The sequence below is a fragment of the Schistocerca americana genome, chromosome 8 (genome assembly GCF_021461395.2).
Source record: "Schistocerca americana isolate TAMUIC-IGC-003095 chromosome 8, iqSchAmer2.1, whole genome shotgun sequence".
In the NCBI taxonomy this organism is placed as follows: Eukaryota; Metazoa; Arthropoda; class Insecta; order Orthoptera; family Acrididae; genus Schistocerca; species Schistocerca americana.
Window position 1 is genome coordinate 230,429,278 of NC_060126.1, and position 72,089 is coordinate 230,501,366.

The window sequence follows — 72,089 nt, forward strand, 5'->3', positions numbered from 1 at the left end:
TGGAATCGGTGGGTTCAGGAGGGTAATACGGAACCCGTTCCGGATCCCAACGGCCTCGTATCAGTAGCAGTCGAGATGACAGGCATCTTATCCGCATGGCTGTAACGGATCGTGCATCCACGCTCGATCTCTGAGTCAACAGATGGGGACGTTTGCAAGACAACAACCATCTGCACGAACAGTTCGACGACGTTTGCAGCAGCATGGACTATCAGCTCGGAGACCATGGCTACGGTTACCCTTGACGCTGCATCACAGACAGGAGCGCCTGCGATGGTGTACTCAACGACAAACCTGGGTGCACGAATGGCAAAACGTAATTTTTTCGGATGAATCCAGGTTCTGTTTACAGCATCACAATGGTCGCATCCGTGTTTGGCGACATGCCGGTGAACGCACATTGGAAGAATGTATTCGTCATCACCATACTGGCGTATCACCAGGCGTGATGGTATGGGGTGCCATTGGTTACACATGTCGGTCACCTCTTGTTCGCATTGACGTCACTTTGAACAGTAGACGTTACATTTCAGATCTGTTACGACCCGTGCCTCTACCCTACATTCGATCCCTGCGAAACCCTACATTTCAGCAGGACAATTCACGACCGCATGTTACAAGTCCTACGTGTGCCTTCCTGCATACAGAAAATGTTCGACTGCTGACGTCACTTTGAACAGTGGACGTTACATTTCAGTTGTGTTACGACCCGTGCCTCTACCCTTCATTCGATCCCTGCGAAACCCTACATTTCAGCAGGATAATGCACGACCGCATGTTTCAAGTCCTACACGGGCCTACCTACATACAGAAAATGTTCGACTGCTGCCCTGGCCAGCACATTCTACAGATCTCTCACCGATTGAAACGTTTGGTCAATGGTGGCCGAGCAACTGGCTCGTTACAATACGCCAGTCACTACTCTTGATGAACTGTGGTATCGTGTTGAAGCTGCATGGGCAGCTGTACCTGTACACGCCATCCAAGCTCTGTTTGACTCAATGCCCAGGCGTATCAAGGCCGTTATTACGGCCAGAGGTGGTTGTTCTGGGCACTGATTTCTTAGGATATGTGCACCCAAATTGCGTGAGAATGTAATCACATGTCAGTTCTAGTATAATATATTTGTCCAATGAATACCCGTTTATCATCTGCAATTATAACGGCCAGTAGTGTGTTTCACATTAAGCACTGCTGGATGGCACATTTGTGCAATTCAGTGTAACTTTAATAAAGGTGAGGAGTATTTCACTTGGGGACTGAAGTACAAGCGGCACAATACAAGGCACTGCCTGTGCACTCCAACAGGCTGCAGGAACCAAACTGTCTGCAACTTACCTGCCATCAGTGCTCTGTGCAGTCTCCACTGTAATCTGTGTGATGCACTCCCAACTGGATGACCACTACACTGCCACATTGCTGCTAAGTGCTGAGCTGCTCAATGTCTTCGTCATTCCACTGTCCAGGTGAGCCACTCATTCTTTTGCCTCTAGCAAGATTCACAGTCCCACCAGTCGCTAGCACTTGGAAGCCGGTAGCTCTAGCTGCGCCCATTTTTGATGATCGAGGGCCCTCTTGTGCTCAGCGATAAAACTGCCTGCAGGTTGGGTGCTACCTGCTGAGAGGGCAGAGGAATTGCAGTAATAACTGTACAGTAGATAGGCTGGGGGCCGATGGTTAGGTGCTGGATGGCCAACTCTGGGTAAAGCAGTTGGATGGAATGGAATCATGAAGAGTAAAATGGGATATAAGTGCTGAGTTGATGAGGAGGTCTGGCCTGAAGAAGAGAGATTGTCAAGTGAGTATTGTGAGGTTTGGGGTAATAGAATATTATCCAGCTGTACTTGTAATTCGGATTCAGTAGAATGACACAATAGATGGTACACATGAGAGGGTGAGAGTTTTCTTAACCATGGGTAATGGTCACGAAAAATAACTTGCCCTATGTGCAGAAACGCATTCTCTTTATCAGCCCTGAACAAGTCCAACCATTAGTTGGTAAGGGGCGGCTGATTTGGTATTCGGTGGTCTGCTGATGTGTGTGTTTCTTCTGGTGGAGGCACTTATCTGAGTTGTTTATGTGCTGGTTTTCTTGTTCGGTACTCTTTTAAAAATGGTTTAAATGGCTCTGAGCACTATGGGACTTAACTTCTGAGGTCATCAGTCCCATAGAACTTGGAACTACTTAAACCTAACTAACCTAAGTACATCACACACATACATACCCGAGGCAGGATTCGAACCTGCGATCGTAGCGGTCGCGCGGTTCCATACTGAAGTACCTAGAACCGCTCGGTCACAGAGGTCGGCTACTCTAGTCAAATTGATTTTTTAAAAATTATTGGTCATACTGGCGTAACCTGTTACTAGGATTATTTACAGACTCGCTAGTTGTAGCTTAGAAGTCTGCTTTTGAGTAACCTTCAACTGTTGAAATGCACCTCCCCTACCACACAGTGGCCAGTCGTAATATAACCCCCACCACTACTCTTGTACCCTTCCCTATTATGCCATCTGCACAGATGGATTGAGTTATTCTGCACGCACTCTGTGTAGGTGGGAGATATAGTGGAACAGTTTATGAATGAAGCAAAGCTTACGTCGTTGTTTAGAAACCAGTGCATGTTAACGCGCTATTCTGAAAATAAAAGTTCCAGCCTGCCAGAAAGTTGGTAATGCAAAGCGAGTGTGTGTATTCTAGAAATAGAGGGATCAGTTATCGCGTGTGACAGTTGGCACTTACAGATTGATGATTGATGAAAGGATTACCATTGTAGCGGCGGAAGATGGCACTTCTGATTCTGTATTGGCCAGTGCCATTTGGGTCTGTACTGACGTTGTCGAGCACACAGAACCTAGCGTGGATCAAGGTTGTAAGTCGTTTTTATCTGGTATATGGCTGGACATCATGGGCAAGGGAATGGTGTTTTATTTGTGCCTGAAAATTTCCAAAATGTGTAAGTGCTCATGAGGAAGCCTGCAAGATCATGGGCAGCAGGCACTCTTGGAGGATTGTCGCTTTACAGTAACCAATTTCAAAGTCGATTCCTGTACAAAATTTTGCAGGCACGTAACTCAGTAATAAATGTGCATAAGCGAAGTGGAGACGAATGGGGTATCATTTTAGCCACGATACGAATCGAAAATGGGGGAATCCAGCGACATAAACGACCTTGAAAAAAGGCAGCTTTTATGGCGCGGCGTCTGTGAATAGCATCTCGGAAACGGCGAATGTAATTAAATATCGTAAGCATCTACGGAAAGTGGTTACAGAGAAGTTAAGCCTCAAGTAGGAGATAAGGTGTTAGATGTTCACTTCTCGTCACATTACGTGGATATTTGTGGCTTGCCAAGTAGATAGACGCGACCTTCCAACAGATCTGACGACAAGCGGACAGTACTGGAGCAGACACAAGTGCTTTGGATGATGTCTGATGATGATGTCTGGTTTGTGGGGAGCTCAACTGCGCGGTCATCAGCGCCCGTACAAAGTCCCAATTCTTACACAGTCCATTTTTTTTCACAATCGAATCTAGACGCTGTAACAAATGTTGAAGATGATGATGATGATGAAATGATAAGGATAGCACGAACACCTAGTCCCCGGGCAGAGAAACTCCCAACCCGCCCGGGAATCGGACACTGGACCCCATGATCCAGAGGCAGCAACGCAGGTGTTTTGGAGCACTCCGTTTAGCGCAGCGGCAGATGGTCCCTACATACTCCTGTGGTGACCCAATGACGCCGTCAGTTAGGACTGTATTGTACGCTAGGCCATGGTCGTGTATACATAAGCCGTCATCCGGGTGAATGCTCCATACCATGGATGCAGGGCAGTGGAGGAAGTATTACACTAAACTTCCAAGGAATCTGTCAGTAATCGAAGGTACCATGACATCCGTGAACTACGTGAACATTATTGTGGACCAACTGCATCTCTCCATGCCTGATGTCTTCACCAATGACGTGACACATTCCAGCAGGATAACTGTCCGCATCACCAAGTCAGAATGGTGTTACCATTGTTTGAGGAGCATTACAGTACACTCATATGGATGTCTTGGCCCCAAAGTTAGCCTGATGATGTACACCTGACGATGGACCATGGATGCTTACCCTGAACCCACAAACAACCAGTCCTTAAGCTAAGGGATTTGCGTGACCTGTGCATGAACATTTGGTGCCACATATCTCTGAAAACCTACCAAGGGCTTGTCGTATTCATGTTCTGCAGAACTATTGCTGTATTTCATTCCAAAGACGGACCAATATGCGTGCATATTCTGCCTGCTGCCTCAGTGGCTTTCACATCAGAGCATCATGACGTATTTTTATTATCACACCATCGCATTCAGAGCTCATTTGGAGACTGTTGTCCCAGTTGATAAGATGGTCGTTATCTTTTATTTCCACTGCCTCTTTGATGAGTGTATCTCAGAACCTCTCTGTGCGACACAGCACATTTATCTGTTGAACAACTGACATTTGGCCTTCGTCTATGCTACTCTTTGCCACTTCAGGCTACAGGCACCTGGCGTCTACAGTGTTAGCATGCAATACATGGGCCAGACACCGTTAGGCATCTCGCAGTGCTGTTCAGAAGATGTGAGGAGCGTTCACCTTGGCCAAACCGACAAGTCTGAAGTGGCAGAGCACAGCAAGGCCACGTATTTGTTTTTAAACAGTCAAAGGTGCTGTCGCGTGCAAACAGGTTCGGCGATTCGGTTAGCAAAGAGGAAGTGGGTATAAGAGTCCACAATAATCTAATAAATCTGGAGAGCAGTTTCCAACTGAGCTCTGCATGGGATGTGGCAATGGTAAAAATATGTCAAGAACGCTCTGACGAGAAACTGGAGGTCGCATTGGGTGGGATAGATGGACAGCACTAGAACTTGACACGAGACCTTCCCCCCCCCCCCCTCCTCCCTCGCTGGGGGTCGCCGCCACCACCGGCTGTGAAATCTCTTCCGGAGGCACGCAGTTGGGCAATCCCACTGGGCGTTGTGCAGAAGAGTTTTAAAGTAAAGAACCGATCGTGAACCCGACAGTTCGTTTGAAAATGATGAGCAAGAAACTCATCAAATTGCTTACATCTCGACTCGGCTGATAACACAAGAAGGCTTCGTTAGTATCCGATTAGTTGTTTCTTTTCATTGGTGTAGCGTCACCTATTGAGCGAGATGGCGCAGTTATTAGCACACTGGACACACATTTGGGAGGATTATGGTGCAAATCCCCATCCGGCTGTCCACATTTAGATTTTCGGTGATTTCCCTAAAGCGCCTGAGGCAAATGTCAGGATGATACTCTTGAATGAGCACGGCCAACTTCCTTTCTCACCCTTGAAACATTCCAAGTTTGTGCTCAATCTCTTTTGACCTTGATGTCGATGGGACAATAAACCCTAATATTCTATCCTTCTTTCATAACTATATAAAACGTTTGATTTCAAGTAATCTTTTCAGGCTTTCAATAAAACTTGATAAATGTTTCAAATGAAGCTATTCAGATAGCGCAGCTATTTTTTCACTCCACTGATCCAATATTTTTTTCACACTTTTCAACAATGCAAATTCACAACTGATGTTGCTGTCAATGTTATAGAGTCTTCCGAAAGTTACCAGAGAGACTACATTTTGGTTCCTGATACGACATAAAGACTGAAAATTACAGAGGTTAAACACATACAGTTTTTTGTTTTATCAGCACGATTAAGGTAATGATGGTCACGGGAAATGAGAATGAAACGGCAGTATGTTAGCGCGGTTACTGGTCGTCGGCCAAATGTGTCGCTCTGACCGGCACAGCTGATGGTCCATTTCCAAGGAAGTCAACGTGGCCGTGTTTCTCTGAGCCCCACTCGTTCAGTATGTAACTTAAAAAATAAACATTTTGTTAATTATTTGACAAATCATAATTAATAAAAACTCATTATTTATTTTTTTAAAAGACATACACTACTGGCCATAAAAATTTATACACCACGACGATGACGTGCTACAGACGCGAAATTTAACCGACAGGAAGAAGATACTGTGATATGCAAATGATTAGCATTTCAGAGCATTTCACAACGTTGGCGCCGGTGGCGACACCTACAACGTGCTGACATGACGAATGTATCCAACCGATTTCTCATACACAAACAGCAGTTGACCGGAGTTGCCTGGTGAAACGTTGTTGTGATGCCTCGTGTAAGGGGGAGAAATGCGTACCATCCCGTTTCCGACTTTGATAAATGTCGGATTGTAGCCCATCACGATTGCGGTTTATCGTATCGCGACGTTGCTGCTCGCGTTGGTCGAGATCTAATGACTGTTAGCAGAATATGGAATCGGTGGGTTCAGGAGGGTAATACGGGACGCCGTTCTGGATCCCAACGGCCTCGTATCAGTAGCAGTCGAGATGACAGGCATCTTATCCGCATGGCTGTAACGGATCGTGCATCCACGCTCGATCTCTGAGTCAACAGATGGGGACGTTTGCAAGACAACAACCATCTGCACGAACAGCTCGACGACGTTTGCAGCAGCATGGACTATCAGCTCGGAGACCATGGCTGCGGTTACCCTTGACGCTGCATCACAGACAGGAGCGCCTGCGATGGTGTACTCAACGACAAACCTGGGTGCACGAATGGCAAAACGTAATTTTTTCGGATGAATCCAGGTTCTGTTTACAGCATCACAATGGTCGCATCCGTGTTTGGCGACATGCCGGTGAACGCACATTGGAAGAATGTATTCGTCATCACCATACTGGCGTATCACCAGGCGTGATGGTATGGGGTGCCATTGGTTACACATGTCGGTCACCTCTTGTTCGCATTGACGTCACTTTGAACAGTAGACGTTACATTTCAGATCTGTTACGACCCGTGCCTCTACCCTACATTCGATCCCTGCGAAACCCTACATTTCAGCAGGACAATTCACGACCGCATGTTACAAGTCCTACGCGTGCCTTCCTGCATACAGAAAATGTTCGACTGCTGACGTCACTTTGAACAGTGGACGTTACATTTCAGTTGTGTTACGACCCGTGCCTCTACCCTTCATTCGATCCCTGCGAAACCCTACATTTCAGCAGGATAATGCACGACCGCATGTTTCAAGTCCTACACGGGCCTACCTACATACAGAAAATGTTCGACTGCTGCCCTGGCCAGCACATTCTACAGATCTCTCACCGATTGAAACGTTTGGTCAATGGTGGCCGAGCAACTGGCTCGTTACAATACGCCAGTCACTACTCTTGATGAACTGTGGTATCGTGTTGAAGCTGCATGGGCAGCTGTACCTGTACACGCCATCCAAGCTCTGTTTGACTCAATGCCCAGGCGTATCAAGGCCGTTATTACGGCCAGAGGTGGTTGTTCTGGGCACTGATTTCTTAGGATATGTGCACCCAAATTGCGTGAGAATGTAATCACATGTCAGTTCTAGTATAATATATTTGTCCAATGAATACCCGTTTATCATCTGCAATTATAACGGCCAGTAGTGTGTTTCACATTAAGCACTGCTGGATGGCACATTTGTGCAATTCAGTGTAACTTTAATAAAGGTGAGGAGTATTTCACTTGGGGACTGAAGTACAAGCGGCACAATACAAGGCACTGCCTGTGCACTCCAACAGGCTGCAGGAACCAAACTGTCTGCAACTTATCTGCCATCAGTGCTCTGTGCAGTCTCCACTGTAATCTGTGTGATGCACTCCCAACTGGATGACCACTACACTGCCACATTGCTGCTAAGTGCTGAGCTGCTCAATGTCTTCGTCATTCCACTGTCCAGGTGAGCCACTCATTCTTTTGCCTCTAGCAAGATTCACAGTCCCACCAGTCGCTAGCACTTGGAAGCCGGTAGCTCTAGCTGCGCCCATTTTTGATGATCGAGGGCCCTCTTGTGCTCAGCGATAAAACTGCCTGCAGGTTGGGTGCTACCTGCTGAGAGGGCAGAGGAATTGCAGTAATAACTGTACAGTAGATAGGCTGGGGGCCGATGGTTAGGTGCTGGATGGCCAACTCTGGGTAAAGCAGTTGGATGGAATGGAATCATGAAGAGTAAAATGGGATATAAGTGCTGAGTTGATGAGGAGGTCTGGCCTGAAGAAGAGAGATTGTCAAGTGAGTATTGTGAGGTTTGGGGTAATAGAATATTATCCAGCTGTACTTGTAATTCGGATTCAGTAGAATGACACAATAGATGGTACACATGGGAGGGTGAGAGTTTTCTTAACCATGGGTAATGGTCACGAAAAATAACTTGCCCTATGTGCAGAAACGCATTCTCTTTATCAGCCCTGAACAAGTCCAACCATTAGTTGGTAAGGGGCGGCTGATTTGGTATTCGGTGGTCTGCTGATGTGTGTGCTTCTTCTGGTGGAGGCACTTATCTGAGTTGTTTATGTGCTGGTTTTCTTGTTCGGTACTCTTTTAAAAATGGTTTAAATGGCTCTGAGCACTATGGGACTTAACTTCTGAGGTCATCAGTCCCATAGAACTTGGAACTACTTAAACCTAACTAACCTAAGTACATCACACACATACATACCCGAGGCAGGATTCGAACCTGCGATCGTAGCGGTCGCGCGGTTCCATACTGAAGTACCTAGAACCGCTCGGTCACAGAGGTGGGCTACTCTAGTCAAATTGATTTTTTAAAAATTATTGGTCATGCTGGCGTAACCTGTTGTTAGGATGATTTACAGACTCGCTAGTTGTAGCTTAGAAGTCTGCTTTTGAGTAACCTTCAACTGTTGAAATGCACCTCCCCTACCACACAGCGGCCAGTCGTAATATAATCCCCACCACTACTCTTGTACCCTTCCCTATTATGCCATCTGCACAGATGGACTGAGTTATTCTGCACGCACTCTGTGTAGGTGGGAGATATAGTGGAACAGTTTATGAATGAAGCAAAGCTTACGTCGTTGTTTAGAAACCAGTGCGTGTTAACGTGCTATTCTGAAAATAAAAATTCCAGCCTGCCAGAACGTTGGTAATGCAAAGCGAGTGTGTGTATTCTAGAAATAGAGGGATCAGTTATCGCGTGTGACAGTTGGCACTTACAGACTGATGATTGATGAAAGGATTACCATTGTAGCGGCGGAAGATGGCACTTCTGATTCTGTATTGGCCAGTGCCATTTGGGTCTGTACTGACGTTGTCGAGCACACAGAACCTAGCGTGGATCAAGGTTGTAAGTCGTTTTTATCTGGTATATGGCCGGACATCATAGGCAAGGGAATGGTGCTTTATTTGTGCCTGCAAATTTCCAAAATGTGTAAGTGCTCATGAGGAAGACTGCAAGATCATGGGCAGCAGGCACTCTTGGAGGATTGTCGCTTTACAGTAACCAATTTCAAAGTCGATTCCTGTAAAAAATTTTGCAGTCACGTAACTCAGTAACAAATGTGGATAAGCGAAGTGGAGACGAATGGGGTATCATTTTAGCCACGATACGAATCGAAAATGGGGGAGCCGGTCGGAGTGACCGTGCGGTTCTAGGCGCTACAGTCTGGAGCCGAGCGACCGCTACAGTCGCAGGTTCGAATCCTGCCTCGGGCATGGAGATGTGTGTGATGTCCTTAGGTTAGTTAGGTTTAATTAGTTCTAAGTTCTAGGCGACTGATGACCTCAGAAGTTAAGTCGCATAGTGCTCAGAGCCATTTGACCCATTTTTTGAAAATGGGGGAATCCAGCGACATAAACGACCTTGAAAAAAGGCAGCTTTTTATGGCGCGGCGTCTGTGAATTGCATCCCGGAAACGGCGAATGTAATTAGATATCGTAAGCATCTACGGAAAGTGGTTACAGAGAAGTTAAGCCTCAAGTAGGAGATAAGGTGTTAGATGTCCACTTCTCGTCACAGTACGTGGATATTTGGGGCTTGCCAAGTAGACAGACGCGACCTTCCAACAGATCTGACGACAAGCGGACAGTACTGGAGCAGACACAAATGCTTTGGATGATGTTTGATGATGATGTCTGGTTTGTGGGGAGCTCAACTGCGCGGTCATCAGCGCCCGTACAAAGTCCCAATTCTTACACAGTCCATTTTTTTTCACAATCAAATCTAGACGCTGTAACAAATGTTGAAGATGATGATGATGAAATGATAAGGATAACACAAACACCTAGTCCCCAGGCAGAGAAACTCCCAACCCGCCCGGGAATTGTACACTGGACCCCATGATCCAGAGGCAGCAACGCAGGTGTTTTGGAGCACTCCGTTTAGCGCAGCGGCAGATGGTCCCTACATGCTCCTGTGGTGACCCAATGACGCCGTCAGTTAGGACTATTGTGCGCTAGGCCATGGTCGTGTATACATAAGCCGTCATCCAGGTGAATGCTCCATACCATGGATGCAGGCCAGTGGGGAAGTATTATACTAAACTTCCTAGGAATCTGTCAGTAATCGAAGGTACCATGACATCCGTGAACTACGTGAACATTATTGTGGACCAACTGCATCTCTCCATGCCTGATGTCTTCACCAATGACGTGACACATTCCAGAAGGATAACTGTCCGCATCACAAAATCAGAATGGTGTTACCATTGTTTGAGGAGCATTACAGTACACTCATATGGACGTCTTGGCCCCAAAGTTCGCCTGATGATGTACACCTGACGATGGACCATGGATGCTTACCCTGAACCCACAAACAACCAGTCCTTAAGCTAAGGGATTTGCGTGACCTGTGCGTGAACATTTGGTGCCACATATCTCTGAAAACCTACCAAGGGCTTGTCGTATTCATGTTCTGCAGAACTGTTGCTGTATTTCATTCCAAAGACGGACCAAAATGCGTGCATATTCTGCCTGCTGCCTCAGTGGCTTTCACATCAGAGCATCATGACGTATTTTTATTATCACAACATCGCATTCAGAGCTCATTTGGAGACTGTTGTCCCAGTTGATAAGATGGTCGTTATCTTTTATTTCCACTGCCTCTCTGATGAGTGTATCTCAGAACCTCTCTGTGCGACACAGCACATTTATCTGTTGAACAACTGACATTTGGCCTTCGTCTATGCTACTCTTTGCCACTTCAGGCTACAGGCACCTGGCGTCTACAGTGTTAGCATGCAATACATCGGCCAGACACCGTTAGGCATCTCGCAGTGCTGTTCAGAAGATGTGAGGAGCGTTCACCTTGGCCAAATCGACAAGTCTGAAGTGGCAGAGCACAGCAAGGCCACGTATTTGTTTTTAAACAGTCAAAGGTGCTGTCGCGTGCAAACAGGTTCGGCGATTCGGTTAGCAAAGAGGAAGTGGGTATAAGAGTCCACAATAATCTAATAAATCTGGACAGCAGTTTCCAACTGAGCTCTGCATGGGATGTGGCAATGGTAAAAATATGTCAAGAACGCTCTGACGAGAAACTGGAGGACGCATTGGGTGGGATAGATGGACAGCACTAGAACTTGACATGAGACCTCCCCCCCCCCCCCCCCCCACCCCCCTCGCTGGAGGCCGCCGCCATCACCAGCTGTGAAATCTCTTCCGGAGTCACGCAGTTGGGCAATCCCACTGGGCGTTCGGCAGAAGAGTTTTAAAATAAAGAACCGATCGTGAACCCGACAGTTCGTTTGAAAATGATGAGCAAGAAACTCATCAAATTGCTTACATCTCGACTCGGCTGATAACACAAGAAGGCTTCGTTAGTATCCGAGTAGTTGTTTCTTTTCATTGGTGTAGCGTCATCTATTGAGCGAGATGGCGCAGTTGTTAGCACACTGGACACACATTTGGGAGGATTATGGTGCAAATCCCCATCCGGCTGTCCACATTTAGATTTTCGGTGATTTCCCTAAAGCGCCTGAGGCAAATGTCAGGATGATACTCTTGAATGAGCACGGCCAACTTCCTTTCTCACCCTTGAAACATTCCAAGTTTGTGCTCAATCTCTTTTGACCTTGATGTCGATGGGACAATAAACCCTAATATTCTTTCCTTCTTTCATAACTGTATAAAACGTTTGATTTCAAATAATCTTTTCAGGCATTCAATAAAACTTGATAAATGTTTCAAATGAAGCTATTCAGATAGCGCAGCTATTTTTTCACTCCACTGATCCAATATTTTTTTCACACTTTTCAACAACGCAAATTCACAACTGATGTTGCTGTCAATGTTATAGAGTCTTCCGAAAGCTACCAGAGAGACTACATTTTGGTTCCCGATACGACATAAAGACTGAAAATTACAGAGGTTAAACACATACAGTTTTTTGTTTTATCAGCACGATTAAGGTAATGATGGTCACGGGAAATGAGAATGAAACGGCAGTATGTTAGCGCGGTTACTGGTCGTCGGCCAAATGTGTCGCTCTGACCGGCACAGCTGATGGTCCATTTCCAAGGAAGTAAACGTGGCCGTGTTGCTCTGAGCCCCACTCGTTCAGTATGTAACTTAAAAAATAAACATTTTGTTAATTATTTGACAAATCATAATTAGTAAAAACTCATTATTTATTTTTTAAAAAGACGTACACTACTGGCCATTAAAATTGCTACACCACGACGATGACGTGCTACAGACGGGAAATTTAACCGACAGGAAGAAGATGCTGTGATATGCAAACGATTAGCTTTTCAGAGCATTCACACAAGGCTGGCGCCGGTGGCGACACCTACAACGTGCTGACATGAGGAACGTATCCAACCAATTTCTCATACACAAACAGCAGTTGACCGGCGTTGCCTGGTGAAACGTTGTTGTGATGCCTTGTGTAAGGAGGAGAAATGCGTACCATCACGTTTCCGACTTTGATAAAGGTCGGATTGTAGCCTATCGCGATTGCGGTTTATCGTATCGCGACGTTGCTGCTCGCGTTGGACGAGATCCAGTGACTGTTAGCAGAATATGGAATCGGTGGGTTCAGGAGGGTAATACGGAACGCCGTTCTGGATCCCAACGGCCTCGTATCACTAGCAGTCGAGATGACAGGCATCGTATCCGCATGGCTGTAACGGATCGTGCAGCCACGTCTCGATCCCTGAGTCAACAGATGGGGACGTTTACAAGACAACAACCATCTGCACGAACAGTTCGACGACGTTTGCAGCAGCATGGACTATCAGCTCGGAGACCATGGCTGCGGTTACCCTTGACGCTGCATCACAGACAGGAGCGCCTGCGATTGTGTACTCAACGCCGAACCTGGGTGCACGAATGGCAAAACGTCATTTTTTCGGATGAATCCAGGTTCTGTTTACAGCATCATGATGGTCGCATCCGTGTTTGGCGACATCGCGGTGAACGCTCATTGGAAGCCTGTATTCGTCATCGCCATACTGGAGTATCACCTGGCGTGATGGTATGGGGTGCCATTGGTTACACGTCTCGGTCACCTCTTGTTCGCATTGACTGCACTTTGAACAGTGGACGTTACATTTCAGATGTGTTACGACCCGTGGCTCTACCCTTTATTAGATCCTTGCGAAACCCTACATTTCAGCAGAATAATGCACGACCGCATGTTGCAGGTCCTGCCCAGGCCTTTCTGGGTACAGAAAATGTTCGACTGCTGCCCTGGCCACCACATTCTCCAGATCTCTCACCAACTGAAAACTTCTGGTCGATAGTGGCCGAGCAACTGGCTCGTCACAATACGCCAGTCACTACTCTTGATGAACTGTGGTATCGTGTTGAAGCTGCATGGGCAGCTGTACCTGTACACGCCATCCAAGCTCTGTTTGACTCAATGCCTGGGCGTATCAAGGCCGTTGTTACGGCCAAATGGCTCTGAGCACTATGGGACTCAACTGCTTAGGTCATTAGTCCCCTAGAACTTAGAACTAGTTAAACCTAACTAACCTAAGGACATCACAAACATCCATGCCCGAGGCAGGATTCGAACCTGCGACCGTAGCGGTCTTGCGGTTCCAGACTGCAGCGCCTTTAACCGCACGGCCACTTCGGCCGGCATTACGGCCAGAGGTGGTTGTTCTGGGTACTGATTTCTCAGGATCTATGCACCCAAATTGCGTGAAAATGAGTTCTAGTATAATATTTTTGTCCAATGAATACCCGTTTATCATCTGGATTTCTTCTTGGTGTAGCAATTTTAATGGCCAGTAGTGTATTTATCTAATGTTTCTGAGGTGGAAAGACAGCAATGTGATTGTAAATTCTTTTACATTACAAATTAGCGGGGAAAGTCGTGCTGCCGGCGCTGCTTGAGACTGGAGAAGGCGGAGAAGGAGCGGGAGAACAGCTGTCGCAGCCGGCGCAGTTGCGATCGCTCCACCTGCTGTGCGAGGAGAGCTCGCCAGCGTTCCAAGTCTCCGTGTTCGACGGCGGACCCACCTTGCGTTCCCTGTGATCCACCTTGCATTCCCTGTCCAACGTCAGATGATGGGCGGAAGAGTAGGCCTCGCAGAAGGCGGAGCTGCGATCGCTCCACATGCTGTGCGTGGAGAGCTCGCCAGCGGTCCAAATCTCCGTGCTCGACGGCGGACCCACCTTGCGTTCCCTGCGCGTCATCGGACGAGGAGCGGAAGAGCAGCCCTCGTGGCCGGCGCAGTTGCGACCGCTCCACCTGCTGTGCGTGGAGAGCTCGAAGGCGAAACACCTCTCCGTGCCCGGCAGCGGACCCGCTGCGGCGGAAGACGCCAGTTCGGCCCTGTTCTCCCTGCCCACCTTGCACGCCGTGCCCCGCGCTGCAGCCCACGGCGCCCGACCCACCTTGTGCACCCAAGACGCCGCTGCCGCCGTGCGAGGCCGACGGAGTGGAGGTGCTGTGCCCGGCTGCAGACCGCTGTTGGTGCTCCTGCGGTCGGCGGCGTGGACGCTCCGCCACCAGTTCGGACAGGGCCAGCAAGGCTTCTAGCTTCGTGCCCTGCCCCGCTGCCAAGCCTCGATGCTGTCGCACCGACCTACCCATTGGGAAACCCTGCAGGAGATGCGGTATAATCATCATCTACCCTTTCTTGTGTAATGCCTGTGTAGTTGTAGACAGCGTGGAACATTCCTTTTGTAAGATTTAAAACTTTCCCGGCGTAAATATTGTTCCATTAAATTTCGGGCGAACTGCCGGATTTTACAACTTCCTGCCACAATATTTCGGCGCAGAGTCTTCTGGTCATCTTGAGGTTTGGGTTGGGTTGTTTTGGGGAAGGAGACCAGACAGTGAGGTCATTGGTCTCATCGGATTAGGGAAGGATGGGGAAGGAAGTCGGCCGTGCCCTTTCAAAGGAACCATCCCGGCATTTGCCTGGAGCGATTTAGGGAAATCACGGAAAACCTAAATCAGGATGTACGGATGCGGGATTGAACCGTCGTCTTCCCGAATGCGAGTCCAGTGTCTAACCACTGCGCCACCTCGCTCGGTTTCGTCTTGAGGTGATACTGGCGAAAACTCCCTGACTCTGGTATTTAAGGCCCCTCCGGCACATTTGTGGTGGCATCTACCCATACGTAACTTCGGGTACGCTCCTGCGTTCACCCACGTCTCGTCCAAATAGTAAATGGGTCTGCCTTCATCTCTCAACCGTTTAATGGTTCGACGATAACGCCGCCTCCATAAAATGATGTCATCCCTGTCTATTAGCATGCTATCGCACCCACGCCGGACATATTTGAAATTCATTTCTCTCAATAACTTATAAAATGTAGTTCTCCGAAAATTGCTCAGATCTGCATCTTCGTCCACGACTGTAAGCACTTTGTCAATTGTTGGCAATTCGTTACGAAAAAAAAAATTCTTGTACTTTCCTTCGTATCCCATTTCTATCGAAGTCATCAACACTTCCAGAAAGTTTCTGTCGTAATTTTGCTTTCTTGAGAGACTTCAAAGAGTGTGTGACCTTGTACTCACTTATCACACGATACACTGATGAACGTCCAACACCTGTAGCTGCAGAAGTTTTTGAAACAATGCCACTCATCGACTGCTCTGGATGTAACAGTTCCGTTTTATACACATTAAGCACCATGTACTTCTCAGAAGGACTTAAAGATTTCTTCTTTGCTCGCTTCTTTGGTGGACTCAGAACTGACACGTAGACCTCGCTCGCTGAATCCGTGGATGACATAATGAGGACAGCCGTATGTGTTGCTAATGAAATAAGTGAATATATAAAATAAGAAAGCATGCGCACATAAACAGTGAATGCTCAGCGTGACTACAAACATATATACTTACTCTAATAATCAACAACTAGTCTTTCAAGCGTCTTTACAGATGAACTTAAGATATCCTAAAATAGCCGCTGCACAACACCCACTAACGAGCTCACACCTGAAACTGAGCCGGCCACACTGACTGAGCGCCGCGCCTGCGAACCGCACAATGCATCGCTCATAAAGGACAAACGGTTGCACCCATCGCATTCGAACAAACTACAAAATTAAATTCAAACCTTTCTGAAACTTTTCTCGCTTACACCCCCACAAAAAAATTTAAAGGGGAAAAGTTTGTCGCTTACTATATTTCGGATGATGATTTGGTAAAAGTTGTGCATCAGACGTGAGATTTTAATTTATTACTTCACTATTACGAACTCTATTGGGCAGAAAGCTTGCAGACGTCATCAACATATACTACTGAAGGCAATTATAAAATTATTTTGCTGTGCGACACACAGTTTAGGAGATATGGCGTGATAAATATAGAGTAACGCAAAAAACAACTTTTCCTGAGAGCTTAAATATTTCTCTTTTTCAGTGACAATAAATTTTAATGTAATGTAAAAAAAAAAGGAGTCGGAAGGTAGTTCTCGGATCACTTTATCATGTTCAGGTGCCAAATTATAAAAAACACGACTTTCATTTTTTAATTTCTGACGCCCCTGCCTTGTACACCCCTCGACTGCAGCGCTGTGGTCACGCGCCTTGCCGTGTTTACAGTACGTCTCTTGTTTCGGTGAATGGAGTTATAAGTCGTCTTTGACAGATCCCAACAGCGACGAAATTTTTGCAGGAGAGCGGAAGATTGCTTTCACTTAATATTTTCTTAGTATTCTGCCTATTTACGATGAAATATTACCAATATATGGTAAATAGGCAGTCGTTTTAAAAGCCACTTCCTCTTCTTTGTTCCATTGTTTACATGTGTGCAGCGCTCTCTTCACTTGCTGGAACGAGTACCCATTCTTCAGAAATACAGTCTGCAGGTGCTCCAGTTCCGTTTGCAAACTGACACCGCATGTGCCGGAGGGGCCTTAAATACCAGAGCTCAGGGAGTTTTCGCCAGTATCACCTGAAGATGGCCAGAAGACTCTGCGCCTAAATATTGTGGCAGGAAGTTGCAAACATCCGGCAGTTCGCCCGAAATTTTGTGGAACAACATTCCTTTTATCCATCTTCGGACAATCCATGGTATCATACGAAGTCTCACTGTTGCAGCAAGGATTCCTTTTAGTTCACAAGAAGAGTCTCCAGAGTTGCACAGACTGCCTACACTGAGGTGACAGAAGTCATGGGATAGCGGTATGCACATCTACAAATGGCACTAGTGTCGGGTACACAAGGTGTAAATGTGCAATGCGTTGGCGGAGACGTCATGTGTGCTCTGGGGATTGATGTGAAAAGGTTTCCGACATAATTATGTTCACACGAAGGGAGTAGCAGACTTCGATCGCGGAATGGTAGTCGGAGCTAGGCGTATGGGGCATTCCACTTCCGAAATCGTCGTTGTTGTGGTATTCAGTTCAGAGAATGGTTTGATGCAGCTCTCCATGCTACTCTATCCTCTGCAAGCTTCTTCATCTCCCAGTACCTACTGCAACCTACATCCTTCTCAATCTGTTTAGTGTATTCATCTCTTGGTCTCCCTCTACGATATTTACCCTCCACGCTGCCCTCCAATACTAAATTGGTGATCCCTTGACGCCTCAGAATATGCCCTACCAACATATCCCTTCTTCTAGTCAAGTCGTGCCACAAATTTCTATTCTCTCCAATTCTATCCAATTATTCTCTCCAATTCTATCCAATACCTCCCCATTAGTTATGTGATCTGCCCATCTAACCTTCAGCATTCTTCTGTAGCACCCCATTTCGAAAGTTTCTATTCTCTTCTTGTCTGAACTATTTATCGTCCACGTTTCACTTCCATACATGGCTACACTCCATACAAAACTTTCAGAAACGACTTCCTGACACTTAAATCTATACTCGATGTTAACAAATTTCTCTTCTTCAGAAACGCTTTCCTTGCCATTTCCAGTCTACATATCCTCTCTACTTCGACCATCATCAGTTAGGAAATACAATATTCCGAGATCCACAGTGTCAAGAGTGTGTCGAGAATACCAAATTTCAGGCATTACCTCTCACCATGGACAACGCAGTGGGCGAAGGCCTTCACTTAACGACCAACGGCAGCGGCGTTTGCGTAGAGTTCTCAATGCTAACAGACAAGCAAAAACGCCTGGAATAACCGCAGAAATCAATATGGGACGTACGACGAACGTACTCGTTAGAACAGTGCAGCGAAATTTGAAGTTGATGGGGTGTGGCAGCAAACGACTGACAGAGTGCCTTTGCTAACAGCACGACATCGCCTACAACGCCTCTCCTGGGATAGTGATCATATCGGTTGGAGCCTAGACAACTGGAAAACCGTGCCCTGGTTCAAAATGTTTCAAATGGCTCCGAGCACTATGGGACTTAACATCGGAGGTCTTCAGTCCCATAGAACTTAGAACTACTTAAACCTAACTAACCTAAGGACATTACACACATCCATGCCCGAGGCAGGTTTCGAATCTGCGACCGTTGCAGACACACGGTTCCAGACTGAAGCGTCTAGAATTGCTCGGCAACTCTGGCCGGCACCGTGCCCTGGTCAGATGAGTCCCGATTTCAGTCGGTGAGAGCTGATGGTAGGGTTTAAGTGCAGTGCATACCCCTCGAAGCCATGGACCTAAGTTGTCAACAAGGCACTGTGCAAGGTGGTGGTGGCGGCTCCATAATGGTGTGGGCCGTGTTAATGTGGACTGGACCGTGTCTTTGGTCCATCTGAACGGATCATTGACTGGAAATGATTGTTTGGCTTCTTGGAATCATTTGCAGCCATTTATGGCCTTCATATCCCCAAACAACTAGGGCCACAATTGTTCGCGATTGTTTTGAAGAACGTTCTGAACCATTTGAGTGAATGATTTGGCTACCCAGATCGCCTCACATGAACCCGATCGAACATTTATGTCACATAATCGACAAATCAATTCGTGTACGAAATCCTGCACTGGCAACACGTTCGAAATTATATGCGGCTGTAGAGGCAGCATGGCTTGGTATTTCTGCAGGGGTCTTCCAGCGACTTGTTCAGTCCATGCCACGTCGAGTTGCCGCACTACGCTGGGCAAAGTGAGGTCCGACGTTATATTGAAGAGGTACCCCATGACTTTTGTCACCTCAGTGTAAACTAGCTACACGCACCTTGGTGCTACATGTTGCACGGAACAATAGGCAACCCCGTGTCCATGCGTGAGAGTGCACTCTTGAACTGAAAGAAGCATACTACTGAGATGCTCAAACAGTTAAGTTCGCCTAATTATGCTCTTCGTATAACTGATAGACTGGGAAAAAACGAAGTAACTCCCTGACAAATTTAGCATATTTCCACTTAATAATGTCTTATGGTATAGTTTCTTGAGTAACTCATCACTTAGAAAGAAAGTATTGTGTTGTTCACGTGTGGTAGACACTTACGCAGCTCTTCATGGAGTTATGCATTTTAACTGTACCGTTACTATATATATATATATATATATATATATATATATATATATATATATGTTAACGGTACTGCACGTGAACAACACAATACTTTCTTTCATCACAATTTCAAAGGAACAGTGATGTTCATTCCTACACAATAGAGGTATAATAACCATTCCATTATTAAAGCTGTCAGTGGCTCAGACAGATGTTCAATATGCGGCAACGAAAATTTATGATCATTTTATCAAATACATAAAATGACTGACGTGTAGCAAAGCAAATTTTCAATCTAATCCAGAATCATATCTTCTGGACAACTGCTATCCATGGACAAATTTTTCTGTAAAAACTGGAAGCCTGTAAAATAAAAATTGGCCAAGTGCGAGTAGGACTTGAGCACTTAGGGTTCCGTATAAATTTAATTATATGTGTATATATAGTGTATATAGTTCACCCATCATGGGAATCGAGAATCTAACCGATTTTTACCTTTTATCGACATCGACACTGGCATGATACTGATCCCGGGAATTCCAAGACTCGCACAGACGTACAAAAAGAAGCGTGCAGTGGACATCAGTTTATATACACTACTGGCCATTAAAATTGCTACACCACGAAGATGTGCTACAGACGCGAAATTTAACCGACAGCAAGAAGATGCTGTGATATGCAAATGATTAGATTTTCAGAGCATTCACACAAGGTTGGCGCCGGTGGCGACACCTACAATGTGCTGACATGAGGAAAGTTTCCAACTGATTTCTCATACGCAAACAGTAGTTGGCCAGAGTTGCCTGGTGAAACGTTGTTGTGATGCCTCGTGTAAGGAGGAGAAATGCGTACCACCAAAATCGGTGGGTTCAGGAGGGTAATACGGAACGCCGTGCTGGATCCCAACGGCCTCGTATCACTAGCAGTCGAGATGACAGACATCTTGTCTGCATGGCTGTAAGGGATCGTGCAGCCACGTCTCGGTCCCTGAGTCAGCAGATGGGGACGTTTGCAAGACAACAACCATCTGCACGAACAGTTCGACGACGTTTGCAGCAGCATGGACTATGAGCTCGGAGACCATGGCTGCGGTTACCCTTGACGCTGCATCACAGACAGGAGCGCCTGCGATGGTGTAGTCAACGACGAACCTGGTTGCACGAATGGCAAAACGTCATTTTTTCGGATGAATCTAGGTTCTGTTTACTGCATCATGATGGTTGCATCCGTGTTTGGCGACATCGCGGTGATCGCACATTGGAAGCGTGTATTCGTCATCGCCATACTGGCGTATCACCCAGCGTGATGGCATGGGGTGCCATTGGTTACTCGTCTCGGTCACCTCTTGTTCGCATTGACGGCACTTTGAACAATGGACGTTACATTTCAGATGTGTTGCGACCCGTGGCTCTACGCTTCATTCGATCCCTGCGAAACCCTACATTTCAGCAGAATAATGCACGACCGCATGTTGCAGGTCCTGTATGGGCCTTACTGGATACAGAAAATGTTCGACTGCTGCCCTGGCCAACACATTCTCCAGATCTCTCACCAATTGAAAACGTCTGGTCAATGGTGATCGAGCAACTGGCTTGTCACAATATGCCAGTCACTACTCTTGATGAACTGTGTTATCGTGTTGAAGCTGCATGGGCAGCTGTACCTGTACACGCCATCCAAGCTCTGTTTGACTCAATGCCCAGGCGTATCGACGCCGTTATTACGGCCAGAGGTGGTTTCTCTGGGTACTGATTTCTCAGGATCTATGCACCCAAATTGCGTGAAAATGTAATCACATGTCAGTTCTAGTATAATATATTTGTCCAATGAATACCCGTTTATCCATCTGCATTTCTTCTTGGTGTAGCAATTTTAATGGTAAGTAGTGTATGTAGAGAGATAAGACTTAAAACTGTGTGCCGGAGCGAGACTCGAACTCGGGACCGTTGCCTTTCGCGGGCAAGTGCTCTACCAACTGAGTTACCTAAGCACGACTGACGACCCCTCCTCACAGCTTTAATTCCGTCAGTGCCTCATCTCCTACCTTCCAAACTTCACAGAAGCTCTTCTGCGAACCTGCAGAACATAGTTTTTATCTGCCATTAAGTTTCATATCAGCGCACACTCCGCTGCAGTGTGAAAATCTCATTCTGGAGATAAGACTTAATAAAACGTTTTTATTTGATTACTAAACTGCGATTACAACTTACATTTTATGTGTGCATGCACTAATGTTCGTCTGTTATGATTTTGACAGATGATGAATGCAGTCTATATTCAAATGGCAAAAAAAGGTATTTTTTATGAGGTATAATTACAATTTAACAAGTTTCAGATTTTTTACTTTACTTGTACTTTGAAACCTTGCTTCTTGCCAAATTTCATGATTGTAGGTGAACGGGATGTACCCTCAATTTTAACTTGATAAGCCAGACAGAGAAAAAATGGTATAACAGACGGACAGACAAACAGATAGACGGATAAAAAAATGACCAAAAATATTTTTTGTGGTTTATAATGACGAATTAACCATTTTCAAATTTTTTCCCCTTACTTGTACTGTGAAACATTGCTTCTTGTCAAATTTCATTATTTTAGTTCAACGGGAAGCACGCCTTATAGCCGTCTCTTTTGACTGTATTGACTTATAAGCTTAAACTTTTTACACCACCAATGGACCGTAAACCTTAATATGGTACATAAATTTGAACTTGATACGTCTACCCGTTATTGAGAAAAATGATTCTTATCCGTCTGATAGACAACTAGACAGGCAGGCAGGCGAACAACAAATAAATCCTATGATGGTTTCGTTTTTACAGATTGAAGCACGGACCTTAAAAAACTCGTTTGTAAGTTTAAGTGCTTGAGTAGGACTAAACAAATACGTTCATTAATGTTAACACTAATACTTCTACATCTATATGGATACACTGAAAAAATCACAGTTAAGGTCTGGCAGAGAGTTCATCGAATCACCTTCACAATTCTCTATTATTCAAATCTCGTGTAGCGCGCCGAAAGAACGAACACCTATATCTTTCCGTACGAGCTCTTATTTCCCTTATTTTATCAAGGTGATCGTTTCTCCCTATATTGGTCGGTGGGCAAAAATATTTTCGCATTCGTTGGAGAAAGTCGGTTATTGGAAATTCGTGAGAAGATTCCGCCGCAACGAAAAACACCCTTGTTTTAATGATGTCCATCCCAAATCCTGTATCATTTCAGTGACGCTCTCTCCCCTATTTCGCGATAATACAAAACGTGCTGCCCTTCTTTGAACTTTTTTCAATGTACTCTGTCTATCCAATCTGGTAAGGATCCCGCACCGCGCAGCAGTATTCTAAAAGAGGACGGACAAGCGAAATGTAGGCAGTCTCCTTAGTAGATCTGTTACATTTTCTAAGTCTCCTGCCAATAAAACGCAGTCTTTGGTTAGCCTTCCCCATAACATTTTCTATGTGTTCCTTCCAGTTTAAGTTGTTCGTAATTGTAATTACTAGGTATTTAGTTGAATTTAGGGTCTTAGTGTAAGCGAAGTTTAACGGATTCCTTTTAGCACTCAATGTGGATGGACCTCACACTTTTCGTTATTTATGATCAGTTGCCAGTTTTAGTACCATACAGATTTTCTAAATCGTCTCGCAATTTGTTTTGATCTTCTGATGATTTTATTAGTCGATAAACGACAGCGTCAACAGCAAACAAGCTAAGACGGCTGATTGTCTCCCAAATGTCTTTATAGATAAAGAACGGCAAAGGGCCTATAACACTACCTTGGGGAACTGCAGAAATCTCTTCTGTTTTACTCGATGACTTTCCGTCCATTACTACCTCTCTGACAGGAAATCACGAATCCAGTCACATAACTGAGACGATATCCGTAAGTACGTAATTTCACTACAAGCCGCTTGTTTGGTACAGTGTCGAAAGCCTTCCGGAAATCCAGAAATACGGTATCAATCTGAAATCCCTTGTCAATAGCAATCAACGGTTCATGTGAGTAAAGAGCTAGTTGTGTTTCACAAGAACGGTGTTTTCTAAATTAGTATGGACTGTGTGTGAATAGACCGTTTTCTTCGAGGTAATTCGTAATGTTCGAATACAATATATGTTCCAAAATCCTGCAGCATATCGACGTTAATGATATGCGCCTGTAATTTAGTGGATTACTCCTACCACCTTTCTTGAATATTGGTGTAACCTGTGCAACTTTCCCGTCTTTGGGTGTCTTTGGGTATGGATCTTTCGTCGAGCGAGCAGTTGTATATGATTGTTAAGGATGGAGCTATTGCGTCAGCATACTATGAAGGGAACCCAATTGGTATACAGTCTGCACCAGAAGACTTGCTTTTATCAAGCGATATAAGTTGCTTCACTTTTCCGAGAATAACATGTACACTTCCTGTAAACTGACTCGTCTACATCATTTTGATAAAATAATCGTTCAAAATACCAATGAAACTCGCAAGTAAATAGCTACGTTATTACACGAATGATGCCTATAGAAGTCGAAGTGTTCACTTGCAAGCGCGCTTTCAAGCGGCGAAGTCGGCTGTGCACACCATATTTCCGGCGGGTGCTGACAAAATATTTCGAGAAGAAAGAAAGCACAGTATGCTGACTTGGTGCACGGGACACGTGACTATTTTAATTGAACTGTATGAACAGAAGCGATCTCCTTCTGATAGCAGAAGTAAAGATTATGTAGCAGAAGCAAACGTGAGACGGAATTAAATGAAATTTGTCATATGTTAAACGAATAGAAGCGAGAATAACAGCGGAGGAAATTAAATGGAAAAGGAAACCTCAGCATTAACTGTACATACGAGAAAAACATTCTTTCAAGACCTCAAAGAGAAGTGGTGCCGGTAGTGCAGATGATTCGTACCAAAAGAGTGGATTTTTGACATCGTTTTCTGGATACGTGATATAGAGCCAAGATGGGAGTCCTGAATAAACACAATTATGTGTATTGGAAAAAACTATATGCAGTTAAAAAATTTGGTATATTCTTGTGTTCAATTATACGTCCTCAAAATAAGTTCATTTCGAAGAAACTGTAAGTTTTTCCTCTTATCCTGGCACCTCGTTTATTTCTTTCACTTACACTGTGGTGACAAAAATCATCGGATACCTCCTAATATCGTGTCGGCCCTGCTTTCCAGCGTAGGGCAGCAATTCGATGTGTCATTGGTTCAACAAGGCATTAAAGTCACCTGCAGAAATACTGACCGAGGCTGCCTCTGTAGCTGGTCATAATTCGGAAGTTTTGTAGGTGCAGGATTTTGTGCACAAACTGACCTCTCGGTTATGTCCCATAAACGTTCGATGGCATTCACTGTCCAGAATGTTCTTCAAAGCACTCGCGAACAGCTCTGGTCTGGTAACGCGACGCTTTGTCATCCATAAAAATTCCATCGTTGTTTTGAAGTATGATGGAAGAAAATGGTCTCCAACTTCCCGAACATAGCTATTTCCAATCAATGATGAGTTCAGTTGGGCCAGAGGACCCAGTCCATTCCATGTAAACACAGCCCACACCATTATGGAGCCACCAACAGCTCACACAGTGCCGTGCTGACAACCTGGAACCATTACTTCGTGGGATCTAAGCTACACTCGAACCCTAACGTCAGCTGTTGCCAACTGAAATCGGGACTCATCCTACCAGGCTACGGTCTTCCATTCATCCAGGTACCAACCGACATGGTCTTGATCCCAGGAGATGCTGCAGGCGATGTCGTGCTGTTAGCAAAGGCAATCGCGTCGGTCTTCTGCTGCCATGGCCCATTAACCCCAATTTCGCCGCATTGTCCTAAGGGGCACGTTCGTCGTACGTCCCACATTGATTTCAGCGGTTATGTCACCTAGTATTGGTTGTTTGTTAGCATTGACAACTCTTCGCAAACGCCGCTGCTCTCGGTCGTTGCAGTCGACCACAGTGTTGTCTGTGGTGGAAGATAATACCTGAAATCGATGTTCTCGGCACACTCTTGACACTGTGGATCTCGGAATGTTGAATGCTCTACCGATTTCCGAAATGGAATGTCCCATGCGTCTAACTCCATCTACCATTTTGCGTTGAAAGTTCGTTAGCCCCCGTTGTGCGGCCATGATGACAAACCTTTTTTCATGAACCACCTGAGTACAAATGACAGCTTTGCTTTTATTTCTTTCTTTATTGTACTTCAATTCCCCATCCTGTGTGGGCTGGCAGCAGCATATGCGTTGCTCTTCAGGCAAAAGACAATAATGATACAACAGAAGACATTTAAAATTACAAAGGAGGAAATATGGCTGAAAAAAATATAAAAAAGGGGGAACATAATGGAAGAGAACAGACGAAAAGGGGGCGACTAGTAAAATTGAGATAAAAACTTTAAAAAAGTATTGTGAACAAAAAAGCCTCACACTGGGACAATTAAAAGAATACAAGGTGAAGTATGGCTGCAGCATAAAAGTATCGATGGACGGCATAGCACATAACAATCACTGACAGTAACACTACGTACAAGTCCAGCACACAATTAAAATCACAGCTCTTGATGCATAGTAGAGCAGCACCAAACACAACACTGGCATAGCATACTGACGACGATGAGCAAAACACAGGATCTGTCAGGGGCATGGAGGTGAGGGAGAAAGGAAGATGGGAGGGAGGGGGGGAGAGGGGCAGGGGCGCATCGAAGAGGGATGGGGAGGGAAGGACGTGGGAGGGACACAGTTGAGGAGGTGGTGCAGGGACTCGGGGGGGGGGGGGGGGGAAGGAGGAAAATAGGAAAATCCTCTCTGGGAGAAGGAGGGGAGAGGAAAAGTGGGGCCCTGGGGAGGGGAGGGACCATGGCCAGGTTACAGTTGGAAGGAAGGGTAGATGTCACGGCGAAGTTCAGCATCTGGGAGGGGGAGGTGCTGGAAATTGCTCTGCTGAAGGAGATGGAGGGTGTGGAGGTGGAGAGAGGGAGGAATACAGCAGTAGAGGTGCAGCATTGGCCAGGGGGTGTGAGGAAGGAGGAAACCAGGAGATGGAGGGGATCAAGCCTGTGGACAGTGTAAAGGATGCAAAGTTGTTGGAGCAAAAAGGAGGAGGTGAGGGAAGGGGATGAGGGTGTACAGGAACCATGTGGAGGAAGGAAGGTGGATATGGAAGGCAAGGAGGAGCGCATAGTGTTCAGGGATTTGGAGGACCTTGTAAAAGCGGGTGGGTGTGGAGATCCAGTCAGTGGTTCAAAAAATGGCTCTGAGCACTTTGGGACTTAACTTCTGAGGTCATCAGTCCCCTAGAACTTAGGACTACTTAAACCTAACTAACCTAAGGACATCACACACATCTATGCCTGAGGCAGGATTCGAACCTGCAACCGTAGCGGTCGTGCAGTTCCTGACTCTAGCGCCTAGAACCGCTCGGCCACCTTGGCTGGCTCCAGCCAATGCTGGCATAACAGAGGATAGGACAGATGAGGGATTTGTAGGTGTGGGGGATGGTGGAAGGATGTAATCCCCATGTCTGGCCAGACAGGAATTTCAGCAGGTGGGAATGGGATTTCTGCTGGATGGTCAGGAGGTGAGGGGTCCAGGTGAGGTGATGGTCGAGGGTGAGGCTAAGGTATCTCAGGGGGGAGGTGAGCTGGATGGGACGACCATAAAGGGTGAGGTAGAAGTCATAGAGACGGAAGGAGCGGGTGGTGTGGCACAGGTCCACCAATGCACTGGCCTTTTATACCTTGCATACGCAATACTACCGCCATCTGTATATGTGCATGTCACTATCCCATGACTCCTGTGACCTCAGTGTGTAATGACTGTTTTCTTTTCTTATCGCTATATAGTAACACAGCCGATGCAGAGAAACCATGAATGTCTAATTTTCTTTTTACACTGAACACTCTGCACGTGCAGTACTAGGATACGCTTAGTGGTGTGTCTAACAACACGGGACTTTTGCTATTCGCTTTAATGCAAGCTTAGTTTTTTATTTTAAGGAACATGTAGATGGGCACTTACTTTCACTAATGTGTGGCGCTCGACACAAATTACCCGAGGTATTGCTCGACTCGTGTGCAGAAACGTTTAATGGCGGACCCACATTAATGCCCTGCATTGATACACTATCTTATTTTGTCTGAATAAGGGTCAATAGCCTTTCTTTGGTCCGCGGCACAGGGTTGAACTACTTACTACTGCAAAGGTGATAACTGAAGCCGTGTACAGCAGGAGTTTTACAGAAATAAGAAAGCCCCATAATTGCAGGTGCTAGCCAAGCCTGCAGGTTCCGCCGCTATACCTGGCCACAGACTCTGTCTTTGAAATGTCCTCAATACATGTCAGTCATGGTCAGACCAGTATTCTGTGTAGTGCTGAGTTCATTATGTCGGAGCTAAGTGAATTCTGACGCAGGAAAATTGTTGGTGTTCGTATGGTGGGAGCTTCTGCAACCAAGGTAGCCGAAGTGTTTGGTATTTCAAAAGGCCACCACATCGAAGATTTGTACCGCATACAGGGAAAGTGGAAAAACATCATCCGCTAAGTCACAACGCATACGGAAGTGTATGTTGAGTTACTATAGTAGACGGTCATTGAAAATCATTGCGACGAAAAATAAAAGGAAGACAGCTGCAAAAGTCGCTGCATAACTGAATCTCACTCTTGCTAACACTGTCAGCACCAAAGCGCGAAGGATGCTTCACAAGCAGGGAACTGCGAGTTGGAATTCCAAAACCTCTGAACAGTGATGCAAGTGCTCGAAGCCAGAAAACGTAGTGCCGTAGCCGTAATTTGAGTTTTTGTCTGGGGTTTGAATAAAAATATGAGTGCGTAACTAAATCGATAGCGCTGCTCACGAATCTGAAACCTGTTTCTCCCCGGCACGCCAGGTTTGTGCACTAGGTCGTCATAATCGAAATGTGTTCCCAGTGAAATCGCAAAGCAGTTACAGGAAATTGGAGGCGAAATGGAAAAATAGTGCCGTGAGAGGCACATGAATTGTAAAAAGCAAATACGGTTATCTGGGCACTAGATGGTTGTCTTACACTGAAGAGCCAGAGAACTGGTACACCTGCCTAATATCCCGCGAGCACGCAGAAGTGGCGTAATACGACGTTGCATGGACTCGACTAATGCCTGAAGTAGAGCTGGAGGGAACTGACACCATGAATCCTGCAGAGCTGTCCATTAATCCATAAGATACGAGGGGGTGGAGATCTTTTCTGAACAATATGTTGCAAGGCATCCCAGATATGCTCAATAACGTTCATGTCTGGGGATTTCGGTGGTCAGTGGAAGTCTTTAAACTCAGAACAGTGTTCCTGAAGCCACTCTGAAGAAATTCTGGTCGTGTGGTGTGTCGCATTGTCCTGTTGGAATTGCCCAGTGACCATGAATGGATGCAGGTGATCAGACAGAGTGCTCATGCACGTGTCACCTGTCACAATCGTATCTAGACGTATCAGGGGCCCCATATCACTCCAATTGCACACGCCCCACACCATTACAGAGCTTCCACCATCTTGAACATTCCCCTGCTGATATGCAGGGTCCATGGATTCATGAGGTTGTCTCCATACCTTTACACGTCCATCCGCTCGATACAATTTGAAACAGGACTCGCCCAATCAGGCAACATGTTTCAGTCGTCAACAGTCCAATGTCCGTGTTGACGGATCCAGACGAAGGTAAAGCTTTGTGTCGTGCAGTCATCAAGGGTACACGAATGGGTCTTCGGCTCCGAAAGCTCATATCGATGATGTTTCGTTGAAAGGTTCGCACGCTGGGAGTTGTTGATGGCCCAGCATTGAAATCTGACGCAAATTTGCGGAAGGGTTGCACTTATGTTCAAATGGTTCAAATTGTTCTGAGCACTATGAGACTTAAGTTCTGAGATCATCAGTCCCCTAGAACTTAGAACTACTTAAACCTAACGAACCTAAGGAGGTCACACACATCCATGCCCGAGGCAGGATTCGAACCTGCGACCGTAGCGGTCGCGCGGATCCAGACTGTAGCGCCTAGAACCGCTCGGCCACTCCGGCCCGCTGCACTTCTGTCACGTTGAATGATTCTCTTCAGTCATCGTTGGTCTCGTTCTTGCAGGACCTTTTTCAGGCCACAGCAATGTCGGAGATTTGATGTTTTACTAGATTCCTGACATTCATATCTCTGTATTTGAATACACATCCCTATACCAGTCTCTTTGGCGCTGTAGTGTACTTCTGTTAGTGTTGTTCGTGAATGAACGTTTGAGAATCTTCCTTTTGTGTGTCACTTCTCCTTCAAGAGTGATACACTGGAAGTGGTCAGACTTGTTTATAACCTCCCCCAACGACGTTGAAAACGATGTTTCAGAGTTCGAAGCTCCTGATGGAGCCGTTCACTATGGTCCTCTGATGTGTCAACGAGACTGTCCTGAAAATTGTTCCGGGTTAACATTAGAAAATATGGTTTTAGGGAGGCTTAGCATCCTATCTGTAGAATATCTTCCAATATTTCCTTGTAATCAGGCTGCTTATTCTGGCGAAAGAAACAATGTACAACTTTTTTTTTATACTTCTCCAAGCTTTCTGTTCTATTTCCCTCATAGTATTTTCAAAGTGTTCATCAGACATCAACACACGTATATCCGATCCAACAAATATCCCTTCTTTCGACTTTGCAGCCGATAGATTCGGGAATTGGCTACACAGATATTGGAAAGAGTTTTCTGTTTTGTCCAGTGCTTACACATACTGCTCCATTAGTCCTCGTTCGCTGTGCAGCGCAGGCAATACAATGTGATATGGATTAACCAAATACTCATTCACAGTGTTCTTTAATCCCGCTATCAGGTGTTTCTTCTTAAGCCACCCTCTCCTTGTTCTAATGCTCATGATATTTTCTACTGTTCCATTCTCACTTACAGCAAGGCATTTTGATATACACTGTTTGCTGGCCGAGTAGAATGCCAACCACTTTAAAGTCACGACATACAAGCCACTGGTGTTCTTCACACTTCACATTTTGAGTTAGTACTATTATGGTACTATATGTCTCTTTTAAGTGTATTGAATATGCAGTTGGAACTGATGCTACCTCGTTGCCAATATGTGGCACTACTGCTTTCAAACTTCCCTTTGAAGTTTCTATAAATAACTTCCGTTGCTGACTCTCACACTTCTGAGCTCCCAGTTTCGTCACTAATCCGGCGATGTCTTTGCATCAACAAAAACATTCTACAAGTTTTATCACCATTTCTGTCACTGAATATGATGTACGGTGTACAAGTAAATTATTTTAACTGACGATGAGACCTTATACCAAAAGGTGTGCCACATCTTTCGACTATGCTAAGTCTTTCACTGAATTGATAAATTATGTTTGAGTATGATGTTTCGAATTACTATAGGTGCCACACTCGGAATAATCAGATTCAATATTTTCATGACTTACCTCCAGTTCAGAGAATTCAAATATATTCATTAATTCTGGTGGAGATGGGATTAGCAACTCTTGACCACGAAGGACAGGTCTAGTCGCTGAATCCAAGCTCTTGTACAAGATTTTGTTCGTGTTTCTTTTGTAGTATCCCGCTACTTCCGTCATACAGAAATAACAATCATGGACATGACTTCTGTTCGCGTCAACCATGGGAATAGCGAAGTTCAAACACTTCATTTTACCTTCACTACATTTCTTTAATTGCTGCACACGAATATGACATACAGTATATTGAACGAATGACTTGTTCTGATCTCCGAACATCATACCGAAATAAGGAAAATTTGATTTCCGCACAAATTCTCTCACTTGTCGACGTCTTGTACTTAACATATAAGTCCCCCATATGTAACAAAATTTGTCTGGGCTACTCACACACTGCGTTCCTGACGTTTATAAAACAGCTTCGATGAAAATCACAAATCAACAACGCGGGTAAGCACCTTCTCCTACCTCTCGCTCTCTCTCAATTGTTCATTTCTGTAGCGATAACAGAACTTCGGCTTTGAAGTTCATTCTTCCCTTCTTTAATATCCTAGAAATGTTGCGACATTTATGTAAATTGCACTACGTAATATAGATTTCGCAGCCAGTAGTAAATAGTAAACAGCCAGCAGTGAGTTGGGAGAAGGGGTAGCCGTGCAGAGAAAACTGAGCGTGATGGAGGAAAAACTGAATATCATTTTTATGGTTACAATGCAAAATTAGTAAGGAATACGACTTACTTTGCAAACCCCAGAATACATGTCGACTTGTGTAACTTGCACAGCAAACAGGAATACAATCCAAAGTCAATCGATCAATAGATATAACTCGAAAACCACACAGAAGCTAATTGAATATGTCGGCTTCAGTTGACCCTCACCAGTTCTGTTACTTTTCTCCAACATCACTTCCAGCTAGTCATTGTCTCCACAGTCTGATGTAAGGCCTCTGTCTTTCCAGCACCATTCGTTTAGAAAAGCGGTAATACCTAAATCAAAATACCACGCCCACGCACTGAAGCGCTCTTTGGATTCTTGCGGACTTCATTTTAAAAACAACTTAGATTGTCACTGAATACAGTGTTAGAAAGACGCTTTGAAACACCACCTCTGTCTCAGAGGAAAGTTGTTCTAACATTTAACTCTTTCAGTAACAGAGCCTCAGAAACAGAACGCCGCACTGGGCTCATACTGCTAAGTTCTTTGTGAATTTAACTCCATTTCTCAATCACCGATATAACATCCCAAACCATTTGGTTTGCTCCTCCATTTCTGGGTGCTCTCCTTTTTTGTCAGGCAGTATACTTCTGTTTTTCAGGAAAGCCTCTTAGCTTTTGCCATTGTCAGTTGTTTTGTGGCCGAAATACCGAAACTCGTCTATTTCCGTTAGTGTCTCTTTTCCAAAATTACTCTCTCAGCATCATCAGATTTAATTCGGCTACATTCCATTACCCTAGTTTTATTGTTGATAATAATCTTATAACCTGTTTTATACACTATCTATTCCGTTCAACAATTAATCTTACAAGTACTTTTCCATCTTTGACAGAATTGTAATGTCATCGGCGAACCTGAGAACAAGTACGTGTATGATAACTTTGATCAGATAACAATCACCATAGGAAAGAGCGAGTAGAGCGCCCAAAACCATTGGGCGTAGTAATGTAGAAAAAGAAAGGACTAGAAGTCCTAAATAGTGTGTTATGACTAAAATTTACCGCGATAGTAGTTTAGGGGAGTAGTGTTAACGTTGAGCTTTATTTGGTAATGAAGGTTTTTGCAAGTCGTTACATTATTTGTAGGAACTTCGGAAAGTGAGTTACACATTACGAGGTGCATTCAAGTTCTAAGGCCTCCGATTTTTTTCTAATTAACTACTCACCCGAAATCGATGAAACTGGCGTTACTTCTCGACGTAATCGCCCTGCAGACGTACACATTTTTCACAACGCTGACGCCATGATTCCATGGCAGCGGCGAAGTCTTCTTTAGGAGTCTGTTTTGACCACTGGAAAATCGCTGAGGCAATAGCAGCATGGCTGGTGAATGTGCGGCCACGGGGAGTGTCTTTCATTGTTGGAAAAAGCCAAAAGTCACTAGGAGCCAGGTCAGGTGAGTAGGGAGTATGAGGAATCATTTCAAAGTTGTTATCACGAAGAAACTGTTGCGTAACGTTAGCTCGATGTGCGGGTGCGTTGTCTTGGCGAAACAGCACACGCGCAGCCCTTCCCGGACGTTTCTGTTGCAGTGCAGGAAGGAATTTGTTCTTCAAAACATTTTCATAGGATGCACCTGTTACCGTAGTGCCCTTTGGAACGCAATGGGTAAGGATTACGCCCTCGCTGTCCCAGAACATGGACACCATCATTTTTTCAGCACTGGCGGTTACCCGAAATTTTTTTTGGTGGCGGTGAATCTGTGTACTTCCATTGAGCTGACTGGCGCTTTGTTTCTGGATTGAAAAATGGCATCCACGTCTCATCCAGTGTCACAACCGACGAAAAGAAAGTCCCATTCATGCTGTCGTTGCGCGTCAACATTGCTCGGCAACATGCCACACGGGCAGCCATGTGGTCGTCCGTCAGCATTCGTGGCACCCACCCGGATGGCACTTTTCGCATTTTCAGGTCGTCATGCAGGATTGTGTGCACAGAACCCACAGAAATGCCAACTCTGGAGGCGATCTGTTCAACAGTCATTCGGCGATCCCCCAAAACAATTCTCTCCACTTTCTTGATCATGTCGTCAGACCGGCTTGTGCGAGCCCAAGGTTGTTTCGGTTTGTTGTCACACGACGTTCTGCCTTCATTAAACTGTCGCACCCACGAACGCACTTTCGACACATCCATAACTCCATCACCATTTGTCTCCTTCAACTGTCGATGAATTTCAATTGGTTTCACACCACGTAAATTCAGAAAACGAATGACTGCACCCTGTTCAAGTAAGGAAAACGTCGCCATTTTACGTATTTAAAACAGTTGTCATTCTCGCCGCTGGCGGTAAAATTCCACCTGCCGTACGGTGCTGCCATCTCTGGGACGTATTGACAATGATCGCGGCCTCATTTTAAAACAATGCGCATGTTTCTATCTCTTTCCAGTCCGCAGAAAAAAATTCGGAGGCCTTAGAACTTGAATGCACCTCGTACATCCGACGCTAAGTGCATTACGCAAAAGTGTGGGTCACTGTCAGACTTCCTGCAGACATACACTGGCCAGCCAGAACATTATGACCGTCTGCCTAATGGCCGGTATGTCCACCTTTGCCACAGATAACAGCGGCGACTCGTTGTGGCATGAAAGCAATGAGGCCTTGGCAGGTCGCTGGAGGGAGTTGTCACCATATATCCACCCACAAGTCACCTAATCCCCGCAAATTCCCTGGGGGGGGGGGAGGGGGGAGGGGGAATGCGATGAGCTCTGATGCCACGTTCAATCATATCCCAGATGTGTTCGATCGGGTTCATCAGATCTGGCGAGCTGGGGGACCGGCTCATCAACTGGAACTCGCTGCTGTGTTCCTCGAACCAATCGATCATACTCCTGGCCTTGTGACACGGGGCATAATCTTGTTGAAAAGTACCACAACTGTTAGGAGACCGATCGTTATGAAATGGTGTACGTGGTCTGCACTCAGTGCACGATACTCTCCGGCCATCATGGTGCCTTACACGACCTCCACTGGATCGATGGATGCCTACGTGAATGTTCCCCAGAGCCAACTTGTCTCCGCCACGCAGTACAGCTGACAAGGAGCTGTTCCCCCGGACGACGATGGATTCGCGTCCTCCCATCGGCGTGATGAAGTTATCAGGATTCGTCAGACAATGCAACGCTCTGAGGATCTACTACTGCGCCAAGGTTCAATGCCAGTGGTCACGTGCCCATTTCAGTCGCCGTTGCCGATGTCGCGGTGTTAACGTGCATGGGTCGTCGGCTGCAGAGGCCCATCGTTAGGACTGTTCAGTGCACTGAGTGTTCAGATCCACTCGTACCCTGCCAAGCATTTAAGTTTTATGTTAGTTACGCCGCATTTCGCCGCCACTTCCGTTTTACCAGTCTGCCCAGCCTACAAGTGGTGGCCGCCCAACCCCTAGATGTCTGGACGTGGTTTCACCTTGGTTTTGCCACTTGTTGAAGACACTCACCACATCACTCCTCAAACACCCGATAAGTCGTGCAGGTTCCGAAATGCTGTGCTATGCCTCCGGGCCATCACAATCTGCCCTTGGTCAAACACAGTATGTAGGTGGTCATAATGTTCTGGCTGATCAGTGTAGTTTTCCTACGGTGAGGATAACAGACGCACCATAGTGTGCCAGTGAAATGGTGCAGCAACTGGAAACGTACTCCGAAGTTGAGGTAAGCGAGACAAGACGATTCTTGTGGATAATACCTCTAAATTGCGGTATGTGGATCAAATGTTATGTCGCGTCCAGCCGTAATGGAATGGTGCCAATAATTTCGCCAGTGTTCTATAATCCCTATTTCGATTGTGTTGATGTTTGCCTTATATTCTCCTTTCAAGACACTTTCTGTTCAACTGCTCTTCCAAGTCCTTTGCTGTCTCTGACAGAATTAGTGTCACGGCATACCTCGAAGTTCTTATTTCTTCTCCCTGAACTTTAATTCGTTCTGCAAAATTTTCTTTGGTTTCCTGTATTGTTTGATCGTGTACAGACTGAATAACGTATCCTATCATTTTGCAGTTTCTTCAGTTTTAATCTACTGTCCATAACCCAATAAATTGTAATCAGAGTCCACATTATCCCTGGAGATGTCTTACAGTTTAAAATCTGGTTCCAAAATCTCTGTCTTACCATCATATAATCAGTCTGAATCCTTCCAGTCTCTCCTGGTCTCATCTAAGTACACAGTTTCGTTTCATCGTTCTTAAACCAAGTGTTAGCGATGATTAAATCGTACTCAGTGCAAAATGATACCAGGTGGCTCCTTCTTTCATTCCTTTCCCATTCCATGTTCTCCTACTCCTTTTCTTGTCTTCCTCTTCCTACTACCACCTACAGTCACCTCTCACAGTTACATTTTCCTCTCCATTACTTATCTGAGTAATTTATTTTATCTCATCGTATATTCTCCCAATCTCTTCATCATTTGCGGAGCTAGTGGGCATTTGTACTACTGTAGTAGGCGTTCGCTTTGTGTCTATCTTGGCTACCATAACACGTTCACTATGCTGCTGATACAGGGTGTTTCAAAAATGACCGGTATATTTGAAACGGCAATAAAAACTAAACGAGCAGCGATAGAAATACACCGTTTGTTGCAATACGCTTGGGACAACAGTACATTTTCAGGCAGACAAACTTTCGAAATTACAGTAGTTACAATTTTCAACAACAGATGGCTCTGCGGTCTGGGAAACTCTATAGTACGATATTTTCCACATATCCACCATGCGTAGCAATAATATGGCGTAGTCTCTGAATGAAATTACCCGAAACCTTTGACAACGTGTCTGGCGGAATGGCTTCACATGCAGATGAGATGTACTGCTTCAGCTGTTCAGTTGTTTCTGGATTCTGGCGGTACACCTGGTCTTTCAAGTGTCCCCACAGAAAGAAGTCACAGGGGTTCATGTCTGGCGAATAGGGAGGCCAATCCACGCCGCCTTCTGTATGTTTCGGATAGCCCAAAGCAATCACACGATCATCGAAATATTCATTCAGGAAATTAAAGACGTCGGCCGTGCGATGTGGCCGGGCACCATCTTGCATAAACCACGAGGTGTTCGCAGTGTCGTCTAAGGCAGTTTGTACCGCCACAAATTCACGAAGAATGTACAGATAGCGTGATGCAGTAATCGTTTCGGATCTGAAAAATGGGCCAATGATTCCTTTGGAAGAAACGGCGGCCCAGACCAGTACTTTTTGAGGATGCAGGGACGACGGGACTGCAACATGGGGCTTTTCGGTTCCCCATATGCGCCAGTTCTGTTTATTGACGAAGCCGTCCAGGTAAAAATAAGCTTCGTCAGTAAACCAAATGCTGCCCACATGCATATCGCCATCATCAATCCTGTGCACTATATCGTTAGCGAATGTCTCTCGTGCAGCAATGGTAGCGGCGCTGAGGGGTTGCCGCGTTTGAATTTTGTATGGATAGAGGTGTAAACTCTGGCGCATGAGACGATACGTGGACGTTGGCGTCATTTGGACCGCAGCTGCAACACGGCGAACGGAAACCCAAGGCCGCTGTTGGATCACCTGCTGCACTAGCTGTGCATTGCCCTCTGTGGTTGCCGTACGCGGCCGCCCTACCTTTTCAGCACGTTCATCCGTCACGTTCCCAGTCTGTTGAAATTTTTCAAACAGATCCTTTATTGTATCGCTTTTCGGTCCTTTGGTTACATTAAACCTCCGTTGAAAACTTCGTCTTGTTGCAACAACACTGTGTTCTAGGCGGTGGAATTCCAACACCAGAAAAATCCTCTGTTCTAAGGAATAAACCATGTTGTCTACAGCACACTTGCACGTTGTGAACAGCACACGCTTACAGCAGAAAGACGGCGTACAGAATGGCGCACCCACAGACTGCGTTGTCTTCTATATCTTTCACATCACTTGCAGCGCCATCTGTTGTTGAAAATTGTAACTACTGTAATTTCGAAAGTTTGTCTGCCTGAAAATGTACTGTTGTCCCAAGCATATTGCAACAAACGGTGTATTTCTATCGCTGCTCGTTTAGTTTTTATTGCCGTTTCAAATATACCGGTCATTTTTGAAACACCCTGTAGTAGCTTGCTCGCATTACTATTGTCTTATTCGTCGTTTTACCTACATCAGCATTACCCCCGTTTGATTTTGTATTTATAACCCTGTATTCACCTGACCAGAAGTACTACTCATCCTGTCACCGACTTCACGCATTCATTCATCCTACCCATTTCCTTTTTTAAATGTAACCTAGTAAACTAATTAAAGTGTGTAACAATCCACGCTCCGAAGCATAGGATGCCAGCTTAGTTTTTCTTGGTAACGTTTCCTCCTGAGTAGGCCCTGTCCAGAGATTTGAATGTGGAGCTATTTTAACTCTGGAATTTTTTACCCAAAGTAATGCCATCATTATATATGTAACTTAAAATTGTCATTTTGCTTCTGAGATTCGAAAAGCTATGAGTGATTGTCATAATATACGTCCTACTGTTTCCAAAATGTCAATGTAATTTGATAGCATCGATAAATGTTGTACAAAATGTGATGATCTCCTGAAACACTGAACCATATGGCGAGTCACAACTGGAATACTGACCCTCAACGCAGTGCCTCTTCTATCAGTAGACTTATCTAAGCACACCTCACTTAAGGCTGCAATTCCTGGTACTCGTTTTGCAGCCCATAGAAGAACTTCTTAACACCTTGCTGGACCAGCCATACTGAGAGAAATGTGCTAGTTTCCCACCATGTCATGTTTCTAATTCTGAAGAAAGTGGAGAAGAGCTTTTAGGGGATTTGAAAGACTAGAAGAGAGTCTTTGGTATATTTAAGTTTTGAGTTACGCCTTGAAGATGTTTCATTTGATGGAGTGTTCCTACAGTGAAAGAAGAGCCCTGACAACTGGCAGTGCTGTGGTCAGCTTTCAACTGAGAAGCACAGAGGGCTGCTGGTCGTGCTGAAGCTGCGCGTCCGTAAACAATGGTCGTCTGTATAACTGTGGCAACACTGGAGCGTTGCTGTGGATACGTAAACAAAATGGCGTTGCGCTATTGTGTCGTAGTAGACGAGCGAAGCAGCTATGGCGAGCTCGCTTTAAGTGTCAAGGCTCTTCTTTCGCCATACAGACTATAGTCTCATTGGTGATGTGATCATTGTCGGTTTGGACCAGAGACGTAATGTGAACAGCTGCCATGACGAAACTTCTTGGTGCGTATTTTGAATTGCATTTACTTAGAGCTTTATTAGCTATCATTTTGCTGTTGGTTTAATCATAACTTTTGTCTTAGTCTCTACTGCATGTAAGAAAATAACATATGTTCTGTATCGGTGAAAGTTCTAACATTACTTCACTTATTAATCCTTTTAACTGCGAAATAAGAAGATCAAAGCGGAATCTAGTGTTGTCCCTGATTTCAGAGATGCGTATTTTTTAAAAGAGCGGGAGTGTTGAAACTCCGCGCATGTGTTTCACTCTCCTTCAGGTGATGATCTTAGTGATCCTATCTATACTACTAATTTTGGGAAAAAAATAATCTCATTTCCTACCCTTGAAAATGCAGCGTGTGTGGCTGCGACATGCAGTTGGCAAAGGTTTCCAAAAAAAGAAAGGTGTTCAGCACCACTTCATGTAGCTCAACTAGTGTGTCTACATGCGTTTGAATTTAGTTAAATACTGCACCTAGCATGATAGATTAACCTACTCCTACCCAACTTGCGTTCTGGGAATACGAAAACTGGGTATGTCCTTTGTGGAAATATATTTACGTTTTAGCTGAACTTAGTTATTACAAAGATCAGTAGAGCTATACATTATCTGATAAAAAGTATCCGGACACCTATTAGTGGACATAAATATGGGGTGTGTCCCTACTCCCCTTTACGACAGCTTGAACTCTGCTGAGTACACTTTAAATGAAGTGTCTGAATATCTGTGTCGTGAAAGGTAGTGAGGTTGGACGCTGGGGCCTGTAGTGAAGTGGACATTATAACTCATCCTAAAGCTGTTCCATTGGGTTCAAGTCTGGACCCTGGGCAAGCCATCGATTTAACGAACATTATTGTTCACAAACCATTATCTCACAGATGCTGCTTTATCAAAAGGTGCCTTGTCATGCTCATCCAAACCGTCACTCAACTGTAAGCGGTACACAGTGGTGTAAAAAGTGTGCATTTCGTTTCGAATTTAGCGGTTTCTTAAGCGCAATAGGGGGACAACAAATCAAATCAAATGGCTCTGAACACTATGGGACTTAACATGTGAGGTCATCAGTCCCCTATAACTTAGAGCTACTTAAACCTAACTAACCTAAGGACATCACATACATCCATGCCCGAGGCAGGATTCGAACCTGCGACTGTAGCGGTCGCGCGTTTCCGGACTGCAGCGCGTAGAATCGCTCGGCCACCGCGGCCGGCCCAGGGGGGGATGGGGGGGGGGGCGACAACAGCTTAGTAATAAAACATCCCACACCCTAACACCATATCTTCTCTGTACTTCATTGTTGGCACTACACATGATGGCATATAATGTTCGCCAAACCCAAACCCTCCTATCGGTTTGCCATAAGATACAGTGTGATTTATCAGTCCAAATCACTGGCTTTATGCTCATCCATTGCCCAGTAGCGGCACTGTTTACACCACCTCAAGTGTCTCTTAGCACTGACTGCAGAAATGTGTGGCATATTGAGGAGCTGATCACCATTGTACCCTACTCTTTTTAACTACTGACAAACAGTCAATGTGCTAGCTGGACAGCTCATAACAGTTTGGAAATCAAGAGTGATTCCTTCCTCTGATTTCAAACCATTGTTTACAACCACCCTCTGCACTACTCGACGGTCCACATCCATGTGTATGTGAAGTCTGCCTGGCTTACTTGTGGTTGTTCCTTCACGTTTCCACTTCACAATCATATCTCCAACAGTCGATTTGGGTAGCTTTAGAAGGATTGAAATGTCGTTAATGGATTTGTTTCCCAGGTTGTAGCAAATGAGTAGCCCACATTCGAAGCCTTTGAACTGTCTTTACAACTCATTCTGATAGTACTGTTTCTCTACTAACTACACAATAGTCCCAACCTCCTTACTCTCATGACATATAGTGACCGATTCAGAAATTACATAGTGGTGTCCGGATACTTTTGATAAGAGACTGTACAGCTAAAGTTATAGCTAAAGTGTATTTTCTGATACTGACTTTGATTTGTTTATAATTACTATTTTTAGTTCGCACTGCGTGTCTTGGTCTCCACTACGGCTCTAAAGCATTTTTTTCCCAGAAATTGTTTCTCTTATTGCTATGCCAGTGACCATGATATGAGGGGCGTTCAATAAGTAATGCAACACTTTTGTTTCTCGGTAAATTTCGGTGAAAAAATGCAGAATTTGTTTTGCGATATCTTGGAATATTCCCGCTTCAGCTCTTGTAGTTTCATGAAGTTCCGACAGGTGGCAGCGCTATATGTAGCCTTCAAAATGGCGTCTGTAATGGAGGTGCGTTCCAAGCAGAGTTTTTTTTGGCGGAAAACCAGAGCATTGCAGGTGTTCGTAGGCGCTAACAGAACGCCTACAGAGACCTGGTAGTGAACAAAAGCACGGTTAGTCTTTGGGAGAGACGTCTGTCATCATCGCAACACGGTCGCGCAAACCTGTTCGATCTCCCGTGTCTCGAATGGCTGCTCACAGTTGTGGCTCCTGCAGCGTTGGAATGTGCAGACACTGTCATTCGGGGTGATCAACAGATCACAATCAAGCACCTCTCTGCTGACCTGGACGTCACACACATCTGCACACCCGAGAGGAACTCACAAAACTTCTTCCTTGTCCACCCCACAGCCTGGATCTTGCACCTTCCATATTTCCATCTGTTTGGCCCAATGAAGGAAGCACTCTGCGGGAAGCAGTACATGGATGATTGGAAGGTTATTGATGCAGCAAGACCTTGGCTGTGACGTCGACCAGCAGAGTGGTTTCATATGGGCATATGGACTTTCCCAGTAAAGTTGCATAAGGCCGTTGCATTGAACGGAGATTATGTTGAAAAATAGAATTTTGCAGCCAAAACAATAGGAAACAATATAGTGTATTGGAACCCCGAATAAAACCAATCTGCTTTCAGTAAAAAATGTGTTGTATTACTTATTAAACACCTATCGTAGTTTTAATTAGACCCAACTGTTGCTGAAAAAAACTAAGAACTGCATATGTTGTTTGTGATTCCGAGTATCACTTATCATAAAAGGTCATAGTCGCCATGTTTCTGTCGGCTGTCCCATGTTCACTACAGGACTGTTTAAAGCTGATGGCTAGTACCGCCATTTACTTTTTACTCGACGATAGCAACACTCTGTTGCATTCGCTCCTCGGCCCAGTTACAAACTGAAGCCTATCGCTGTCAGCTTGACAGTGTTTGCGCTGCTCGCAGGCAGGCAGGTGTACCACGCAGAGCTGGTGCTGGCGGCGGGCACCGTCTTCCACACGTGCTGCTTCACCTGCCGGCAGTGCCGCAAACCGCTGGAGTCCACCACAGTCTACGAGGCCCAGAACGAGATCTTCTGTAAGCGTAAGTATCCTCTCCTTGTGGTAAAATTATTAGATTTTTTGTTCAATAACAAGTGGACATACCATGTCCAAATCACCTGGTGACATTCCCCTCAGCTTACCTCCCACAGTTAAATACACACATCACAAAAAGTTTTACATCAGCCTAGTTCCTAGAACTCCTGAAGAAAGACGTTGACTGTGGATATTGTATCACAGAGACGGTCCCTTTGACTGTTCAGAGATGTCACTAAACCCGCTCAAAGATGTAAATAACCATGCATGAGCAGCGTCTAGTAGACGGAGGGTGTCCAACAGCCGATCAGTTCCAGTCATTCTACCAGGAAGGAGGTATACGGGTCGTGTTGTCTGTAGTTCAACCATGCCTCGATGGTCAATACCCCGGTTCGATCGCGTTCGCATTGTTACTTTGTGCTTGTTGACCAAGGAAAGTATTCAGGTGTCTCGGAGTGTACCAAAGCGATGTTGTATGGACACGGAGGAGATACATAGGGACAGGAACTGTCGATGGCATGCCTCGCTCAGGTCCCCCAAGGGCTACTACTGCAGTGGATGACCGCTGCCTACGGATTATGGCTCGGAAGAATCCTGACAGCAACGCTACCATGTTGAATAATGCTTTTCGTGGAGCCACAGGACGTCGTGTTATGACTCAAACTGTGCGCAGTAGGCTGCATGATGCGCAACTTCACTCCCGACGTCCATGGTGAGGTCCATCTTTTCAACAATGACACCATGCAGCGCAGTACAGATGGGCCCAACAACGTGCCGAATAGACAGTTCAGGATTGGCAACACGTTCTCTTCACCGATGAGTGTCGCATATGTCTTCAACCAGTCAATCGTCGGAGATGTGTTTGGAGGCAACCCGGTCAGGCTGAACCTCTTAGACCACTGTCCAGCGAGTGCAGCAAGGTGGAGATTCCCTGCTGTTTTGGGGTGGCATTTTGTGAGGTGGACGTACGTCGCTGGTGGTCATGGAAGGTGCCATAACGGCTGTACGATACGTGAATGCCATCCTCTGACCGATAGTGCAACCATGACGGCAGCATATTGGCGAGGCATTCGTCTTCATGGACGGAAATTCGCGCCCCCATCGTGCACATCTTATGAACGACTTCCTTCAGGATAACGACATCGCTCGACTATAGTGGCCAGGATGTTCTCCAGACATGAACCCTACCAAACATGCCTTGGATGTATTGAAAACGGCTGTTTATGGATGACGTGACCCACCAGCCACTGTGAGGGATCTACGCCGAATCGCAATTGAGGAGTGGGACAATCTGGATCAACAGTGCCTTAATGAACTTGTGGATAGTAAGCCACGACGAATACATGCATGCATTAGTGCAAGAGGACGTGCTGCTCGGTATTAGAGGTACTGGTGTGTACAGAAATCCGGACCACTACCTCTGAAGTTCTCGCTGTACAGTGGTACAATATGAAATCTATGGTTTTCATGAGCAATAAAAAGGGCAGAAATGATGATTATGTTGACCTCTATTCCAATTTTCTGTAGAGGTTCTGGAACTCTCGGAACCTCGGTGATGCAAAGCTTTTTTTGATGTGGCTATTACTTTCAGTTAGCACTTTCCCTTATTTTGTTGGCTATGACGGGAATTATGACCACATTAGTACATACTTGCATTCGTTAGGTGACCCACATGTTCTTATCGTAAAGTGGCTGGTGAACTAAACATTTATTACACTGATCGTCATAAAAAGAGGTGCGTCCAGAGGGACAAGGTGAACTGCGTTCGTCATTGGCAGGCAGGTAGATGACACCATAAATAGGAAATGACTACATTTTAAATTCGAAGAACCAACATATACAGGGTGTTACAAAAAGGTACGGCCAAACTTTCAGGAAACATTCCTCACACACAAAGAAAGAAAATATGTTATGTGGACGTGTCGGGAAACGCTTACTTTCCATGTTAGAGCTCATTTTATTATTTCTCTTCAAATGACATTAATCATGGAATGGAAACGCACAGCAACAGAAAGTACCAGCGTGACTTCAAACACTTTGTTACAGGAAATGTTCAAAATGTCCTCCGTTAGCGAGGATGCACGCATCCACCCTCCGTCGCATGGAATCCCTGATGCGCTGATGCAGCCCTGGAGAATGGCGTATTGTATCACAGTCGTCCACAATACGAGCACGAAGAGTCTCTACATTTGGTACCGGGGTTGAGTAGACAAGAGCTTTCAAATGCCCCCATAAATGAAAGTCAAGAGGGTTGAGGTCAGGAGAGCGTGGAGGCCATTGAATTGGTCCACCTCTACCAATCCATCGATCACCGAATCTGTTGTTGAGAAGCGTACGAACACTTCGACTGAAATGTGCAGGAGCTCTATCGTGCATGAACCACATGTTGTGTCGTACTTGTAAAGGCACATGTTCTAGCAGCACAGGTAGAGTATCCGGTATGAAATAATGATAACGTGCTCCATTGAGCGTAGGTGGAAGAACATGGGGCCCAATCAAGACATCACCAACAATGCCTGCCCAAACGTTCATAGAAAATCTGTGTTGATGACGTGATTGCACAATTGCGTGCGGATTCTCGTCAGTCCGCACATGTTGATTGTGAACATTTACAATTTGATCACGTTGGAATGAAGCCTCATCCGTAAAGAGAACATTTGCACTGAAAAGAGGATTGACACATTGTTGGATGAACCAATCGCAGAAGTGTACCAGTGGAGGCCAATCAGCTGCTGATAGTGCCTGCACACGCTGTACATGGTACGGAAACAACTGGTTCTCCCGTAGCATTCTCCATACAGTGACTTGGTCAACGTTACCTTGTACAGCAGCAACTTCTCTGACGCTGACATTAGGGTTATCGTCAACTGCACGAAGAATTGCCTCGTCCATTGCAGGTGTCCTCGTCGTTATAGGTGTTCCCCAGTCGCGAGTCATAGGCTGGAATGTTCCGTGCTCCCTAAGACGCCGATCAATTGCTTCGAACGTCTTCCTGTCGGGACACCTTCGTTCTGGAAATCTGTTTCGATACAAACGTACCGCGCCACGGCTATTGCCCCGTGCTAATTCTTACATCAAATGGGCATCTGCCAACTCCGCATTTGTAAACATTGCACTGACTGCAAAACCACGTTCGTGATGAACACTAACCTGTTGATGCTACGTACTGATGTGCTTGATGCTAGTACTGTAGAACAATGAGTCGCATGTCAACACAAGCACCGAAGTCAACATTACCTTGCTTCAATTGGGCCAGCTGGCGGTGAATCGAGGAAATACAGTACATACTGACGAAATTAAAATGAGCTCTAACATGGAAATTAAGCGTTTCCGGACACATGTCCACATAACATCTTTTCTTTGTTTGTGTGTGAGGAATGTTTCTTGAAAGTTTGGCCGTACCTTTTTGTAACACCCTGTATTGGGCTGCCGGTCACAAAACGTACGTCTTAATATGGTGTCAGGCTTTTATGATTGTGTATACAAGCTTTCAGACATTGCAGCATGGAGTTGTACAGGTCTCGGATGTAATACTGTGATACTCTCCTACGCTTGTCCCTGAGCATGCAATTACGGCAGATTGCTAGGAGGAGATGGAGTTACGATGACACACTTCATGGCATTCTCGATAGTGGAGCCGGGTAGAGAATCCACAGCTGAATGGTACACTCGGGAGGTGGCAGCGGTATGCGGACAAGTTTGGCCCTGTTGAAATAGAACAAACGGCGAGCCACCGACTGCAGGACCACTTCCACATACCATGCAGGTATTATGGGAACCGTTAGATATACTAACGATGAATGGGCACCATACGACATCGCTTCCCACGCCGTCACACTAGGTGCCAGGACGAGCGGTGCGATACCACAAACCGCTCTTTGTGATCTTCTCCACTACGCCTCTGGACAGGGACCCGGTGTTCGTCGCCTTCGACGCAGATGCGGGATTCGTCGACAAAGGTGATCCGCTGTCAGTCTGCAGGACGCTATGTCCACCAGGCAAGTTGCTGCACGGGTGTGGGTGGCAGTCTCATTGTGGTGAGCCCTTTCGTAGTATAACTTCCTGCCGGTGGTACTAATACTTGCATAGAAAGCAGGGTAGGCATCTGGGTGAACCCTATCGTTGCGTTGGATCTGTTTCGGCATGGTGTACAATCCGTTGGGTGTTCCTCCTTGTGTATGTCGGACTTACAGATGCTACATGTGGTGCATGCTTGCCTTCCTGTGCCGGCTGCAAGAATGGGGAATGGTGGTGTCCGTGGGTGTGGTGTGGCACGCACCACGACGATAGTACCAACCAGCCACCCACAACCCCATGATGTGGCCCCTCTCCTACTCCTCTGGTTGGCCAACATGTCGCCTGGGGATAGTTCACGTTCAGTTGGTGCTCTGGTGGCACTACCTGCTGTCGTTCTGGCTGGCACAGCCATTTGGGGCCCTCTAATATCAACCATTGGGCATGACGTCACGAACCCCCCCCCCCCCCCGCCCCCCCCCCGCACGCTCTTCCTGAGTGCATGGCCGACCGTGCAAAAGTAATTATTGGCATAGCTTATAATGGGTAACATACCCACACAGTTTGCAGTGGATCAGTCGGTTTCTTCTGGATGCAGATCTTGTTATGGCGATCAGTGCATCGTGATTAATGCCTGGATTTTAAGGCATAAAAAAGCGAAAAATGTACGCATTTATGGCCTAAAACTTAAATAAATATGATCTTAAAAATAATATATCACTTTATATAAATTTATTTAAAAACATTCTTGTTGAATTGTTGTACACTATGTAATATAAATTTCACTTCTGAACAAATTGAGTACAGTACTTACTTTTAGCAGTGTTTGTTAACTTATTTTTGAAATATCTGCTTGTGCCCAGAAAAAACACTAAAGTACAGTGAAAACAATATATTTGTTTGAAATTAATACGAATCTACAGATTTATTCCGATCTTGATGAAATTTTGCACATTTTACCTTCAAGACAAGAAGATGATCACTGTCTACATAAGATTTCGTAATCTGACCTGAAACGAATATGTATGTAATATATAAAGGGGAAAGGATGTTACCAAAAATTTCTTTGGCTGATTTAATTAAAAATGCCACACGATTACATGAACACTTGGGTGAACATAGAGTACAGATTTATTAATATACACAATATATAAATATATATAAAGGAGAAAAGTTGTTACGAAATATTTCGAAAGGTACTTGACCTAATTACTTCAAAGTTCTTGGCGGATTTACTTCAAAATTCCACATTCAGATGAAACAACTAAGAAAATTAATGAAAAATTAAATGCCTAACAAAAGAAATATGTCACGCAATATCTGTCTTAGATTAGTACCATCAGACCTCACTAGGTTGCGGGACTAACGAACACAGCAGAATTTGTCAGAAACAGGGTTGCAATCTCTCTTTTACTGATTAGTTAACGTTGTTACCTATGCAACGGAACAAAGCTGGCCGTGAAGAACCAGTTACCGAACGTAATAGAAGCCGCGGGTGATGATGTATTCAGTCCAAGCATTCCGTTGATAGCCACTGATTTAAATATGCCCTTCGATTGAAAGCGATTGTAGTTTCCCTTGCGGCTTGCAGCCGCTGTGAGTATCTACAAGGCACAGGACCTATCACTCTGTGTGGCTGATATTATACACCCCGGACAAAGGCCGAGCACTGCAGCTATTAACATCTATACTTAGAATAAAACCATGTTTTTTGTTGTGTCTAGACAAGACAGCCTAGACACAATGAGAGGAAGCCGAAAGGCACGCGCTTAAACTCACGCAGGCTGGCGTGAGGTCTGAAACAGGATACGTAATGAATGTTATAAAGAGAAGTACGTAGCTTCTGGAATACTTAACTTTAATCCATAATTGTAGAACATCGCTCTTGATGATACATGCTTCATATAATAAAAATCAATTGAATACGGCGCCTTGCTAGGTCGTAGCAAATGTAGCTGAAGGCTATGCTAACTATCGTCTCGGCAAATGAGAGCGTATTTGTCAGTGAACCATTGCTATGAACGTCGGCTGTACAACTGGGGCGAGTGCCAGTACGTCTCTCTAGACCTGCCGTGTGGTGGCGCTCGGTCTGCTATCACTGACAGTGGCGACACGCGTGTCCGGCGTATACTACCGGACCGCGGCCGATTTAAAGGCTACCACCTAGCAAGTGTGGTGTCTGGCGGTGACACCACATTTTTACTACAGCAAACCGCTTGTTTAAAGTATTTTAAACAAGTTAACACGTTCTGTCAGTCTACAATTTCTGAAGATTTGCACTGGATCATAAGATGCATTCTCAGGTTTTCCATATTCAAAGTACTACGGTTGTTGCCGAGGATAGTTTTATGCGTGGAAAAGCTCCTCTCCGCATCACAGGACGTCGCAGGAGCGTCTTTGAAGGTCGCGAGGTCACTTTAGGCCAAATTTTGTTCATTGTTTGTGGCATTTTCAAAAACACTGTCACTAATATTTCACAATGTGCAATGTCAAGGATTCAGCTGGAGAACACATTGCAATTTGTTGTTCACTTATTCAGCCACATGACTATGAGCTCGACCCTACCCACGCTGTACTTCCTGCACAATATTCAGGGCGTCACACAATTGAGTACCAATAGCGTCCAATCGTGTGATGGTTTTTGATACCATGGAAGAGATGGCGTTGATGTGTGCCAAGTTTCCAGACAAGGTATCAGTAAAGACAGTTTTGATAGCACTTGATTCATCGCTGTCAAGATAACAAGAGATCGTCTTTTATTTTGGTATAGCTGGTGCAGTAACATTCAGCAGCATTAAGCCAAGAATCCCCTAGTGTAAGAATAGGCCGCCGGGGAGGGTCAGTGAAGGTGCTTGTCCCTTGAATTTCTGCACTCTTAGCGGAGCTTTCATGTAGAATTTCTTGTCACAGTAAATTAATTAATCCATGTAGGGGTAATATGATTGCACCTTTTCTGCAACTCTGTCTACCGTTTGTGCAGGGCAAATAACGGACACAATACGAGGGTAGAGAATCTGAAGGCCGTTGGCTGCACCATCTTTTACTAGTAGGAAAAAGTTCTCTCTGTTCACACCATCCTGCCACGGTAGTTTCATAAAGTTGACAAAAAAATGACGATTGTCACGTTCTTTAGTCTCTCGAGAACTTCAAACGTGCGGAGGACCGTATACTTCTAGAACATCAACAACATTTGAAATATAGTGCCCACCCACATCGCTGGTTTCGTCTATGCACACCCAGACTTGTTGGTCAGCAACACTAATTCTTATTTTGTTGAGCTCCTTCTCGTAGCACGCTGATAAATACACAGACGGAAAAAATCGCAACACCAAAATATAGTTAATGTCGAGTAATGGAATTTCGGGAATAAATTTATCTAGGCAACATATTTAAGTGATTAACATTGCAAGATCACAGATTAATGTAAGCGTGAGGTAAGCCACTGCAAATGTGAAAAGCTGGTACATTAATAACCGGCCACAGTGGCCGAGCGGATCTCGGTGCTTTAGTCTGGAACCGCGCGACCGCTACGGTCTCAGGTTCGAATCCTGCCTCGGGCATGGATGTGTGTTGATGTCCTTAGGTTAGTTAGGATTAAGTAGTTCTAAGTTCTAGGGGACTGATGACCTCAGATGTTAAGTCTCATAGTGCCCAGAGCCATTTGACCCGTTTGGTACATTAATAACCGGTGTAACAGTCAGACTGTAGAATGCAACCTTGCAAACGTGTATGCATTGTATTGTACTGGTGCCGGATGTCGGCTTGTGGGATGGAGTTCCATGACTGTTGCGGTTTCTCAGTACAGGAACGACTAATGTTGTTTGTGGATGACATTGGAGGTATCGTCCAATGATGTCTCATTTATGCTGGACTGGAGATAGATTCGAAGGTTGAGCAGGCCCAAACAACATTTCGACACACTGTAGAGCATGTTGGGTTACAACAGTGGTATGTAGGCGAGAGTTATCTCGTTGGAAAACAATCTCTGGAACGCTGTTCTTGAATGTCAGCGCACAGGTCTAATCGCCAGATTGACGTACAAATTTGCAGTCATGGTGCGTGGGATATTCACGAGAGTGCTTCTGCTATCATATGAAATCGCACTCCGGACCTTAACTCCAGGTGTAGGTCCAGTGTGTCTAGCACGGAGATACGTTGGTTGAAGGCCCTCAGTTGGCCCCTTCCTAACCAACACAATGCCATTACTGGCACCGAGGCAGATCCAGCGTTCATCAGAAAATACAATAGACCTCCACCCTGCCCCCTCCTCCTTCGGCGGGGGTGACCGAGCGGTTCTAGGCGCTACAGTCTGGAACCGCGCGACCGCTACGGTCGCAGGTTCGAATCCTGCCTCGGGCATAAACGTGTGTGGTGTCCTTAGGTTAGTTAGGTTTAAGTAATTCTAAGTTCTAGGGGACTGATGACCTCAGAAGTTAAGTCCCATAGCTCAGAGCCATTTGAACAAAGCCTGACCCCCCCGCCCCAAGAGCTCTTGCTTGACACTACTGAAATCGCAAATGGCGGTGATTTGGGGTCAGTGGAATGCATGCTAAAGGGCTTGTGGCTCGAAGTTGACCTTGAAATAACGGATATAAACAGTTCATTGTGTCGTTGTGGTAACAACTGCTGCTCAGTTTACTTCTCAAATGCAGTACGAAGCGCCAGAATCTTATACTGAACAAGATGGACTTCCCTCTCCGTAGTGCGACGTGGCAATCCGGAACCCGGTCTTCGTGCGACCGTACATTATCGTGACCACCGTTGCCAGCAGTCATGTACAGTGGTTAGATTGCTGCCAAGCCTAACTTCTCGTAGCCCTGTTACACGATCTCGTTCAAACCCAGTGAAGTGTCTATAACGGCGTCTTTTGTCACCTTAAAGACATTCTTCGCCGGCCGGAGTGGCCGTGCGGTTCTGGGCGCTACAGTCTGGAACCGAGCGACCGCTACGGTCACAGGTTCGAATCCTGCCTCGGGCATGGATGTGTGTGATGTCCTTAGGTTAGTTAGGTTTAATTAGTTCTAAGTTCTAGGTGACTAATAACCTCAGAAGTTAAGTCCCATACTGCTCAGAGCCAAAGACATTCTTCGTTAACATCAGCTCACCACGTCCAATGTCCGCCCCGACAGCTGAATGGTCATCGTGACGGGCTGCCGTCCTAAGGGTCCCGGTTTCGATTCCCGGCTGGGTCAGCCGGCACGGTAGCTCAGCGTGTTCGGTCAGAGGGCTGCTCGCCCTCTGTAATAATAAAAAAAAACTGAGCTAACCGATCAACGACGAACTTGAACGGATGACTTTACGACGTCCGCCCCGGGAAGATGCAACGAACGAAAACGAACAAAAATGACAAAATGAGATTAAAAAAAAAACCTAGCCGTAAAGGTAGCTCAGCGTGTTCGGTCAGAGGGTTAGCTGCCCTCTGTAATAAAAAAACTGAGTTAACCGATCAACAACGAAGTTAAACGTCTGTCTTACGACGTCCGCCCCGAGCAGATGCTGAAAGTTTATCGTCTTACCTCCTTGCCTAGGAACGCCAGATGAAAGTTGATGTCGTCAAGCCCTAAATCAAAATTGCGCAACGGATAACGGGGGAGGGGAGCTTGAGAGCGCTACCTAGAGAGCGTGCCCTTTCTGTACGATACTAGGCAAGGGGCTGGAGGGCTAACACGCTGATGTTTGGGTCCCTGCATTCTATAGCTTTTATTTTAAATAAATTCCTTTAACTTGACTTCTTTGTGATTTTTACGGTATGTTAAAGATTGATGACAGTTGATTTCCTATTTATTTTAAACATTATCACTCGACTTTACAGCGATAGCAGCAATTGTTTCGGTTTACAGATATTACAATTTTACAACTTATAGCTCGGGTATATTATATACTAATCTGCACGCACATTTCTACGGGTAAGACGGAATTGCGTTGGCCAAATGTAGACCACCAAACTCTCCCAACATTTTTACATAGGACATTCACTATGTGAGGAGGATAACGGGCAAACTGGGGACCAGATACATTGACACAGGGGATCAAATTTCCGGAATTAAACGAGCACATTCATTACCTTACACAATCCGAAGCTGGAAATAAAAGAATTAGTACAAATATTCAAATACCTCTCTTCCATGCGTGAACATTGAGACAGACGCACTGAGGGCACGTCTGCTCACTTGTCCGTCTTCTGTAACCCTCCTAGAATATGGCGGGCACCCGGAGCTCTTCCTGGGCCCTGGTGGAAGGGGTGCTCGAACCACTTGGCCGTGACCAACCTCTCCACCCCAAATCTTGTGACACTGGAAAGTCTTTGACTTTTACCTGCCTGTGCTGTCTCTCTGTTCCCCTAGCCAGGAGTAAGGTTAGCACTACTATACTACAGAACTACTTCCCAACAAAGATTTGGCCACGCTTTACGGAAACGTGTGAGGAGGATTAGGAAAGTTCATGTGCAGATTCACATCCACGTACAGGAAATGCATAATACACGACACATATAAATACGTATTATGAAGCCTGAGACATTTCTTTCCACCCGTGCACATGGGTTCTGTTGCACCCGCGGCCGGCCGCGTCGTGTAATAAAATTGGCTGCGGAGCCGCCTCTGTTTCTATTTCCCGGTGTGAGTGAGCAGCGAAACCTGCTGCTTATAGAGCGGAAACTACTGTACCGTTTCAATACAAAAAAAAAAAAGAAAAAAAAAGGTCATCGTGACGGGCTGCCGTCCTAAGGGGCCCGGGTTCGATTCCCGGCTGGGTCGAGGATTTTCTCCCCTCAGGGACTGAGTGTTGTGTTGTCTTCATCATCATTTTATCCCCTCCCGGCGCGCAGGTCGCCCAATGTGGCGTCCAATATAATAAGACCTGCCCCAAGGCGGCCGGACCTGTCCCGTAAGGGGCCTCCCGGCCAATCATGCCAAACGCTCATTTCCATTTACCACGTCCAGTCTCAAAGGTAACTAACGCTCACTCTTACGCGACTGGGCCAAAATCTGAATAGACCTTACGTTTCAGATTTAGAAACACGCCTGCCTACTTTCGTTTATGTCACACAACTCTTTCTTGGTGTTGCGTTTTTTTTTTCCATCAGCGTAATTCTTTCTTAATGTAGATTCATTTGGAACTGGGTGTGTTGTGTACTTCTCCAAGAACTTTCTTGAGCCTCTCCGATGGATTGTTGCAAGACACCATAATTTCATGCAAGTCATTGAAGAACGATTGCGCTGTTGAAGATGGATCTGGTTGTTAAAATAACGGTGTTGTCATTTTCAGCACTTCTCTTCACACAGTTGCCGTGATTGGCGGTATTAGTGTTGTTGCACATTAAAGCGCTGCTCTGCGCTAGCTTCTTCTTCACATAGCTTACAGAATAATATTTCTCCGCCAGTGCTGAAGAACTTCTCTCCAAAATCAGGAACAGAACCTCGGAACATGATTCTGTTGGAGAGCATTACTGTCGACATGTTGAACCAGACTGAGTTTGTATTCGAACTGAGTAGTGTGACCACGTGTGCGACGTTTATTACGTCAAAAGCCGCCTATGTTGGCTTCGTGAGAGTTTTGTCGATTCCGCGCTGCAATGTCTTACGTCAGCGAACAAACGACTTGTGTTAACGCTGCTACAGTCCTTGTAAATAATTATTGTGTTTATTTGTGACAATATCACCTGAAACATTGTCGTGTGAGCGACGTTTTCGAGTTTTTATTCTTGTGGATTTAAAGACCCGACAAATAGTTGCATTTTTGCTGATGTTTGCCGAAATATGACCTATTAAGGCAAAAGTTAGCCGAAATGTAAGCACTTACTAAGAAAGGTGAAAATATGACTTTATATGCAAAATAAAAATACATATTTCTACACTACAGTACATGGATTCGTGCATACGAGTATTCGTGCATACGAGTATACTGTTGTAAAATACACTCTGAAAATCAGGAAAAAATTGTGATTTGTCATTAAAAATTGGGTCGATTCATTACACCAGATAGAAATTCTGTCTAAGTCATCCTGTATCCTCCTTCAGTCATTCAACGACTACTTTCCCGTACACTACAGAGTCATCAGCAAACAGTCGCAGAATGCTGCTACCCTATCCGTCATATCATTTATGTATAGAGAAACAGAGCGGTCCTATCACACTTCCTTGGAGCACCCCACTGATGATACTCTTGCCTCTGGTGAACATTGTCCAGGACAACGTGCTGGATTCTGCTGCTTCAGAAGTCTTCGACTCACTAACGCTAGCAACAAACAGACCTGATTCTCAAATCAATTAATGGAGAGGAGGGTATCATCATCATAAAGTTGTGATATCGTGTATGACTACAAGTATTGCAAGGACTGATTGTTAAGAAAGGTAGGAAAATATTTTTGCAGAGCAAAGGTGACAGAATACAAACTGCAGAGTATATGAGTAGCCACCATCGAATACTCACTGATAAGGACGAATATTTGGCGCGCAAATGGAAGAAAATGAAAAAGCATCGTTCAGTATGCCGTAGACAAGTACGTTCCAAACAAAATGTATTAGAAAACTGATACGTAAACAAAGATAGCTTCATTACAGATTCAAGTAGAGTCAACGTTTAGCTGACAAAGAAAAGTTGAACGAAGCAAAAAAATGACTTCGAAAGTAAAATTTTGTCAGCTGACCTGTCTAAGAACCGTAAGAGTTTTTGGTGTTGTGTGAAAAGAGTAAGCGGTTCTAAATCATCTATTCAGTCACTCAGGGGCCATAATGACACTGAAACGGAAAGTGACAGAGACAAGCTGAAATACTTAATCCAATCTTCCGAAATAGTTTCGCTGTAGAAGATAGTACTACGATCCCTCATTTTAATCATCTGACGAATTTTGAAACGGCAGATATGGGGGTAACTCACCGCAGAATAGAAAAGCAACTACAATTGTCTTGTAGTGGATAGAGATAGGATCGGATGAGACAACTGTAAAACTGTACAGATATTAAGCGAAAGGAGTTAATCCCTTGTAATAACAGTTTGGCGTAAGTCGCTTGAGCAACGAAGGGATCTAGCGACTGGAGAAATGCAAAGGTTTCCCGTTTTCAAGAAGGGCCATAAGGCAGATGCACGTAATTATGGGCTATTTAGTTTGACGTAAATCTGTTGTAGAATTATGGAGCATTTTTCATACTCATGTATTATGGTGTTTTTGGAAAATCTCCTTTGTAAAACATGGTTTCCGCAAACAGAGATCTTGCAAAAAACAGCTCACTCTTTTCCTCCTCGAGGTCGATAGTTCTGTAGTCATCGTCGACTTTAGAAAGGCATTTGACACTGTCCTGCACTGCCGATTAGTGAAAAATATACTAGCTTACCTAGTATCGGACCACGTGGTCACACTACTCAGTTTGAATACAAACTCAGTCTGCTGCAACATGTCGACAGTAAAGCTCTCCAACAGAATCATGTTCCGAGGTTTTGTTCCTGATTTTGGAGAAAAGTTCTTCAGCACTGGCGGATAAATATTATTCTGTAAGCTATGTGAAGAAGACTTCCTTGCAGATAGAGCTTAACGGAACTAAATCGACAGAAGTAAAGGCAATTTCGAGAGTGCCCCAAGGGAGTGTGGTAGGAAAGTTACTGACATATGGAATAATCGGGTCTACTGCCGGATGTTTGTGTCGCTCTGGTAGAATATTTCAGCCACGTAACTCGTTGCCTTCTTCAGGTGCTACCTGAGACTGCCGTATTGGAGGATCTTGTCCAGTATTTATGCCCAGAGTGCGCTGGGTGCTCTCTTTGCCACCCGCGCCCGCCTGGCGCTCCTTTAAGGTGTTGTCTCTTCCCCGTCCGAGGGAGCACCGGGCCAGAGACAACTTAGAAGCAGCGCCAGGCGGGCGCGGACGGCAAAGAGAGCACCCAGCGCACTCTGGGCATAAATACTGGACAAGATCCTCCAATACGGCAGTCTCAGGTAGCACCTGAAGAAGGCAACGGGTTACGTGGCCGAAATATTGTGCCAGTAGACCCGATTATTCCACATGTCAAGATCTCGCCGGGAAATCCTGAAGAGTTACGAAAGTTACTGTTTACAGTGTGTATCAGTGATTTAGTAAAACGGGTCGCAAGCTCTTTAAGGCCATTCGTAGATGATGCGGTTGTCTATAAGAAGGTAGCAATGCCAGGAGACAGTGACAATTCGCGGAAGGACCTACAGAGGGTTGATGACTGGTGCAGGGTCTAGCCGTCAACCTGAACATATATAAATGTAACAGATATCGCATACACAGGGGAAAAAATCCTCGTCTCTACATCTACATTATTGATGACAAATTTTGGAAACGATAACTACCGTAAAACATTTAGGAGTATTTATCCCGAGAGATCTTAAGTGAAATGGCCACATGAAAGAAATGGAAAAAGCAGATACCAGACTGAAATTGATAGCAAGAATCTTAAGAAAATGTAATTCATCCAGTAAAGAAGTGGCTTCTTCCACCGATTCTTGAGTATTGTTCAACAGCTTTGGTCCCTTACCAGGTGCGTTTCGTTATGGGATCGTTTAGTCGCCGCGAGAGCGTTGCAGAGATGCCCAATAAACGTCAGTGGCAGACGCTGTAAGAGACGTGTTGTGCATCACGGAGAGGTTTACTATTGAAATTTCGAGAGAGTACTTTCTGTGAAGAGTCGTACAAAATGTTACTTCCCCCCACACACGTCTCACGAAGTGACCACAACGAGACAATTCGAGAAATTTGAGCTAATATGTGGCTAACGGGCAGTTCTACCAGAGGTACAGTCCACCATACTCTGCCATGTAGCTCGCGGAGTAATGATGTGGATCTAGATGTTTGGAAACCTGTTTCATATGCTCGGACCTTCTTTAACATTCTGCAGTACGACATGGAATTCTCCGTGATACGGAAGTCTGCTACTTGTGCTCGTACATATGCTACACATTTTCCTGTCGGTCGGCGTCCCATGCTAACACCATTAGTGTCAAGTATTTGTCAGTTCAGGAGAAACCAATCTATATGTACCTCTGATGGTCATTACTGGTACGCAGCAATGTCACAGGATCAGTCCAGTGGGGGAGGCAATTTTGAAGTCTGTGAAACGCTCATCAGGTATAAGTATTTAAACATTCCGAGATTAGTAACACGCTATCAAAATTCACAGATATCCTTGTACAGAACAATACGGTAGCTATTACTGCAACGTGTCCAGGAGCTATACCCAGATCTCGACTTCAGGGCCGTCACAATACAGCGTCGGCTGCTGAACGAAAACGTCCATGCAAAGTAAATGCAATTTTACGACATAAGAGTGTTAATGATTTGTTTATTTCTGCTCCACAAAAAATTCCCAAGCAGTGTGTTTTAAGAAGGTTTTTCTTAAGGAGGATTTTCTTTTTCACTGTAGTTTCTGTTGCACCACTTTGTAGCCAACTATTTCGAGAAACTTGTATACAGCGTCCTAGGAGGATGCGTCAATACTCAGGGTTATGACAGGAGTGACAATTCGAAACAAAAAGGTGTAATAAACGTAGGCTCTAAAATGCATACCTTAGAAGATGAGCACTTCTTGATCTGCAATACTGTGAGATGAATCTCTTCTATTGCAAGCTCTTTGCTTTCCATATTTTGGGAGTTGGTGGTATGGACCAAAACAAGAGAAAAAGTCCAGTAAACATAGGCTGCAAAATGCATACCTTAAGAGCAATGAGCACTTGTTTAGTAGAACAGATGTGTTTCACGGTAGCAATGATGAACAAGTGCTCATAGCCCGTACCGGTATGCTTTGTAGAGCCCATATTTGACTTCTTTGCTTCGAACGGTCGTTCCTCTCATATAGCTAAATACTAACCTTTCCTCCTAGGACACACTCTGTAATATGTTTTTATACCAGTTCGTTTATAATTCGCTATTTCAACTTTAGTGGACTACATTTTGGATTAAGAAGAAGCTTTCCTTCCAAGACAAAACGCTATCCATGATTTACGTACTGTGTGCTTCACATAAAATTCTAACGTTCTGTACAGCCGCCTGTTCATTGTGTGGATTATACTACCGTGAATGAGTAATCTCTTTACTTCATTTGAGTAGCTGTTGCTGATTTGAACTTAATGTTTACGTGATAAACATTAATACACTATGATTAAAATATCTGAAAATTTATTCCTACCTGACTAAAAAACAAGGCTTTTCCTGTGTCTAAAACTATTTAATGTAGCGTTGTCTGTGTGTGTGAGGATGTTGAGTTTAAGTGTCTGGTGCAGTTTATTTTGTGTTGCAAATGAACTACTTATTTATGAATATATTTGCAGTTTTGTTGGAGAGACTCTCGCTTGTGGTATACGGACATTATGCTTTCGTTTTGACTTAAGTCAGTAGATGATTTTCTGCGACATCTGATATTCAGTCTTTTATAAACAAATGTGTTCGTGAAACTTCCTGGCAGATTAAAACTGTGTACCCGACCGCGACTCGAACTCGGGACCTTTGCCTTCTGCGAAGTAAAGCTGTGAGGACCGGGCGTGAGTCGTGCTTCGGTAGCTCAACAGTCTGCCTTCGGCAGGGCAACAGAGCGGACGCGTACGTGTTGACTTCGTGCGGCGCAGAGCTCGCCTTGTTTACTTTCTGACGGCCGTTGCTTAAGTGCCGGCTTACCTTGTACGATCCATGGCGAACCGTTACCGTAAATCAACACTCCGATTTACTTTCTGCAACGATTATGCCCGACCCAAAGCACTAGAGGTGGAGCGTTTTCTGCGAGAGGAAGTGAAGATCCCGACGACCGATATTATCGGCATACATTTGTCCATCGTGAGCAGCACGGTCTATGTGAAAATCATTAACGACGCGGCGTGCGAACGCATACTACGTGAGACCAAACAGGGGCTCCGCTTCTGTCACGCTGATGGCAATGTGGGGGAGGTAACCGTCGACCACGCAGGCTTAGGTATGCGAACGATACGCATTTCCGAATTGCCATTCGAATTTCCAGCTGAGGAAGTCGTCGCGGCACTACGCCCATACGGCACAGTCCACGGCCACACTGCGGAGAAGTGGACACAGTTTCGGACGTATCCTGTCCTAAACGGGGTCCAACAGGTCACCATAGATCTCCGAAGCCACGTCCCGTCCTACTTACAGATCGGCGGATGCCGTGCCATAATTATATACGATGGCCAGCCTCGGACCTGTTCCGGGTGCGGCAAAGAAGGCCACCTTAGATCCGAATGCCTACAGCGGCGTATTACGCAACTTCCAGCTGCCGAAGAACCACCCACGTCGCAACCTACAGTGCTACCGGTGACCTATGCCGCTGCTCTGGTTTCTCCTACCACTTTGCAACGTCGGCCGGTCACCACAAACGACGCCACCAACGAGCCCGACCAGACACCGACGGAGAGCGCCTCGGACGACCCGCCGCCTCGGCCGGCCATTGACGCCGCTCCGAAGATGCCGACGCAACCAGACGCTGACCCTGATCTCGGAAACACGATGGAGATCGACTCGCTCATCGTTCCTACAGCGGCCTTTCTGCCAGAACGACGCGACTCCCATCCGTCGTCGGACACGGAGGGTCCCACAAGGAAACAACGTTCCCCGAGACGTCGCAAGCGAAGACGTCGCACAGTTAACGGCCAAGAGGAGACGCTACAAGTCGAGGAGGACGTAACCGTCGACCAGCACGAGGCCTCAGAACCCGCTACTGCTGATGAAGACGTAATGAGTGCGGAGACATCTATCGGTGTGCCTGCGCCCCGTGCTGACGCTGAACTAAATCATGAACGTATCACAGGCGACACTACACCACGCACAATTACAACATCTTCTGCAGACAAAATGAACGATACACCAGTTTCTGCTTCCACGGCGTGGCACGAGGAGGAGGTCACGGAGCAGGAGCCGTTACGGGACCGTGCGCCGTCAGGGCCGCACCACTAATCATACTGTCCCCAGACTCCCCTGCGGGCCAGCGGGATAACGTTCCGCTGCGGCGCCCACACCCTTGCGCGGACGGCGGAGTGGACCAGCCTCCAGCAATCCGACACCAGGCCTACCGGATAGCAACCATCAACACCAACAACATCCGTACCAGGGTGAAAATCCGCCTTATGCAGGAGATGTTCTGGGCTTCGGATATTGATTTCGCCCTTCTGCAGGACATTCACTTGGCTAGTCTCCCGGATATCAATGGCTATACCGCCCACGCCTCCGCGAGTGATCCTATGGGCCGCGGGGTGGCCATCTACGTCCCCTACGGGATTTCTGTGACCGATGTCGCCTTCCTTCCATCAGCTCGGGGCATGGCACTCACTGCCATGGGGACACGCATCATTAATGTCTACGCTCCCTCAGGCACCGACCGACGGTATGAAAGAGCCCAGTTTTATTCCGAGGAAATCGCTCCCCTGTTTTTAGGGCGTTATCACCATTGCCTGCTAGGAGGTGATTTTAACTGCGTTCTGCATCCTAAAGATCAGATTCCCCACTATACTACATGCCAGGAGCTACGTATAGTGGTGCGAGACCTCCTGCTTCACGATACGTGGGAAGTACAACATGGAGACCTTTCTGGCCATACCTTTCTTACAAGTCATTCCGCAAGCCGACTAGACAGGATATATGTCTCACAAACTCTTAGATCTGCGATACGGGGCGCCGAACGCTGGCCGCTGGCCTTTTCCGACCATTGCGCCTACATCTGTACGGTCCTCCTTCCGCCGCAATCAGTATGGCGCAGCCGTGCGCCATGGAAACTCAATACCTCACACTTGCATGACCTGGCGTGTCGCCAACAAGTCACTGAAACGTGGACAGCCTGCGAACGACGCCTTCCCCGCTACCACTCGACATTGACATGGTGGTTGGACTGCGCCAAGCCGGCGATCCGGACACTGATGAGATACGGGAAGGACATGGCCGACTGGCATCGCACCACTGCTGACTTCTATTACGCGATTCTCCGAGATCTGGATGCTCAACCGCCAACCCCGGACAACCAGTTGGAATGGCAAAGAACTAAGGCGAAGATAATTGCGCTGGCACGCCGGAAACTGCAAGGGGTCGTGATACGGACGCGGCACCACGATCACGCGGATTTAGAAATTCCATCCATGCATGATATAGTGTCCGACAAACGAAGGCGTCGTCGGCAGATCATCAGCACTCTGACCACGCCTCATGGAACGCAGGTGACCACTCAGAATGACATCGTCCGCGCATTCGTCGAGCACTACTTATAGTGATGACGACGCTGAAACTGCAGCAGACGACTCCATTTTGCATTACGTCACGCGCACCCTCCCCCACACGGAGGCGGACGCTTTGACAGTGGCGGTCACGCTAGACGAAGTCAACAACGCAATCGCCAAGGGTGCAGTCAACAGATCGCCCGGCATTGACGGCTTACCGATTGAGTTTTACCGTACCTTTCGGGACCTCATGGCCCCACGGTGGACGACTATGTATCAAGAACTGATAACATCTGACCAAGCAATCCCACCCGCCTTTGCTGAGGGCATCATTATACCAGTCCACAAACCAGCCCGTGGTTCGATGGTCACGAGTTACAGACCGCTCACACTCCTCAATGCCGATTACAAGATTTTCGCGCGGTTACTGGCAATGCGGCTCCGAACTACACTCCCTCATATCCTCTCGCCAGAGCAAACGACGCCTGGCGGACAGATTAACATACAGACTGCCACAGGGGAATGCCGCGACTTAATTGCGATAGCGGCGGCCTGCAGGCTCCGGGCAGCGGTCGTCGCTATAGACTTCGACAGCGCCTTCGATAAAGTGCGTCATCGTTTCCTGTTTTCGGTGGCAGCCAGAATGGGCATCCCCCCGCCGTTTCTCGACGTCATCCGGCGTCTTTACGACAGTGCCAGTTCACGTGTCCAAGTCAATGGACGTATAGCAGGGCCGGTACCTATCTGCCGTTCGATACGGCAGGGGTGCCCCCTCTCTACCCTCCTGTATGCCATTGCCCTTGAGCCCCTTATTGGGGGCTTGACGAACAAGCTCTCTGGCCTCACCCTACGCCAACACACTTTTCGATGTCGGGCATATGCTGATGACCTCCTCCTCCTCATTCGCTCCGGCTCTGAGATTCGGGATGTCCTCGAATTGATTACCCGTTATGGGGCTGCCGCTGGCAGTGCCATGAATGTCGCCAAATCTTCTGCAATGCACATTGGACGAGGCCTCCAGGAGGGTGAAGTGGCACCCCTGCCGCTTGTGCGGACTTTCCGGTACCTGGGCATTACCTTTACCCCCACGGTCACACGCACGGCGGCAGCAAATTTCCGTCGCCTGTTACACATCATCCGCAACGACGTCCCCCAGAACCTCTTGCGCCGCCAGGACACACTTCAACGGGTTGCGTTTATTAATCTTTATGTGGCATCAAAATTGGTTCACATCGCGCAAGTTCTCTCTCTGCCAACTGCAATGGGCGAAACCTTCAGGCGGCTTTTGGCTATTATCTCACGGCTGGTTCAATGTTTAAAGTCCGTTATGAGACACTTACCCTGCCCTCACGTTATGGTGGCGTCGGGCTCGTCAATGTCCGTATGCGAGCTGCAGACTTGTACATGAGTACCATGAGAAAACAGTGGATGGGCCAGGGTACATCTCTAACACGCAGCTTGCTTGAGGTCCTCCTACCTGCTTCCGCCTCACCACCGGTGTCTGTCGGCCATATCGTGCCTCATTTGTCCCATATTTCGACCTTTTTCGTCGACTACAGTTACATACATACCAGTCTCCCAGATACACGCCCACCTAGGACTAAGGATTTTTACAGCCTGTTGCTGCGCTGTGTTCCCCGGAATGTGATGGAGACCAAACACCCCTCCATCCAGTGGCCCATAGTGTGGACTACAGTCCACCAGCCCTTCCTCCCTACGAACGTCCGGGCACTGTGGTATCACATAGTCAACAGGAAATTTGCCACGAAGCAGCGCCTGCACAACATTGGCTTGTCAGAATCCCCTCTTTGTCTCCTTTGCCAGCAACTGGACACTGATGAACACCGTCTGACATGCGCCTCATCGCAAGATGTATGGCGCTTCGTGCAGCAAATCATTGCCTGCTATCTCTGGGTGCCACCAGACACAGTCGAGCCTCGAATGTTTCTATACCCGGGGGACCGACATTTTCCCGCTGCCAAATGTCATGCTATTACGTGGGTCAAAGTGTATGCGGTCGCTTATCTCTTTCATGAGGGACCTAAATCCCGCCTCGACTTCTGGACCTATTTACGAACAGCCCATGCAGCTCTCGAAAACACGCCACGTTACCGAACATTATTTGCTAACTATCTTCGAGCGGTCTTCGTTAGACCTCCACTGAGTTGGGGGGTGCCTGGCACAGAGGGCACCCACCCCTCCTCCCCCGGCGGTGTCTGAGTTTCAACCGCCTACGATCTATTCTACTTCTGACCTCCGCGGATGGGAGAGCGCGTCGCAGATTGCGCGGATTTTATTTCTTTTTGCTTTTCTTTTTTCCTTTCTTTTTCTTTACCCAGAATTTATATTTCTTTTCTCTTTCGCATATGTGTTCCCATAATTTCATGCTATTAGTGAATATTACAAAAACACATGCAAATAAATAAATAACAACGCCTTCCACTACTGTTGATTCCTGTTTATCCCACTTCCCTAAGCACCACAGGCTCGGTGGTGGTGAGGGGGACACTGTGGCCAGGCCTCCGGTTTCGACCCCTGCCCACTTTGCGCCCCGAGCCCCCACCGCTCCACTACAAAAAAAAAAAGGGGGGTAGCGTCAAAAAAAAAAAAAAAATAAAATAAAATAAAAATAAAGTGGTTACCTTGCGCGTTGCGAGGCTAGTGCTATATAAGATTGCAGTTCCAGTATCGGTGAAAGCCGCTGAATACGACCTTTTATTTTCCATTTCAATTAATGCTAGTAAAAATTCCTTGTACGAAATCTGGATAATGCCTTTACACATCAATCTTCGTGCAATTTCGACTTAGTAAATTATGTTAATATCATGGAAGTCTCCTTTGCAAATGCCAAGTTGCTTCACTGTAAAATAGTTCCTGAAAAGATTCAAACCGATTGTCACCGATACGAATTTGAGCTTTGTTCGTCATATAGGTGCAACGTGTCAGGAGGTTGTAAAAAAAACAAAAACAAAAAAAAGGCAAAGGTCCCGAGTTCGAGTCTCGGTCGGGCACACAGTTTTAATCTGCCAGGAAGTTTCATATCAGCGCACACTCCGCTGCAGAGTGAAAATCTCATTCTGGAAATGTGTTCGTATCGATCGTCTGCTGATACTTCACTAATTGTTCTTAGCCCTTGCTGATGGTCTTTCCTGGAAATTCCACATCAAATTTTTCTCGACAGTACATAATATGCAACTAAAAGGTGTCTATCATGTTATAAATGCATCCGTCTTTCTTTGTGCAATAAGAGGCTTATATTAGTGCTGATACACTATAGCCAAACAATCTTACTTAGCATCATATATCAGGATATGCACTTGTAAGACTGTTCAGCTGCATTTTCAGAAACAATATTCGTGATGACATTTGTAGCGAACATATTTGAAAAGACCAAATTAGGATAATCACTTATCTTAGAGCTAGTTCCACTAAGGCAGATGTGGAGTAAAGGATATTTTTTTTTCCTGCTTGACTTCTTTTTACTTCATACATTCGTTCAGAATACTGTACACACATCTGCACTCCCCTGCGTAACTATCGAAACATCTAACATCTAACAGTGCTACCAACTTCCAACCAGCACACAGTGGTGCCAGAGCCACGTCTTTTGCTGCTTTATAAAAGAAAGGATCTGCCTCTAGACACCGAGGGGCCTACACTTAATGATTGCTGTCTTATGCCCAATGCTCGATGCGTGAGGGTCAGACTAACTTTGAGGAACTGGTAACACTCAACTATCTGCAACAACATATACATCCATCAAGAAGAGTTAAGCACATAATTGGTTCTCGTATCTTGAAATGAGACAGATGTCTTATACTGTATTTTTTGATAATACAGAAATCACACGAGAGAAAACTATGCTATATGTTCTCTTTGAACTGGTTATGAAATGAAAAAGGAACATCATTTGAAAAAACAAAAAAGTCAGTGTTCCACAACATCAAAAATCCCAAAATGGTGGGTTGAGTGCCCTGTTCAATAACATGTAAGCCCTCCACGAACCCCTCAGACGCTCTTGAAAGCGAGGGGAAATGCTCGGTACCAACTCGTTACAGGCCTCTTGAGACATGTTGCCCCACTCCTCAATGGCAGCATTCCTGAGATCTTCAATTGTTAATGGAGGTTGCTGCCAACTAGAAATCGCTCTGTTGAGCAAGCTCCATGTAATTCATATCCGGCGAGCATGTTCGCCATTCCATTTTTTAGACACCGACACACACTACGAGCACGATGAGTTCAGGCGTTATCATCCTGTAGAGAGAACCCTTCCCCTACAGTCTCTGCGAAACCACTGACTATGGGTCGGAGAATGTTATTTTCATACACTGCAGCAGTATGTTGCCTTCAATTGGAACGAGTGGTGTGCGTGGTCCATACATGATACCTGCCCAGAATACGATTGAGCCACCAGATTGTTGGTGACGTTCCACAGTCATTGAGAGAGGATGGCGTTCGCCTGTTCGCCTCCATATGCGAACAGAGTTCGTCTGTGAATAGCGTTTTGGTCCACTGGTTTCGTGTTCAATGTTCATGTGCTCTAGCCCATCTCACATGTGCTCCCGTGTGATGTGGACTTTCTTCTTTCACTTGTGCCTTTGTCCGCCAGGTACGCAGGGTCAGCATGGTTAATCGGATTTTGCAATGTTAGATTAAGGGGTGGCCGGATGCCCTTCCTGCCGCCACCCCGTACCCCCTAGGACGGAATTAGTGTACCCCAACTGTCTGCGACTAGTGTAATCCATGAAATAATGCGAAAGTGTTCAGATGTCTGCGATCCAAGTAACTGAAGCGGGACGTGGGAACTAGCCCGGTATTCACCTAGGGGGATGTGGAAAACCGCCTAAAAACCACATCCAGGCTGGCCGGCACACCGACCGTCGTCGTTAATCCGCCGGGCGGATTCTATCCGGGGCCGTCGCGCCTACCCGAGTCCACGAAGCAGCGCATTAGCGCTCTCGGCTAACGTGGCTCCCCTGTGATGTGGACGATGAGGTGTAATCTTGAGAGGTCTCCGGGTGTACAACCCCCTAACATGAAGTCTTGTTTCGCACAGTTTTCGTGGCTTCTCGAAGCTCGTGGAGCAGAGCAGTCGTTGTCTCTATAGGGTGTCTCCGTGTAGATGTTCGTTACACGCCGGCTCCGAGCTGCTGTTGTTTTGCGTGGACGTCGTTCGAAATGTCCATCCGCCATTCCTGGAACTTTTCCCACAGTCTGGAGACAACACTTTGTTAACGTGAACAATATTCGCAACTCAACTTGTCTCATGTTTTGTCCCATTAGTGTGATGATTTTGATACGGTCTGCCAAGGAGAGCCTGTTCCGAGGCATTGTGCTGCACTCGGGGGATGCGGACACACGGACAACTGTGCATTCACAAGAACTCAGATTTGTTGCACTGCGTTTGTTTACAAGCCGTGATTGCACGGACCCTGATGAGGCAGAGTGACAACGACGAACGAATTCGCATTATGTACTCAACCGCCTTCAAACATAAACAAAAAAGGATCGCCATAGTGACTACTGGTGGGTAATTTGGAAATAGGCTTAACATTTATTTTTTATTTATTTTTTTATGAGTGTAATATCACTCTTCATAACGGGGTAACAGGTCCTTATATTGACTGAATCGTGTGATTTTTTACACGTCACAGAAGTAGCTGATGAACTATCTCTTCCCACAGAATGTTACGTGAAACGATTCGGCCCCAGCGGTTACGGCTATGGCTTGGGGGCCGGTGCACTGCAGACGCCCTGAGGACCATCAGCCAAGCAGCAGTCAGAAGACCATCAGCCAAGCAACAGTCTGTAAGTTCGCAGAGCTAATTCATTAATTCAAGTCACTTGACGATCAACGCTGAACATCTCACTGATGCTGAATACAGCACCTTCCTTTCCCACTTCTTCGAAAACGAGGTAGTTGTATACGACATGGTGCACACAATTTGAATGACCCAAACATGCGCACCCGTTATTAGTACATGTGAAGGTGTTAGTACTTTTAACCTCTCCTTTAAGATATTTCCAAATTTTTGTTTTTAGGGTATTTCGTGTATTGTCACACTCCATAATGGGCGCTGCTTATTATCAGAAAAGTATTAACGACGTAATTTTCAGAAGTATCCTGTTTATGTGTCTCAGTTTAGTAGGATTGTGTAGCATTCTGCTATACAATATATGTTTTATCGGTGTGTTTGGTTTCTTACCGCGTTTCGAAACATATCACAAGATATTGTTCCTGTTTATAGCATATACTATTTATCTTAGTATCTTTATTATATTGAGACGATTACTACTAATCTTTCCTCCCTTCAGTTAATTTCCGATGGATTCATTTCAGTTAAGCGAGATAAATATAGCACTCTACTTAAGAAATAATGCACATCTGTGACTGGTCTCATCTTCACTGTGTGTTATAAGTTTCAAAAAGACAACTAACTTCGGCAACTAAACCTCTCAAAATTGTCGGGCTAGTCAGCTGATCTATAAGATACAACAGTCATGATATTACATTGCATTAACATAAGACGTTTACGAGTAAACATATAATTACAAATTTTGCGTTCACAAGGGTTCAGGTACAGCAGTATGCTTTACCAAAAACGTAAATATGTTTTACACAGATAGAATCTTCGTTAAATGTTTCTCTGTATATAAGATTTTATCAAATGTGATTCGTAAATAATTAATTTCAGAAAACATTACTTTACTTTTTAATTACAAAATTAATTTAGATGCTAAAATTTACGCTGAATCTTCGCCTAGAAACACAGGTTCTATAATTGTTGTCCCACAAATAAACATAGTGCGAGTGTGATTTCAGGAACTGATGACCAACCGACTTCTTCGAATTTTCTGTAAAAGAAGCCTTAAAATAAAATAATGGTAATTTGAAAACTGGAAGCATGACTCCTGAAGTGTAATAACTGTTATAAACTGATATTCAAGTGAAATTAAGTATGGCAACGTTGACAGTAATTTACGATATATGTGTTCCATACGCGACTAGTGTATCGGGCTGTGCATCAGTCTTGGCATCGATCGCTTCATTATAGTATGTCCTGGTCTGCTACATTACGCTTATAAACTTTGAGAAAATTTTAGCTGCATGTATTATCTGTTGCTTAAGAATTCTTTCGCGAAATGGAAATTACAGATACTAAACAGCATTATTCACTTGTGATATAAAATGTCGGGTTGCTCGTGGTGCAGTGACATATTCAAAATTTAGCATCAACATCTGTATTCTATGAATCAGTATGAAGTGTGTGTGGCAAAACTTGCTTTTTATTGTACCATATAAAACGATTTCTTCCCATTCTTTCACAAATGGAATGTGTGAGGAATAGCTACTTGTAAGCCTCCGTGCGGACTACAAGGAAATGTACCAGAACCATTGTCAGCAACTCTAGAAGAAAACAGAATATGTGTCAGTCGAACATACCTCAATCGCCATAACTTTGGTGATGCCATTGCAGTATTTCTCTACGACGCAGACGAACTTCAATTAATTTTGACACTTATAGAGCGAACTTGAAGTACAGTGCAAAAGTTAGTTACATTAACAGGAAGATTATGTGTAATCTACTAATTGAAAAGAAAACAGCAGAAATTAACATGGAGACATAGAACCAGTTGACTAAATTTTATCATTAGCTTCCAAAGGTAGGCTTATGACTTATGTAAATACGAGTATTTTCTTTAACACACGACATGTAGAAGAGGTAATTATAAAGTCATTTACACAATAACAATTTCCTGTGACATTCTTGTTGCTATGTTTCCCCTTTCCTTAGGTTTTACTTTCTTAGGTAGCATTTTACTTCTTTTCCTGCTTTGTTTGAGTGTGTGCTTTAGTTTTTTTAGGTCTGTCCACATTCGTTCCTTTTAATGTGTGTCAGGGCGCTGATGACCTCGATGTTGAGCGCCCATAATCCCCAACACACCACCACCACCACCATCATTTACAAATCGAGAAAACAGTTACGTAATTAATTTTTGTTAGTTTGTAGGCACTTGTCTGCAGATGTGGTTCACGTTGAATTCCCTCACTATAGTACCGTAGCACTCCCATAGAGGGGTCAATAAAAACAGCGGAGCCTACTGATAACTTAGTGCGGTAATTCTTTTCTATGTTTGACAGGAAAAACGCTGCAACGATTCCTGGTGAGTTTGTGAAAATATACAGCAACAATGTACCATCATATGGCACATGGTTAGTTGGCACAGACGCTCCCAGTGTGGTCAGAAAAGCTAAATGATGAAGAACGAAGTGGCAGACCAGCTCTCTGTGAAGACCGGGATTTATAAGACAAATGGAGGCCGTGCTCCTCGAAGAGCGGGTTCTCGCAATCGTGGCGATAGGGGAGGCTGTAAAAGTTAATCATCGGTCAGTTTTAAACATCTCGCACTACATTTTGGCAGGCCGCGGTGACCGAGCGGTTCTAGGCGCTTCAGTTCGGAACCTCGCGACTGCTACGGTCGCAGGTTCGAATCCTGCCTCGGGCATGGATGTGTGTGTTGTCCTTAGGTTAGTTGGTTTTAAGTAGTGCTAAGTTCTATGGGACTGATGACCTCAGAAGTTTAGTCCCATAGTGCTCAGAGCCATTTGAACCATTTTGAACTACATTTTGAACACGAAAAAGATCGCCGTTTGCTGTGTTTCTCTACTGCTCACAAATCGTTCCAGCTGCTGAAATATTGCAGTTGTCATGCAAACTGAGACGACCATGGGCGAGCATAGGTGATGGGTGAACTACTATAACCCCAGCACTAAGTAACAAAGCAAGGAGTTGAAACTTGCAGATCTACTACCCCTGAGATTCATTCGGCAGAGAACACGGTCACGCATGCTGCTTCATTGGACTATCGGATTCACCACACCCGATCCGCTCCCCCTTCCCCTGAATTTTTCTGATCTCCTGACGAGGTTGCGGGAGGCTGTCAAGACGAAGTGTTTCGGGAAGGTGTCCGAGTAGATGTTTTTGCTGCACGACAGTGTCCCATTTCATTCTGCACAGAACACGGTCCCACATGCTGCCGCTTTGGACTATTGAATTTGCCACAACACCCGATCCCCCCTCCCCCTCACTTCCCCCGAATATCTCTGATATGACAGCCAGTGACTTCCTCCATATCCTGCGTATGAAGAAAAATTTACGCGACAGGCATTTCCAGAATAACGATGAGGTATTTCCGAAGGTGAACTTTCCTTGAACATCCAAAATGCGGACTTCTGCAACCAAGATATCCGCCAAGTCACCTACTGTTGGTAAAAGAACGTCATATTGAAGAGTGAATATGACGAGGAAGGGTACACCATCGCCAAGTTTCCTGATCGCAGCTCTGTGTTTTCGAGGTGATATTTGAGACTTTTATAACTCTCGTACTAATAGTTTTTGAATTACAGCAACGATACAGGATCTTTTAATGCGAAAGTCGTTCAGACACTACAAGTTACTTAGCAAGCAATGGAGGCCACACTGCCTGACAAAAGAAGCTAAGCACACTGATGGGGGCGAGGAAACGAAGTCAAACTTCACAATTTGAAATGGCGCTACAATACAGTCACATGAACTACCACACGAGGATGCACCATGTCCGTGATGCACTGCTGTGCCATGAAAGTTCTCTCTGTCGCCACCAGCCGTGACCTGCAGTCATACTCTATAGCTTCCGACACCATAACAGTAGGAGTAAAACCGCTGTGCCTCTGCATAACAGAAGAATGGGACCTCTCCCCAGACCGCCGCCATATTCAAATGGCTCTGAGCACTATGGGACTTAACAGCTATGGTCATCAGTCCCCTAGAACTTAGAACTACTTAAACCTAACTAACCTAAGGACAGCACACAACACCCAGCCATCACGAGGCAGAGAAAATCCCTGACCCCGCCGGGAATCGAACCCGGGAACCCGGGCGTGGGAAGCGAGAACGCTACCGCACGACCACGAGATGCGGGCCGCCGCCATATTCGCCAGCGACTACGATGTGCTTGCGATCCTGCCTTGTGCCTGCCTTCATGTTTCCTTGCAGTCCAGTAATCGATCACTGCCACAGCTGAATGGCTCGCAAATCTGGATACTTCACGATTCGACCAGCCTGACAAACAGCGACCCACAGTGAGCCCCCTTTCAGGCTTTCATGTGCTGATATAACTGTCTCAGACGAGAACATGGCCTCTCCTTGGTCACTCAGCATCTGACGCTCTACACTTCTCTAATAGACCGTACCAGGTTTCATAACAACACTAAACACCAACAACACTAATGCACTCTATCTGTGACAGAGAACTCTTACCATTTAATGATAGAAGCTGAAGAAATGAATTAAAATTTTTGCCACGGCAGAGACTTTAAATCAGGTCTCCTTGCTATCTAGGTAGATTTTCTAGCCATTACACCACCACAGCATTATATCTAACATAGCTTTACGAACTACACTAGTACCAGTGACCTCCCTGGCACGAACTACAGTTTACATCTTGAGCTTGTTTTCCCTCTCTCAGATCGTCACTATTGCTGAGGCTATCCGGTATTGGAATAGTA